Source organism: Petromyzon marinus, chromosome 23, assembly GCF_048934315.1.
Source record: "Petromyzon marinus isolate PM22_M1 ecotype Great Lakes invasive population chromosome 23, UKy_Petmar_22M1.pri1.0, whole genome shotgun sequence".
NCBI lineage: Eukaryota > Metazoa > Chordata > Hyperoartia > Petromyzontiformes > Petromyzontidae > Petromyzon > Petromyzon marinus.
In genome coordinates, this window is record NC_133689.1 from 24,651,261 (window position 1) to 24,721,012 (window position 69,752).

At 52.9% G+C, this 69,752-nt stretch overlaps 4 non-coding genes and 1 pseudogene across 4 annotated transcripts; all 5 read right to left on the reverse strand.

Moving 5' to 3' along the window:
- Positions 1–25,089: 25,089 nt before the first annotated feature.
- Positions 25,090–25,208, reverse strand: LOC142926716 (5S ribosomal RNA). Its single transcript, XR_012943640.1, has one exon. It is a non-coding gene; the product is annotated as a 5S ribosomal RNA (ribosomal RNA).
- A 252-nt stretch (positions 25,209–25,460) lies between these two features.
- Positions 25,461–25,579, reverse strand: LOC142928578 (5S ribosomal RNA; annotated as a pseudogene).
- A 186-nt stretch (positions 25,580–25,765) lies between these two features.
- LOC142927393 (5S ribosomal RNA) lies at positions 25,766–25,884 on the reverse strand. The gene has a single exon (XR_012944318.1). It is a non-coding gene; the product is annotated as a 5S ribosomal RNA (ribosomal RNA).
- Positions 25,885–26,137: 253 nt separating this feature from the next.
- On the reverse strand, positions 26,138–26,256 carry LOC142926080 (5S ribosomal RNA). Its single transcript, XR_012943005.1, has one exon. It is a non-coding gene; the product is annotated as a 5S ribosomal RNA (ribosomal RNA).
- A 432-nt stretch (positions 26,257–26,688) lies between these two features.
- LOC142927779 (5S ribosomal RNA) lies at positions 26,689–26,807 on the reverse strand. Its single transcript, XR_012944703.1, has one exon. It is a non-coding gene; the product is annotated as a 5S ribosomal RNA (ribosomal RNA).
- Positions 26,808–69,752: the final 42,945 nt, after the last annotated feature.

The window sequence follows — 69,752 nt, forward strand, 5'->3', positions numbered from 1 at the left end:
TACACCGTTCAATTCCGCTCGTCCAGACGGGGAGAATTCAATCACATTTATTCGATGCGACGTTTCTTATGGGATTTAATGAGCGACAACATTTTGACCCCAAACCGAGAGGATTCTGGGATGTTTGTGGTGTTTTTGTAATAACTCTGGAAGGAAACGTCGCAGACCCATCAAGGTGGTACTCGTACTGCTCGCCTCATCGAGCGGAATCCAAAGATATGAGTGCATAAGCTATGGGATATGAAATGGACGAGCGACCAATAAAACAACATGTTTTATGGGGTTGAATGCTTTTTGCTATTCACAAAATAAAACCAAAGCAGTAATGCAAATATCTGATTTAACACAGCACAGCAAAATCAGTTGCACCATTCAATTCTGCTCGTCCAGACGGGGAGAATTCAATCACATTTTTCCGATGCGACGTTTCTTATGGGATTGAATGAGCGACAACATTTTGACCCCAAACCGAGAGGATTCTGGGATGTTTGTGGTTTTTTGGTAACAACTCTGGAAGGAAACGTCGCAGACCCATCAAGGTGGTACTCGTACTGCTCGCCTCATCGAGTGGAATCCAAAGATATGAGTGGTTAAGCTATGCGATATGAAATGGACGAGCGACCAATAAAACAACATGTATTATGGGGTTGAATGCGTTTTGCTATTCACAAAATAAAACAAAAGCAGTCATGCAAATATCTGTTTTAACACAGCACAGCAAAATCAGTTGCACCATTCAATCCCGCTCGTCCAGACGGGGAGAATTCAATCACATTTATTCGATGCGACGTTTCTTATGGGATTTAATGAGCGACAACATTTTGACCCCAAACCGGGAGGATTCTGGGATGTTTGTGGTTTTTTTGTAATAACTCTGGAAGGAAACGTCGCAGACCCACCAAGGTGGTACTCGTACTGCTCGCCTCATCGAGTGGAATCCAAAGATATGAGTGCTTAAGCTATGGGATATGAAATGGACGAGCGACCAATAAAACAACATGTATTATGGGGTTGAATGCTTTTTGCTATTCACAAAATAAAACCAACGCAGTAATGCAAATATCTGATTTAACACAGCACAGCAAAATCAGTTGCACCATTCAATTCTGCTCGTCCAGACGGGGAGAATTCAATCACATTTTTTCGATGCGACGTTTCTTATGGGATTTAATGAACGACAACCTTTTGACCCCAACCGAGAGGATTCTGGGATGTTTGTGTTTTTTTTGTAATAACTCTGGAAGGAAACGTCGCAGACCCATCAAGGTGGTACTCATACTGCTCGCCTCATCGAGTGGAATCCAAAGATATGAGTGGTTAAGCTATGCGATATGAAATGGACGAGCGACCAATAAAACAACATGTATTATGGGGTTGAATGCGTTTTGCTATTCACAAAATAAAACAAAAGCAGTCATGCAAATATCTGTTTTAACACAGCACAGCAAAATCAGTTGCACCATTCAATCCCGCTCGTCCAGACGGGGAGAATTCAATCACATTTATTCGATGCGACGTTTCTTATGGGATTTAATGAGCGACAACATTTTGACCCCAAACCGGGAGGATTCTGGGATGTTTGTGGTTTTTTTGTAATAACTCTGGAAGGAAACGTCGCAGACCCATCAAGGTGGTACTCGTACTGCTCGCCTCATCGAGTGGAATCCAAAGATATGAGTGCTTAAGCTATGGGATATGAAATGGACGAGCGACCAATAAAACAACATGTATTATGGGGTTGAATGCTTTTTGCTATTCACAAAATAAAACCAACGCAGTAATGCAAATATCTGATTTAACACAGCACAGCAAAATCAGTTGCACCATTCAATTCTGCTCGTCCAGACGGGGAGAATTCAATCACATTTTTTCGATGCGACGTTTCTTATGGGATTGAATGAGCGACAACATTTTGACCCCAAACCGAGAGGATTCTGGGATGTTTGTGGTTTTTTGGTAACAACTCTGGAAGGAAACGTCGCAGACCCATCAAGGTGGTACTCGTACTGCTCGCCTCATCGAGTGGAATCCAAAGATATGAGTGGTTAAGCTATGCGATATGAAATGGACGAGCGACCAATAAAACAACATGTATTATGGGGTTGAATGCGTTTTGCTATTCACAAAATAAAACAAAAGCAGTCATGCAAATATCTGTTTTAACACAGCACAGCAAAATCAGTTGCACCATTCAATCCCGCTCGTCCAGACGGGGAGAATTCAATCACATTTATTCGATGCGACGTTTCTTATGGGATTAAATGAGCGACAACATTTTGACCCCAAACCGGGAGGATTCTGGGATGTTTGTGGTTTTTTTGTAATAACTCTGGAAGGAAACGTCGCAGACCCATCAAGGTGGTACTCGTACTGCTCGCCTCATCGAGTGGAATCCAAAGATATGAGTGCTTAAGCTATGGGTTATGAAATGGACGAGCGACCAATAAAACAACATGTATTATGGGGTTGAATGCTTTTTGCTATTCACAAAATAAAACCAAAGCAGTAATGCAAATATCTGATTTAACACAGCACAGCAAAATCAGTTGCACCATTCAATTCTGCTCGTCCAGACGGGGAGAATTCAATCACATTTTTTCGATGCGACGTTTCTTATGGGATTTAATGAACGACAACATTTTGACCCCAACCGAGAGGATTCTGGGTTGTTTGTGTTTTTTTTTGTAATAACTCTGGAAGGAAACGTCGCAGACCCATCAAGGTGGTACTCGTACTGCTCGCCTCATCGAGTGGAATCCAAAGATATGAGTGGTTAAGCTATGCGATATGAAATGGACGAGCGACCAATAAAACAACATGTATTATGGGGTTGAATGTGTTTTGCTATTCACAAAATAAAACAAAAGCAGTCATGCAAATATCTGCTTTAACACAGCACAGCAAAATCAGTTGCACCATTCAATCCCGCTCGTCCAGACGGGGAGAATTCAATCACATTTATTCGATGCGACGTTTCTTATGGGATTTAATGAGCGACAACATTTTGACCCCAAACCGAGAGGATTCTGGGATGTTTGTGGTTTTTTTGTAATAACTCTGGAAGGAAACGTCGCAGACCCATCAAGGTGGTACTCGTACTGCTCGCCTCATCGAGTGGAATCCAAAGATATGAGTGGTTAAGCTATGCGATATGAAATGGACGAGCGTCCAATAAAACAACATGTATTATGGGGTTGAATGTGTTTTGCTATTCACAAAATAAAACAAAAGCAGTCATGCAAATATCTGCTTTAACACAGCACAGCAAAATCAGTTGCACCATTCAATCCCGCTCGTCCAGACAGGGAGAATTCAATCACATTTATTCGATGCGACGTTTCTTATGGGATTTAATGAGCGACAACATTTTGACCCCAAACCGAGAGGATTCTGGGATGTTTGTGGTTTTTTTGTAATAACTCTGGAAGGAAACGTCGCAGACCCATCAAGGTGGTACTCGTACTGCTCGCCTCATCGAGAGGAATCCAAAGATATGAGTGCTTAAGCTATGGGATATGAAATGGACGAGCGACCAATAAAACAACTTTTATTATGGGGTTGAATGCTTTTTGCTATTCACAAAATAAAACAAATGCAGTCATGCAAATATCTGTTTTAACACAGCACAGCAAAAATCAGTTACACCATTCAATTCCGCTCGTCCAGACGGGGAGAATTCAATCACATTTATTCGATGCGACGTTTCTTATGGGATTGAATGAGCGACAACATTTTGACCCCAAACCGAGAGGATTCTGGGATGTTTGTGGTGTTTTTGTAATAACTCTGGAAGGAAACGTCGCAGACCCATCAAGGTGGTACTCGTACTGCTCGCCTCATCGAGAGGAATCCAAAGATATGAGTGGTTAAGCTATGGGATATGAAATGGACGAGCGACCAATAAAACAACTTTTATTATGGGGTTGAATGCTTTTTGCTATTCACAAAATAAAACAAATGCATTCATGCAAATATCTGTTTTAACACAGCACAGCAAAAATCAGTTACACCGTTCAATTCCGCTCGTCCAGACGGGGAGAATTCAATCACATTTATTCGATGCGACGTTTCTTATGGGATTGAATGAGCGACAACATTTTGACCCCAAACCGAGAGGATTCTGGGATGTTTGTGGTGTTTTTGTAATAACTCTGGAAGGAAACGTCGCAGACCCATCAAGGTGGTACTCGTACTGCTCGCCTCATCGAGAGGAATCCAAAGATATGAGTGGTTAAGCTATGGGATATGAAATGGACGAGCGACCAATAAAACAACTTTTATTATGGGGTTGAATGCTTTTTGCTATTCACAAAATAAAACAAATGCATTCATGCAAATATCTGTTTTAACACAGCACAGCAAAAATCAGTTACACCGTTCAATTCCGCTCGTCCAGACGGGGAGAATTCAATCACATTTATTCGATGCGACGTTTCTTATGGGATTTAATGAGCGACAACATTTTGACCCCAAACCGAGAGGATTCTGGGATGTTTGTGGTGTTTTTGTAATAACTCTGGAAGGAAACGTCGCAGACCCATCAAGGTGGTACTCGTACTGCTCGCCTCATCGAGCGGAATCCAAAGATATGAGTGCATAAGCTATGGGATATGAAATGGACGAGCGACCAATAAAACAACATGTTTTATGGGGTTGAATGCTTTTTGCTATTCACAAAATAAAACCAAAGCAGTAATGCAAATATCTGATTTAACACAGCACAGCAAAATCAGTTGCACCATTCAATTCTGCTCGTCCAGACGGGGAGAATTCAATCACATTTTTCCGATGCGACGTTTCTTATGGGATTGAATGAGCGACAACATTTTGACCCCAAACCGAGAGGATTCTGGGATGTTTGTGGTTTTTTGGTAACAACTCTGGAAGGAAACGTCGCAGACCCATCAAGGTGGTACTCGTACTGCTCGCCTCATCGAGGGGAATCCAAAGATATGAGTGGTTAAGCTATGCGATATGAAATGGACGAGCGACCAATAAAACAACATGTATTATGGGGTTGAATGCGTTTTGCTATTCACAAAATAAAACAAAAGCAGTCATGCAAATATCTGTTTTAACACAGCACAGCAAAATCAGTTGCACCATTCAATCCCGCTCGTCCAGACGGGGAGAATTCAATCACATTTATTCGATGCGACGTTTCTTATGGGATTTAATGAGCGACAACATTTTGACCCCAAACCGGGAGGATTCTGGGATGTTTGTGGTTTTTTTGTAATAACTCTGGAAGGAAACATCGCAGACCCATCAAGGTGGTACTCGTACTGCTCGCCTCATCGAGTGGAATCCAAAGATATGAGTGCTTAAGCTATGGGATATGAAATGGACGAGCGACCAATAAAACAACATGTATTATGGGGTTGAATGCTTTTTGCTATTCACAAAATAAAACCAAAGCAGTAATGCAAATATCTGATTTAACACAGCACAGCAAAATCAGTTGCACCATTCAATTCTGCTCGTCCAGACGGGGAGAATTCAATCACATTTTATCGATGCGACGTTTCTTATGGGATTTAATGAGCGACAACATTTTGACCCCAAACCGGGAGGATTCTGGGATGTTTGTGGTTTTTTTGTAATAACTCTGGAAGGAAACGTCGCAGACCCATCAAGGTGGTACTCGTACTGCTCGCCTCATCGAGTGGAATCCAAAGATATGAGTGCTTAAGCTATGGGATATGAAATGGACGAGCGACCAATAAAACAACATGTATTATGGGGTTGAATGCTTTTTGCTATTCACAAAATAAAACCAAAGCAGTAATGCAAATATCTGATTTAACACAGCACAGCAAAATCAGTTGCACCATTCAATTCTGCTCGTCCAGACGGGGAGAATTCAATCACATTTTTTCGATGCGACGTTTCTTATGGGATTTAATGAACGACAACATTTTGACCCCAACCGAGAGGATTCTGGGATGTTTGTGTTTTTTTGTAATAACTCTGGAAGGAAACGTCGCAGACCCATCAAGGTGGTACTCGTACTGCTCGCCTCATCGAGTGGAATCCAAAGATATGAGTGCTTAAGCTATGGGATATGAAATGGACGAGCGACCAATAAAACAACATGTATTATGGGGTTGAATGCTTTTTGCTATTCACAAAATAAAACCAAAGCAGTAATGCAAATATCTGATTTAACACAGCACAGCAAAATCAGTTGCACCATTCAATTCTGCTCGTCCAGACGGGGAGAATTCAATCACATTTTTTCGATGCGACGTTTCTTATGGGATTGAATGAGCGACAACATTTTGACCCCAAACCGAGAGGATTCTGGGATGTTTGTGTTTTTTTGGTAACAACTCTGGAAGGAAACGTCGCAGACCCATCAAGGTGGTACTCGTACTGCTCGCCTCATCGAGTGGAATCCAAAGATATGAGTGGTTAAGCTATGCGATATGAAATGGACGAGCGACCAATAAAACAACATGTATTATGGGGTTGAATGCGTTTTGCTATTCACAAAATAAAACAAAAGCAGTCATGCAAATATCTGTTTTAACACAGCACAGCAAAATCAGTTGCACCATTCAATCCCGCTCGTCCAGACGGGGAGAATTCAATCACATTTATTCGATGCGACGTTTCTTATGGGATTAAATGAGCGACAACATTTTGACCCCAAACCGGGAGGATTCTGGGATGTTTGTGGTTTTTTTGTAATAACTCTGGAAGGAAACGTCGCAGACCCATCAAGGTGGTACTCGTACTGCTCGCCTCATCGAGTGGAATCCAAAGATATGAGTGCTTAAGCTATGGGTTATGAAATGGACGAGCGACCAATAAAACAACATGTATTATGGGGTTGAATGCTTTTTGCTATTCACAAAATAAAACCAAAGCAGTAATGCAAATATCTGATTTAACACAGCACAGCAAAATCAGTTGCACCATTCAATTCTGCTCGTCCAGACGGGGAGAATTCAATCACATTTTTTCGATGCGACGTTTCTTATGGGATTTAATGAACGACAACATTTTGACCCCAACCGAGAGGATTCTGGGATGTTTGTGTTTTTTTTGTAATAACTCTGGAAGGAAACGTCGCAGACCCATCAAGGTGGTACTCGTACTGCTCGCCTCATCGAGTGGAATCCAAAGATATGAGTGGTTAAGCTATGCGATATGAAATGGACGAGCGACCAATAAAACAACATGTATTATGGGGTTGAATGTGTTTTGCTATTCACAAAATAAAACAAAAGCAGTCATGCAAATATCTGCTTTAACACAGCACAGCAAAATCAGTTGCACCATTCAATCCCGCTCGTCCAGACGGGGAGAATTCAATCACATTTATTCGATGCGACGTTTCTTATGGGATTTAATGAGCGACAACATTTTGACCCCAAACCGAGAGGATTCTGGGATGTTTGTGGTTTTTTTGTAATAACTCTGGAAGGAAACGTCGCAGACCCATCAAGGTGGTACTCGTACTGCTCGCCTCATCGAGAGGAATCCAAAGATATGAGTGCTTAAGCTATGGGATATGAAATGGACGAGCGACCAATAAAACAACTTTTATTATGGGGTTGAATGCTTTTTGCTATTCACAAAATAAAACAAATGCAGTCATGCAAATATCTGTTTTAACACAGCACGGCAAAAATCAGTTACACCATTCAATTCCGCTCGTCCAGACGGGGAGAATTCAATCACATTTATTCGATGCGACGTTTCTTATGGGATTTAATGAGCGACAACATTTTGACCCCAAACCGAGAGGATTCTGGGATGTTTGTGGTTTTTTTGTAATAACTCTGGAAGGAAACGTCGCAGACCCATCAAGGTGGTACTCGTACTGCTCGCCTCATCGAGAGGAATCCAAAGATATGAGTGCTTAAGCTATGGGATATGAAATGGACGAGCGACCAATAAAACAACATGTATTATGGTGTTGAATGCTTTTTGCTATTCACAAAATAAAACCAAAGCAGTAATGCAAATATCTGATTTAACACAGCACAGCAAAATCAGTTGCACCATTCAATTCTGCTCGTCCAGACGGGGAGAATTCAATCACGTTTTTTCGATGCGACGTTTCTTATGGGATTGAATGAGCGACAACATTTTGACCCCAAACCGAGAGGATTTTGGGATGTTTGTGGTTTTTTGGTAACAACTCTGGAAGGAAACGTCGCAGACCCATCAAGGTGGTACTCATACTGCTCGCCTCATCGAGTGGAATCTAAAGATATGAGTGGTTAAGCTATGGGATATGAAATGGACGAGCGACCAATAAAACAACATGTATTATGGGGTTGAATGCATTTTGCTATTCACAAAATAAAACAAAAGCAGTCATGCAAATATCTGTTTTAACACAGCACAGCAAAATCAGTTGCACCATTCAATCCCGCTCGTCCAGACGGGGAGAATTCAATCATATTTATTCGATGCGACGTTTCTTATGGGATTTAATGAGCGACAACATTTTGACCCCAAACCGAGAGGATTCTGGGATGTTTGTGGTTTTTTTGTAATAACTCTGGAAGGAAACGTCGCAGACCCATCAAGGTGGTACTCGTGCTGCTCGCCTCATCGAGAGGAATCCAAAGATATGAGTGCTTAAGCTATGGGATATGAAATGGACGAGCGACCAATAAAACAACATGTATTATGGGGTTGAATGCTTTTTGCTATTCACAAAATAAAACCAAAGCAGTAATGCAAATATCTGATTTAACACAGCACAGCAAAATCAGTTGCACCATTCAATTCTGCTCGTCCAGACGGGGAGAATTCAATCACATTTTTTCGATGCGACGTTTCTTATGGGATTGAATGAGCGACAACATTTTGACCCCAAACCGAGAGGATTCTGGGATGTTTGTGGTTTTTTGGTAACAACTCTGGAAGGAAACGTCGCAGACCCATCAAGGTGGTACTCGTACTGCTCGCCTCATCGAGTGGAATCCAAAGATATGAGTGGTTAAGCTATGCGATATGAAATGGACGAGCGACCAATAAAACAACATGTAATATGGGGTTGAATGCTTTTTGCTATTCACAAAATAAAACAAAAGCAGTCATGCAAATATCTGTTTTAACACAGCACAGCAAAATCAGTTGCACCATTCAATCCCGCTCGTCCAGACGGGGAGAATTCAATCACATTTATTCGATGCGACGTTTCTTATGGGATTTAATGAGCGACAACATTTTGACCCCAAACCGGGAGGATTCTGGGAAGTTTGTGGTTTTTTGGTAATAACTCTGGAAGGAAACGTCGCAGACCCATCAAGGTGGTACTCGTACTGCTCGCCTCATCGAGAGGAATCCAAAGATATGAGTGGTTAAGCTATGGGATATAAAATGGACGAGCAACCAATCAAACAACATGTTGTTGTATATGTGGGTGTGTGAAAATTGATGAAAAATAATTAAAATTAAATGAAATTCGAAATTTGCATTATTAATCCAAAATTATGTTAATTCGTGTAATTATGCGTATAACTATGCTAATTAGAGAGGTAATAGTATTAATTTATACGAGTGGGTGTAGTTGTGTTCATGATAGCCTTTATGATAATCAGGCCCCGCCTCGTTGACGAGGTGGGGTTATCAATCAGGATAACGCAATCAATCGTGTGCAGTTACGCTAGTGTCAATTCGGCCTCGTTGTCTAACTTCGTATTATTGATCAGCATAATACAATGATTCTCGCTTTAACACTCTCCGAGTGTTCATATTTTAGGTCCCAAGTTCATATCATTCGCTTTAAAGTTTAATGAGTGTGGATTGGTGTCTTTATAGTTTAGGTTCCCATGTTCATATCGTTCGCTTTAGTTTAATGAGTGTGTATTGGTGTGTTTATAGTTTAGGTTCCCGAGTTCCTATCTCGTCGCAGGATACAGATCTTATGCAAAAATTTCAGGAAAGAATCACACGACCACTTCTGTATTAATCAATTTATTTTCTAATTAAACCTTAACTATAATATGTATGTGAACTCTCAATCTCGGAACTTCAACACAGTATCCACACGGTATCAAGACAGTATCATCAACGACTGTACGATTTCACTTTGATAACACATGGACCCCGCATAAAGCGATTGCTGTTAGTGAGAGAGAGAGTCAGGACATACAAATACTATGCTACACAAAAGCTTATACATTATAATATGAACGATCATTATGCTTGAAATGGTCAGCACATTATCACAGGCGATTGATTAACATGCAACGGTATTCATATAAAAAGACAATCAAACAGTTATTATTTCCAAAGGCATAAATGTAACAACAGATCCACCGGACAGACTATAAGATTACCGAAATGGCTTAGTGTGAGGGTATGCGGCGGAACATGTTATCTCACGGGAGATTAATTAATTACTTAATTCGTGAATAAGATTGTATGATCAGAAAATCGGTTTAGCACGATTCCTCCCCGGGAGCGTAGCTCCGTGGCGAAGGTGCCAAGGGTTAATTAGTATTGATGGATCGGTTGGTAACTTATGCGATTAGAAGCACAGTCCAAAACAAAATATTAAAGAGGGAAATTATGAATATACTTATAAACGACGGACTGTTGTCACACGGTTGATGCTTCCACAGTCAGATGGTTCACGGACTTGAGTGTTCGCTTCTGGTTAAGGACCCGTGTAGGTTTGAGTGATATGAATTGTTTTGAATAGTCAGTGTTTGGAATTAATTATTTGTGTTGCCATACGCTGAAGTTGGCATCGCTTGTAGGAGAAGTAGCCTCGCTCCCTTTAGAGCGGTGAGGTGTGTGGGAGTGCATCATACGTATCGCCGCCCTCCTCCACGCAGCAGCTAGCCTCTGTCCACGGGGGAGAGTTGCTTGATCGCTCTCAGTTCTACTCAGTGGACACCTCTCTCCACTGCTGGATGAGCTGCGCGATCACGCTCGTGCTGGTTCGCTGACAGCAGTTTCTCTCCGCTGTTGGATGATCTGCATCGACACGCTCCCTCTCTCTCTCTGTGTGGAGAACTCGAACGTACTCGCTGCTGGTTTGCTGAAAGCAGGTTTCTCTCCGCTGCTGGATGACTCAGGTCGCACGCGCTCGTACTGGTTCTCTAACAGCAGGTTTTTCTCCACTGCTGGATGACTCCAGTCGCACGTACTCTTGCTCTGGTTTGCAGAAGCTCTTGCTTGGTGCATCGGTCGATCTGCAGCTGGACTCAATGTAAATTAAACTTTCAGCAATGCTCTGTCTTTCAGCTCTTGGAAATCGCACTAGGTGACGCCTCACTACCCTGCGAGTCTTGCCAACGTCAGTGGGTAGCGACGGGGCCACTTTGGCTTCTGCTCGCCGCCCCCTGCTCTGCAGCTCGCCGGCTGGCGACCTGTTGCTCTCGTTCCCGATTGGAACTGCTCCTGAACCGACTCGCTGGTCGAACTCCCCGCGTTCCGACCTCCTCCGAGTCGAAGTCCCCGAGTTCCGACCCCCCTGGTCGAACTCTTCCGAGTTGCTCCTCCGAGTCGAACTGTCTCCCGAGAGTCGACCCCCCGGTCGAACTCTGGTGAGCCGACCCCCCCCCCCCCCCCCCCCCCCCGGTCTAACTCTGGTAAGTTGCTCCTCCGAGTTCCTCTTTTTATGCCCAAAAATCCCTTCACTCGGATCCTGCCCACAAGGCGGGGTTTCTTTCGATTTTTGCTGTGTCAGGATTTGTCCGTATGTATCTGCGTCCGTGTGTGTGTCCGTACGTGTGTCAGTGTGTGTCCTTGTGCATCACCCACGGTATATTCCGTTGTCATACTCCTACCATAAAACCCACAAGTAAAACAATCAAATGTTATCAATTGTCTTGAAGGCGCTTCTCTGTCTGGGTGCACAACCTGGAGGGAGGGCTGATATTCCCTCCGACTTTCACCGACGCACAGAGAAATGGTTAAAAAGTTTTAAGTTAACATTTCACTTCATCAGAGTTCCACAGTTATGATTCTGTATTAGTCCAAGGTCTGGGTCAGCTTCCCGTTGTGGTGTTTGACTCGTGTTTCCCCGAGCGTATACACACTCCTACCCCGCGCTGCAGGGATACAAAGACGGCCGGGATCTTCCTTTCTCTCCGACCCTGGGTTTAACATCGCCCTTTGCTTACGTTGCAGTTTTGCTGTGCGCTTGCATTTCTTTTCCTCTCTACTCTTACTTTAACCCGGCTTATTATTTGCGTATGGGTGGATTAGAGCATTCATGTTGACTTAGGAAAACCTGAGTGTTAGGCTTCGGGTCAAGTCGTATAGAAATTATTAAAATATGTATATACATTTCATATTAAATTAATAGACGGGTGATGGTTACATTGACGTAGCTTGTGGCAGGGTTCAATTGAAGTGGGTATGAAGATCAATAACTTTAGCCTACCCTGTCGTTAAATTCCGACTTTAAGTTACTTTAATAGTAATGCAGAACCAATTAGCTTTTTTGACTTAACTAGATCTAGGCTAACGCAACCTCCCAGTGACCCTGGCTTTGTGTTTACGTCAGCCCCTTGCAATCCGCTGCGCTCGGCTCTCTATCTGCTCCCTCTGACCCTGGGAGGGCTCTGAACGTCAAAATCGTGTTAGTGGGTCAAGGTAAATATGACCTCCACATGCCATGCTGAGGCCTGGTTTGGTGTTTTTATTCATTATTAAAATTAAAAGAAACAATAGAAATATGTATCTATATGTATTGAAAAATTACTTGTTAATATTAAGATGGAAAGGGGGGCATATACAACAGGTGTGGCGGGGGGTGGAGGGTGGTGTGGTGGGGTGGAGGGTGGTGAGGCGGGGTGGGGTGGAGGGTGGTGTGGCAGGGTCGGGTGGAGGGTGGTGTGGCGAAGTGGGGTGGAGGGTGGTGTGGCGGGGTGGAGGGTGGTGTGGTGGAGGGTGGTGGGGTGGAGGGTGGAGGGGTGGAGGGTGGTGGGGTGGAGGGGTGGAGGGTGGTGGGGTGGAGGGTGGTGTGGTGGTGGGTGGTGGGGTGGTGGGTGGTGGGGTGGAGGGTGGTGGGGTGGAGGGTGGTGGGGTGGTGGGGTGGTGGGGTGGAGGGTGGTGGGGAGTGGGGCACATCGTAATGGTGTGGGGTGAGGAGGATCGTGTTGGTTGAGGATGAGGAGTATAGTGATGGTGGAGAGTTATGCGGATAGTGATGGTGTTTCAAGTTTCAAGTTTCATTTATTTAGGTATAGCCCTGTGAGCCATGCGGCTCTTAAGTCGGGTGCAACCGCAACCAACAAAATATGAATACAGAACATCCCAAAGCGACGACGCGCAACAGAAACATCCTGGAATAAACCAGGACATATTCCACACACAAAAAAAACGTATTAAAACGCTGTGTGCAAAAATCACAATGTGGTGCAAGCCAACAACAACAACTATAAGACAAATTTTGATTTTGATTGTTTATATATATTTTATTATTTTGTTGTTTCCCTTCAACGTGACTTTACCGAAAGAGCTAAGAATATGAACTATAAGACAATTTAGATTAACCATATGTTTTTAAATCACCAAAAAAAGCTATAAAAAACAATGTAACAACAGTAATCTTAGGAACTGTAATTTTAAATTTAACAATAAACGATATACATAACACTGACGACAAAAACCTGCAGCCATAACTGGCAGCACGACACTCCCAGTGTATGATGTGTGAGTGAGTCAGCAGCAGCGTGAGTGAGTGTATGATGTGCGAGTCACTGTATGATGGTTGAGTCCGTATTAGGTTGAGTGAGTGTATGATGTGTGAGTCAGCGTACGATGTGTTAGTCAGCACATGATGAGTGAGTCAGTGTATGATGTGCGAGTCAGTGTATGATGTGTGAGTGAGTCAGCAGCAGTGTGAGTGTATGATGTGTGAGTCAGCGCACAATGTGTTAGTCAGCGCATGATGAGTGAGTCAGTGTATGATGTGTGAGTGAGTCAGTGGCAGTGTGAGTGAGTGAATAATGTGCTAGTGAGCCAGCACACGATGAGTGAACCTGTGTATGATGAGTGAATGGGTCAGTGGTTGTGCGAGTGTATGATGTGTGAGTGAGTAAGCGCATGATGAGCGAGTCAGTGCATGATGTGTGAGGGAGTCAGTGTATGATGTATGAGAAAGTCAGTGTCGGCTCCCTCTGCTCGCGCGTTGCCCCCCCCCTCCGGCTCCGTCGCCCCCCTCCCCCAGCTCCATCGGCCCTCCCTTGGCTCCGTCGCCCCCCCCTGGCTCCGTCGCCCCCCCCCGGCTCCGTCGCCCCCCCCGGCTCCGTCGCCCCCCCCCCCCGGCTCCTTCGCCCCCCCCCCGGCTCCGTCGCCCCCCCCCGGCTCCGTCGCCCCCCCCGGCTCCGTCGCCCCCCCCCCGGCTCCGTCGCCCCCCCCCCGGCTCCGTCGCCCCCCCCCCGGCTCCGTCGCCCCCCCCCGGCTCCGTCGCCCCCCCCCCGCCCCCGTCGCCCCCCCCCCCGGCCCCCTCGGCTCCATCGGATCCTTCTGTCGGCTCCCTCGGCCCCTCACAAACGGCCCCACCAGCCCCTGCTCGGAGTGCGGCCCGGGAACGCCCCGGGAGCGCACGCGCGCCTCAGGCGGCCATCTTGGATTCGTCTTCTTGGTCTTTGTCGAGGATGGGTTGGATAGTGATGGTAAGGGGTGGGGCGAAAAGCGATTGTTGTGGGTGGGGAAGATAGTGATGGTGGGGGGGATGGGCATATAGTAATATTTGGGCGTGTGGCGGATCGTGATGGTGCAGGTTCAGGTGGATAGTGATGGTGAGGGGTGGGTGGATTGTGATGGGGGAGATTGAGGAGGGTAGTGATGGTGAAGGGTGAGGCGGATAGGAATGGTAAGGGGTGGGGTTAATAGTGATTGTGGTGGGTGGGGCAGATCGTGATGGCGGTGGGATGGGCGTATAGTAATGACGGTGGGTGGGGCAGATTGTGATGTTGGGGGGTTGGGTGGATCGTGATGTTGCGGCGTTTGTTGGATAGTGATTGTGGGGTTTGGGGCGGATTGTGATGGTAGTGGCTGGGTTGGATAGTGATGGTGAGGGGTGGGTGGATTGTGATGGGGGAGATTGAGGAGGGTAGTGATGGTGAAGGGTGAGGCGGATAGGAATGGTAAGGGGTGGGGTTAATAGTGATTGTGGTGGGTGGGGCAGATCGTGATGGCGGTGGGATGGGCGTATAGTAATGACGGTGGGTGGGGCAGATTGTGATGTTGGGGGGTTGGGTGGATCGTGATGTTGCGGCGTTTGTTGGATAGTGATTGTGGGGTTTGGGGCGGATTGTGATGGTAGTGGCTGGGTTGGATAGTGATGGTGAGGGGTGGTGAATAGTGATGTTAGGGGGGGGGGGGCGGATAGTGATGGTGAGGAGTGAGGCGGATCGTGATGGGGAAGGGTGAGGCGGATTGTATTGGTAAGGGGTGGGGCTAATAGTGATTGTAGTTGGTCGGGCAGATCGTGATGGTGGGGGGATGGGTGTATAGTAATGGTGGTGGGGGGGGATAGTGGGGATGAGGCGTTCGTTGATGGTGGTGGATGGGGCAGATTGTGATGGTGGGGGATGGGTGGATAGTGATGTTGCGGGGCTGGTTGGATGGTGATTGTGGGGTTTGGGGCGGATAGTGATGGTGGAGGGCACACCGAATAGTGATGATGGGGGTTGGGGCTTACTGTGAAGGTGGGGGGTGAGTGGATGGTGATGGTGGAGGGTGGTTTGGAGAGTGATGGTGGGGGGTGAGATGGTCGGGCAGGATGGAGGGGAGGCGGGGAGAAGATTTTCAGACGAAAATCTTCTCCCCGTGGCAGCGCCTCTTCTTGCTGAGTGAAGGCCTCCCGCAAAAGTCATTATAATATGAGAGGTTGACTCTCAGGTGGCCTCCCACTTCGTAGCCCTGCTCCTCGGCCACGAAGGAGGGGCAAGTCCTCTGGGCCCGCGTCATCACCCCCACCGGAGCTCGGGGACGCTTTGTGGGACGAGCCAAGCAGCTGCTGCTGTTGGGTCCAGCTGCTTTTTTCTGCCGGCGTCGTTGAGGTGACTTCTTGGCTGCTTCCATCTCGAGCCAGATGTCCTTAACAGCCGCCGCCTCCCAGAACCCGACTGTAGGAACTGGCGCAGGGTCGACCTGAGATAACTGAGGCCCGCACAGGCCCAGGCAGCAACAGCAGCTGCACAGCTGTTCATATCCCAGCAGGGGATTCTCGGCTGTCAGGAGGCAGGCGTCGTGGAGGAGGTGGTGGTACTCTGTTGACTCCGCTCCTTCACAGGATTCTGGGGGATGAGTGAGACCTAGGGCACAGTAGGGGGATGTCATCAGCACTGGGCAGTACCTGGACCGTACCCTTAATTATCATCATGCAAGTACTCACATTCGTCATTCAGTCATCCACGTCAACATTCTATGATCATTGTACTTAAACGTCGGCTGCACCCTTAGAATTGCATGGAAAGCTTGTGGGAGGAGCACACGGACCTTGGAATATGTACGTCCCAAATACATTATTGCGAGGGTGACCTTGGCTAGGCAACGCATCTAGACGGCCATGTCATCAATGTTTTTATTGTAATTATATACTAATTATATTTTATATCAAAGTAATTGTAGTGTAAATTTTGATTTAAAGCTTTCGTGACTGCAGTAATTCATATTCTTAGCACTTTCGGTAAAGTCACATTGAAGGGAACATAACACAAACGGTCGAAACGTCGTGAGAATTTTTATTGTTTTATATATATTTTATTATTTTATTGTTTCCCTTCAACGTGACTTTACCGAAAGAGCTAAGATTATAATTGTAGTGTTCTACGATGGGGGCGGAGCCTGCAGAAGACGGGGGCGGGGCCACATAGGCCGTGGCAGTGACGTCACCAGAGGGCGGGGCTCGAGGCCTGGACCGTTGGCGACAGTTGGAGCGGGGAGGCCGTTGCCATGGCTACCCGGGTTTGTTGTTGCCCACCGACATCGCTATAATAAAGACTTTACTTGTTTACTTAGCGCTCGTTTATCATTGATTTACTTATTTATCGTTACCGAGACTATCCTTATGACTTAATTACTTGTTAAATAGATAGCAACTCGTCACGTTCTTTAGAAGGAAAACCAAAGAGGCAAATTTACACATAAGTGCTTCTGGCAGATGTGGCCACAGGCCAAAGAGACACGCACATTGATGTACTCATCGTCGGTATTAAATTATTGTTTACTATCGATCAAGGACGGGCACGTTAAAGCTATTTGAGGAAAGTGAGTGGTGGTGCTGATTGGTACTTGCTATGAGCACCTGCCCCTAGTCAGAATCAGAATCTCAATCTATATTCATACTGGAGGAATACGATGAACTATACAGCTCGTTTTCAAAGATGTTCAGTACCTTGGTTCGCCTCGTAGTCTGCGACCACTTCGGCCCAAGCGGCTGTGGAGGGGGACTTCGCAGGCTTCTCAGAATCCGGAGTCGAAAGGGAGGGAACGGGGGGGAGGCGGAGGAAGAAAATCGTGAAGCGTGCCGCTAAGCATGCTCCTCATATACAGCTACAGAGACGAAGATCCCCCTGGCAGCCTTGGACCAGTGCTGTGCTGAAGAGCAGCACGGCACACCACGCCTGGCCACCTTTGTCTCCCCTATGCTGATGTTTTCAACGGGGGCTCTTTACATAGGTGATGTTTTAACACGTTGAATCAGATACTGTAATCGTTTTGAGTCTGAGTAGACAAAGAGGAGGCCCATGACTTTTTCACTAAATACCAACCACCGTGGAATATAAATTCGCGCTACTCCTCTAGCGACACAACAGCCCTGCCTACTCCCCACACAGGAATCTACACACACACACAGCAACACTCGCTCCACTCACCATGTCAATATCTTTTCGTGCAATATTCTCGTATGAGGTCATCATTTGGAAATCTTGAGCAACGCAAGAACGCAGCTCTCTGCTCAACGCCTCTGCTCAATATGGCAGTTAGGACCACGTGACATCGGTTAGGGCCTCGTGACGGCGCGTCGGACAACTCGTTGCGAGGCAACTGGCGATTTGGGTGACGCCACGGCGAGTCACGTGCTCCTTGGTACACGAATCAGAGAGGAACCCAGCACACGAACCACTCACACGCGCCTCGCGCACCCTTCTGAACAGACTGTTGGTAGAAGGTGCACACACACACCCCAACAAATACACTTCGTATAACAACGCGTGAATACGAATGTAAATAGATGTTCCATTGTCCGAATATTTATTTAAGATACCTACGTACAAATTAATTAGAATATGTATTTATACTGGAGAAATCCAATCAATAACTCACAAACCACCCACCCACCCTCTCAAGTTCTCAAGCATACAATAACCCATTCGCCAAGCCGTGCTGGCCTTCACAGGTGCTTGCTCACAGCACCTGCCCTAATAATCTGTTAGGGCTGTTGGGGGGTAGGTGCTGCGGGATCTGTGTCTTTGTGTGAGCTGGTGAATGTGGGGAGCGGTAGTGTTGTGATTAACGCACTTCGCCACGAAGCCGGCCAATCAGTTCGATTCCCGCTCACGGCAAAGACAAGTGACGATTGTCTGAATCGGTTATTGGCCTCGCTAATTCAGCCTGAAATCAACACGTTGTGTAAACATCACGACTAGGGAGACAAATGCGGCCGGGGATGGTGTTGGTCACTTATGCCCTCGTGTACCGTGCCGTTCTTCATAGGTAGTCGCTAACAGTACCTGCCCCAACATTCTGTTAAGGCTACACGGGGGATCTTTGTCTTTGTTTGTGAAAGTGTGGGGAGCGGTGGTGCAACGGTTAGCGCGCTGCGAACCTGGAGATCAGAGATCTCTGGCGCAGAGCGCGCTCTCATTGGTCCGTGGAGTCGTGACGTGATGCTAAGGGAGCGTGTTGATTGGGGTCGTCAGCTTGCAAAGGACTCGATGGGGAAGCCGTTTTCATAACAAACTCGACGCTCGTGGTTTGTATCATTGTAGAATGCCGCATCAAAGTCAAGTGGCTATGAGCTGCTTTGGTGTCCTTAAGCGCTGCTCCTTTCTCAAGAAAATACCCTTCCAAAAAAAGATACTCGATTAAAACCACGAGAGACCGTGCAGTGGTTGTTTAGGCACCATTCAGTATACATCATCTAAATAAGATGTTAATCTTTGAAACTGCACATTTTTTAAGATGTAATAACGAGGTCATAACAAGTGTCAGATGTAAAACCTCTTTCCATTGTTTGGATTTCACTTCCCCATAATTCGGGTGAAAATTATCGCAACATTCAAATATCGTGTATAGAATATGCTCTTTGTTGAGACCACCACGAATGAAATAGATTTTACTGCATGGTTGTTCAAAACCATGACTCTGAAATCGTTTTGGTACACAACTATGCACTGCGAAAACCTACCGACAGAAAACATGTTTTTGTAACCAAACGCTCAATGCTGAGAGCGTTTGGTTATGAAAATATTCGTGCGAGTGTGCTGCACGGGACTTTGCCTTGGCTCGAGATTAACCACCGGTCTTGCCACGTCCAGACATGGTGAGGACGACGAGGACACATTGAAAAGGAGACTCGGGCTGGTGTACTTCAACTTATTTATTTCGTTGTCACCGCTCGTACATTACAGCAACACTCATCATCAAACCAACCCAGTTCCACGTTTTTCAGTCACTTTTAAACCTCTTCTCCACCAATTACCTTTCTCCCACTTCTCGCTCTTTCCCGATCCGCTCTCCGCACCAATCCGATCCGAGTGTCAACCACTCACTCATCGGATTGCGTTTCGTGCACGTCGTGCTCACACCCCGATCTCTCTTCCCCGCCCGAGCGTGCCGCGTGCGTGACGTGGTGATCCCTGACCTCCGACCCTTGATGCGTTAGGCATGCGTGATGTCGAGTGCGGAAGGTATGCGTGCTGTTTGTGTTGTGCGAGTGTGTGAGGATGGGTGACACATCCTCTATATCACCGCTTTCTCGGTTGAGACAGAGCCCTCCTCGGCTACTTCAGCTGCTGCAGTAGCAGCAGACAGCGCCTCACGCAACCGCGCGTCGCTCGCGACTCCCGAGCAGAGCGCGTGGCTGCGATTCTACGAGAATAAGAGCCCGGTCCACTCTCACGAGGAACTGGCGCGCAACATCAAAACACGTTTCGGGCAATTACCCTTCCCAAAGCACTCTATAATCAGATCGGCACAGCCGCAGAGAACGCAGGAGGGACGCGATATTGTGAGGGACGTGGGCCCCTGGCTCCCCCTCCGGGGGAGGGTTGATCTCGGGAGAGCTGCAGGTTCCGGACTCCTCGCTCATGTGAGAGCCACCGCTATCCAACTGCTCACTCGTGGGGAGATGGCTACTGCTCCCCAGCTCCTCTCCTCGCGCCGGAGCCCCTCGGGTCCGCAGGTTCTGTTTGGGGGGCATAGCTCGGGGCTGGCGCATGGCTGCCTGGAATCAATCTGTCGCTTCTCAGCCACTCAAACGCGACGTATCCGTTCACACAACCCCACGCACCACTCTCACGCGCTGAACCGGGGGTCAGAGGGCAATGACGTCCTTCGCACACGCGTTGCCACCGAGGGCGGGCAATGGAGATTGTTTAAAGGGCTGTAGGGATAATCCCACGTGTACCCAGGCGAGTCCACCGTCGCTCACCGCGGGCACAGGCTAAACAAAGGCAGTATGGATAATTTTGCGTGTACGCCGCCTGTCTACCTGACGCACACGTTAAACACAAGGGCGGATGAGTAACCTCACGTGCCCCTGTACGAGTCCGCCGCCGCTCGCCACACACACACGCTAATCACGAGCTACGCGCAGGGGCGAGCGCAAACACGTGGGTAAATACACACTCGCGCACAAACACAGGGTACGACGCAGGAACCCCGGTCGGGCCCGCACACAATGGCCGCCTCAACAGAGTTACCCACGTGCAAATCCCCGTACCACGACGAGCGGACTCACACCACCATGTGCCCGTTCCACACTCGCAGAAACCACACAAGGTTTGTTGATCACTGACGATTTATTCCTGGCGTGTCTGTGGGCTACTATTACCCAAGTCAGTCCGGGTCAGCAGGGCAGGTTTAACCTATCTCTCGATGGTCTAAACCTGATCTACCTCGTCCCCTTGGAGTGAAACTCCCCACTCTCGCTTTCGTACTCACATTTCGCCTCCGATGCGTGGGCCGTCGCGGAGAGACGAGGCTGCACGAGGTTCTTGCGGGGAGCGGGGCCTGGCTTCGCTGATACTCGTCCCACGGACGACCCAGTGGCCGGCAAGCTGACTGCTCCGATCGCTCATTTGAGGAGAACGCGAACCCCCATCGTCGCTCTCCTCTCCCATTTTATCCCTCTCTACATCAAAGGTCTGCCCGGCTAACCCGCGATACCCCACCGCCATTGGTGCGCCCACCTCGGTGCCTTCACAGACGTCCGCTTCCCTCTCTACCCATCAACAGGGGCCGCCGTTGGGCCGTTGCCATTGGCCACGGCGTGCAAGCGTACTTTGCCGGCCAATCGGATGCTTCCCCTGGTGCTCGTGTGGACCTAACCGCGGTGACTGAGTAGCCTTGTCGTGAGCATGCAATTGCACGTCAATTCACGGCTCTGTGGTGTAATTCAACCTGGGGGAAGTCGGACAATTCCCTGGCCCCAGGAAACCGTGAGGGATGTCCCTACGAAGAAGGCCCCTGGGTGAAAACCTGGAGGCCAGGTGACTTCCCCACGAGGTCCTACGTGGGGGGTGTGTGTGTTGTGTGTGCTCATTTTGGGGATGGTGAGGGAGAAGCAGCTTCGGCCTGCACGCTCTCCCGTGGTGGCGTTGCAGGCATGGCTCCGACGGAGTGGCTTCGCTGCTATGGCACCACATAGCCCGCCGAGGTGCCAGTCTCCGTCCCGGGTTGACTGGAGCATCTCGCCTGGGTTGCCCCCACGAGGTAGCGCCGCGGGGTCCGCGGGACTCGCCCGGCCCTCGTGGCTGGCCTCGGGGGTGGTGGCTCCGTCTTTTGGGCTTTTAGCGGCGGTCTCTTCCTCCATTCCAATGGCTCCTCTCGTCCCTCGGCACCTGTGGGCTGGGGAACAAACTCAGAGGCAGCAGGGTTTAGGTGCCATCGTCCCCGCCCCCCCCGGCCTGGGCCGTGACCCCTCGGGGCCGAGCATGGAGGGTGTTGGGACCCCGGGATTTCGGGGTACCCAAACTGCGGGGTTCTCCCTTGCTGGGGCTGCCTTCCATGGTTTTAATTGGCGGACGTTGACCACCATCTCTCGGCCCCTGTCTCCGCCCTGAATCAGCACCGTCCAGGGGGAGATCTGCCGCCCCACGGTCCAGGGTCCGCGCCAGTAGGTGGTCAGTTTCCCCAGCTGTCCAGCCCCGACACGAGGGGTGTATAGCCACACGTTAGAGCCCGCCGAGTAGAAGGGGGGCTCCATAAGGGGCCGGGCGCCCTGCTCTTGGTGCCGATGCGCGGCCTCTCCTTGTGGGTAGGCCCGGCCCCGGGCCCCTCGCAGAGTCTCCATCAGGTGCTCCACGGGGCGGCTCCCCTCATCCCGTTGCAGTGGGGGAACGCCGAACAGCAGATCTGCAGGTAGACGAGACTCACGGCCACACATCATTAGGAACAGGGTCTGTCCCGTAGACGTGTGTACTGTGGTGGCGTAGGAGAACAGGGCATAGGGGAGGTGTTCGTCCCAGTCCTGCTGAGTTGCGGCCACCATGCATTTGAGCTTCCCAGCTAAGGTCTGGTTCATACGCTCCACCATACCGTTCACCTGGGGGTGGTACGCCGTGGTTCGGTCCTTCTGGATTCCGAACTCGCGGCACAGCACCTGAAACAGCTCTGCCTCGAACTCACTACCTTGCTCGGTAATGACCCATTCGGAGATCCCGTGCTTAAGTACGTAGTGCTCCACGAATGCCCAGGCCACCACAAGGGCCGTCTTATCGGGGATGGCCACCGCCACGGGATAGCGTGCGAAATACTCCACCGGTGGGATCGCGGAAATGGCCCCTGTAGGTCGATCCCAACCAGCTGGTTTGTCCGACTGACGCGGAACGGCCTCAGGGGTACCTGATATTGCGCCGCTTTCGGCCCACATTGCTGACACGCGCGGCAGCCCTGTACCCAGGCGGCCACGTCTTGCGCCAATTTGGGCCAGAGATATTGGCGACGCAGGGTCTCCCTAGTGCGCCGTTCCCCATCATGGCCCCCGAGCAGGTGGTCGTGCACCAGCCATAGCAGCTGGGGTCGCACCTGGGCGGGAACACAGATGCACCCTCTTACCACCCCGTTCTGCACACACAACCGGGCATACAAACCACTCCAGGGTCCTGGTAGGGTGCTCTTCTTTTCCCGCAGGGCCGCTTCCACTGCCGCCAGATCCGGGTCCCGTTGCTGGGTCTGTCTCAACTGCTCGTCGTCCAGGCCCAGGAAGGCACAGCTGACGTCCTCTTGGATCCGCCCGGTCAGGGTGGGGCAGTCCGTCGGCTCCTTCTGTAGGGGTCTCCGCGGCGCATACTGCACTCTCTCTCGTGAGAGGGGGGTCTCAGTGCGCTCCCGGGGGGGCGTTGCCTGTTGGCAGCGTCCCCCATGAAGCATGGGCAGGCCTCCTCCGCCCTCGTCTCGGCGCACACCATGGGCTGCCTCGACAAGGTGTCCACATTTTCGTGCATCCGCCCAGCCCGGTACTCGATCTGCAGGTTGTATTCCTGCAGCTGCGCCAGCCATCGGGTCATCTGCCCCCGCGGTTTCTTGAATGTGAGATGGAGCTGCAGAGCATAATGGTCACTCCGCACCCGACATTTTCTGCCATACAAATACGGCCAGAACTGTTTACATGTGAAGATCACGGCATACAGTTCCTGACGGGTCACGCAATAGTTCAGCTCGGCCCTGCTCAGGGTCCAGCTGGCGTATGCGATGGCCCGCTCCATCCCATCCTGCACCTGTGACAACACCGCGCCCAGCTCATAGCTGCAGGCGTCGGTGTCCAAAATCAAATCGGTGGAAAAATCCAGGAAAGCCAGGGTGGGGGTATGGGTGAGGTGGTCTTTGAGGGTGGTGAAGGCCGTCAGGCGGCCTCCGTCCACTGATAAGGGTTCTTAGGGGAAGTGAGTTGGGTGAGGGGGCGTGCAATCTCGCTGAATCCCTTTACAAATCGATGATAATAGGTGGCGAGCCCCAAGAATGACCTGATCTCCGTCAGGTTCCTTGGCCATGGCCATTCCACTATGGCGCGTACCTTCTCCGGATCGGTGCGCAACCCTGCCTCGCTGATTCGGTGTCCAAGGTACCCCACCTTGTGCTGCGCAACATAACACTTACGTGGCTTGAGTTTGAGATGGGCGGCTCGCAGTCGCTGGAACACCTCTCATAACCTGGACCAGTCCTCAGACAGAGATATACTGAACACTATCACGTCATCCAGGTAAATTAGGCACTGTTCCCACTGCAAGCCCCGCATCACCAGCTCCATCAACCACTGGAACGTCGCAGGCACATTAGTGAGTCCGAACGGGAGTATCCGAAACTCAAACAGTCCCATCGGTTTGGTAAATGCAGTCATTGGCCGATCCTCCTCCGCCATATCCACCTGCCAGTACCCGGATGCTAGATCGAGGGTGGAAAAATACCGCGCCACCGTGAGGCTGTCAAAGGTGTCATCGATGCGGGGGATGGGGAAGGCATCGCCGAGGGTGACTGCGTTCAACTTTCGGTAATCAACACAAAACCGGGTCGACCCATCCTTTTTCATCACCAGTACCACCGGGGCAGACCAGGGGCTAGCTGAGGGCTGGATTATGTTATCTCGGAGCATTTCCACGATGGCATCTTTAATCTGGGCCCGTTCAGGCGCGCCCACTCGGTATGTGGGGAGTTTAATTGGTTGGGCGGCACCGGTGCCAATTTGGTGCTTAAGAAGGTCAGTCCGGCCCACATCCGAATCGTGCTCACTGAACACGTCGGCGTCATCGCTCATGAAAACGTTTATTCTGAGCTCCTGGTTTAGCCCCGAATGAGTAGCATCAAACAGTATTTTACAATAAAATATTGATCCCAATGCAGTACACCATATCGACGTGAAATTGGCAGGTGCACTCACTGGATGAGTCGAAGTGTAAAAAGCGACCCATCCAGATACAACAATGCAAAAGCCTACAACACCTGGTATTCCCAGGCAGTCTCCCATCCAAGTACTAACCAGGCTCGACTCTGCTTAGCTTCCGAGATTAGACGAGATCGGGCGCATTCAGGGTGATATGGTCGTAGGCCATGCTTGGAAAGACCTGTCGCACATTCAGATGTATAAAACAATCAACATTCAACTATACTTCTGGAGGTCATCGCTCATAAAACCTTTATTCTGAGCTCCTGGTTGAGCCCCGAAAGAGTGGCATCAAACATTATTTTACGATAAAATATTGATCCCAATGCAGTACACCATATCGACGTGAAATTGGCACGTGCACTCACTGGATGAGTCGAAGTGTAAAAAGCGACCCATCCAGATCCAAAAATACAAAATCCTACAACACCTGGTGTTCCTAGGCAGTCTGCCATCCAAGTACTCACCATGCTCGACCCTGCTTAGCTTCCGAGATCAGACAAGATTGGGCGCATTCAGGGTGATATGGTCGTAGGCCATGCTTGCACACACCTGTCGCACATTCAGATGTATGAAACAATTAAAGTTCAACTATATTTCTGGAAATCATCGTTCATGAATACTTATATTCTGAGCTCCTGGTTGAGCCCCGAAAGAGTGGCATCAAACAGTCTGGATGAGTCGAAGTGTAAAAAGCGACCCATCCAGATATAACAATGCAAAAGCCTACAACACCAGGTATTCCCAGGCAGTCTCGCATCCAAGTACTAACCAGGCTCGACCCTGCTTAGCTTCCGAGATCAGACGAGTTCGGGCGCATTCAGGGTGATATGGACGTAGGCCGTGCTTGCAGAGACCTGTCGAACACTCATATGTATAAAACAATCAACATTCAACTATACTACTGGAGGTTATCGCTCATGAAAACGTTTATTCTGAGCTCCTGGTTTAGCCTCGAAAGAGTGGTATCAAACAGTATTTTACGAGAAAATATTGATCCCAATGCAGTACACCATATCGATGTGAAATTGGCAGGTGCACTCACTGGATGAGTGGAAGTGTAAAAAGCGACCCATCCAGATCCAAATATACAAAAGCCTACAACACCTGGTATTCCCAGGCAGTCTCCCATCCAAGTACTAACCAGACTCGACCGTGCTTAGCTTCCGAGATCAGACGAGATCGGGCGCATTCAGGGTGATATGGTCGTAGGCCATGCTTGGAAAGACCTGTCGCACATTCAGATGTATAAAACAATCAACATTCAACTTTACTTCTGGAGGTCATCGCTCAAAAAACCTTTATACTGGTAGGAACGAAGTTGTAAACTGAGTGTACCAGCCTGCAATAGATTAATGTGTCCGTACGTCCGTCCGTCCCCTTTCAATACTTTAACGAAGTGAAATCTCGTGCTGTTGGGTGTATAAAATCAGTAATAGACAGCGCAGAGACTTGTCCTACCAGCCCACCCTGCAGGGACCTGTTTCTGAGCTCCTGGTTGAGCCCCAAAAGAGTGGCATCAAACATTATTTTACAAGAAAATATTGATCCCAATGCAGTACACCATATCGACGTGAAATTGGCAGGTGCACTCACTGGATGAGTCGAAGTGTAAAAAGCGAGCCATCCAGATCCAAGTAAACAAAAGCATACAACACCTGCTATTCCCAGGCAGTCTCCCATCCAAGTACTAACCAGACTCGACCCTGCTTAGTTTCCGAGATCAGACGAGATCGGGCGCATTCAGGGTGATATGGTCGTAGGCCATGCTTGGAAAGACCTGTCGCACATTCAGATGTATAAAACAATCAACATTCAACTATACTTTTGGAGGTCATCGCTCATAAAACCTTTATTCTGTGCTCCTGGTTGATCCCCAAAAGAGTGGCATCAAACAGTCTGGATGACTTGATTCGAAGCTTTCGTGACTGCAAGAATTACTCTTTGTTTTTTTCGGTAAAGTCACGTATAAATAAAAAATAATAAAATAACAATAGCGTACGACGTTTCGGTTGCAACACAAGCAGTCATCATCAGGTACAGAAGAGCTAAATTTACGAGAGAGAGGAAACACATAACCCCAGATGTATATACAGACACCCAAGAAGGGGGCGTGGATGGAGTGGGGTGTGAGAGTGGATGGTGTCGCGGTGAGAGTGGATGGTGTCGGGGTGAGTATGGATGTTGGAGAGGTGAGAGTGGCTGGTGTAGGAGTGAGCGTGGATGGTGTAGGGGTGAGCGTGGCTGGTGTAGGGGTGAGCGTGGATATTGTAGGGGCGAGAGTGGATGTTGCAGGAGTGAGCGAAGATGGTGTAGGGGGTGAGCGTGTAGGTTGTAAAGGCGAGCGTGGAGGTTGTAAAGGTGAGCGTGGATGGTGTAGGAGTGAGCGTGGATGGTGTCGCGGTGAGAGTGGATGGTGTCGGGGTGAGTATGGATGTTGGAGAGGTGAGCATGGATGGTGTAGGAGTGAGCGTGGATGTTGCAGGAGTGAGCGTGGATGTTGTAGGGGTGAGCGTGGATGGTGTAGGGTTGAGAGTGGATGTTGTAAAGGTGAGCGTGGATGGTGTAGGGGTGAGAGTGGATGTTGTATGAGTGAGCATGGACAGTGTAGATGTGAGTGTGGATGGTATAGGGGAAAGCGTGGATGGCGTAGTGGTGAGCGTGGATGGTGTAGGGGTGAGCGTGGATGTTGTAGAGGTGAGCGTGGATGGTGTAAGGGTGAGCGTGGCTATTGTAGGGGTGAGCGTGGATGTTGTAGGGGTGAGTGTGGATGGTGTAGGGGTGAGCGTGGATGTTGCCGGAGTGAGCGTGGGTGTTGTAGGAGTAAACGTGGATGGTGTAGGAGTGAGCGTGGATGGTGTAGGGATGAGCGTGGATGGTGTAGGGATGAGCGTGGATGGTGTAGGGGTGAGCGTGGATGTTGTAGGGATGAGAATGGATGGGGTTGGGTGTGGCGTGGATGGTGTTGGGGTGAGAGTGGATGGTGTCGGGGTGAGAGTGGATGATGTCGGGGTGAGAGTGGATGGTGTCGGGGTGAGTATGGATGTTGGAGAAGTGATCGTGGATGGTGTAGGGGTGAGCGTGGATGTTGCAGGAGTGAGCTTGGATGTTGTAGGGGTGAGCGTGGATGGTGTAGGGGTGAGAGTGGAAGTTGTCAAGGTGAGCGTGGATGGTGTAGGGGTGAGAGTGGATGTTGTGGGGTGAGGGTGGATGGTGTAGGGGTGAGCGTGGATGTTGTAGAAGTGAGAGTAGATGGTGTAGGAGTGAGGTTGGATGTTGTAGCGGTGAGCGTGGATGGTGTTGGGGTGATGGTGGATGTGGTAGGGGTGAGCGTGGATGTTGTAGGGGTGAGAGTTGATGGGGTTGGGGTGGGCGTGGATGGTGTTGGGGTGAGAATGGATGGTGTCGGGGTGAGAATGGATGTTGGAGAGGTGAGCGTGGATGTTGCAGGAGTGAGCGTGGATGTTGTAGGGGTGAGAGTGGATGGTGTAGGGGTGAGAGTGGATGTTGTAAAGGTGAGCGTGGATGGTGTAGGGGTGAGAGTGGATGTTGTATGAGTGAGCATGGACGGTGTAGATGTGTGGATGGTATAGAGGAAAGCGTGGATGGTGTAGAGGTGAGCGTGAATGGTGTAGGGGTGAGCGTGGCTATTGTAGGGGTGAGCGTGGATGGTGTTGGGGTGAGCGTGGAAGTTGCAGGAGTGAGCGTGGATTTTGTATGAGAGAGCGTGGATGTTGAAGGGGTGAGGTAGGATGGTGTAGGGGTGAGCGTGGATGTTGCAGGAGTGAGCGTGGGTGTTGTAGGAGAAAACGTGGATGGTGTAGGGGTGAGCGTGGATGGTGTAGGGGTGAGCATGGACGTTGTAAAAGTGAGCATGGATGATGTAGGAGTGAGTGTAGATGGTGTAGGGGGTGAGCGTGGAGGTTGTAAAGGTGAGCATGGATGGTGTAGGAGTGAGCGTGGATGTTGTAGGGGTGAGAGTGAATGGGGTTGGGGTGGGCGTGGATGGTGTTAGGGTGAGTGTGGATGTTGGCGAGGTGAGCGTTGATGTTGCAGGGGTGAGCGTGAATGTTGCAGGAGTGAGCGTGAATGTTGTAGGGGTGAGCGTGGATGGTGTAGGGGTGAGAGTGGATGTTGTAAAGGTGAGCGTGGATGGTGTAGTGGTGAGAGTGGATGTTGTATGAGTGAGCATGCACGGTGTAGAGGTGAGTGTGCATGGTATAGGGGAAAGCATGGATGGTGTAGTGGTGAGCGTGGATGGTGTAGGGGTGAGAGTGGATGTGGTGGGGGTGAGCGTGGATGTGGTAGGGGTGAGCGTGGATGGTGTAGGGGTGAGCGTGGATGGTGTAGGAGTGAGCGTGGATGGTGTAGGGGTGAGCGTGGATGGTGTAGGGATGAGCGTGGATGGTGTAGGGATGAGCGTGGATGGTGTAGGGGTGAGCGTGGATGTTGTAGGGATGAGAATGGATGGGGTTGGGTGTGGCGTGGATGGTGTTGGGGTGAGAGTGGATGGTGTCGGGGTGAGAGTGGATGATGTCGGGGTGAGAGTGGATGGTGTCGGGGTGAGTATGGATGTTGGAGAAGTGATCGTGGATGGTGTAGGGGTGAGCGTGGATGTTGCAGGAGTGAGCTTGGATGTTGTAGGGGTGAGCGTGGATGGTGTAGGGGTGAGAGTGGAAGTTGTCAAGGTGAGCGTGGATGGTGTAGGGGTGAGAGTGGATGTTGTGGGGTGAGGGTGGATGGTGTAGGGGTGAGCGTGGATGTTGTAGAAGTGAGAGTAGATGGTGTAGGAGTGAGGTTGGATGTTGTAGCGGTGAGCGTGGATGGTGTTGGGGTGATGGTGGATGGTGTTGGGGTGATGGTGGATGTGGTAGGGGTGAGCGTAGATGTTGTAGGGGTGAGAGTTGATGGGGTTGGGGTGGGCGTGGATGGTGTTGGGGTGAGAATGGATGTTGGAGAGGTGAGCGTGGATGTTGCAGGAGTGAGCGTGGATGGTGTAGGGGTGAGAGTGGATGTTGTAAAGGTGAGCGTGGATGGTGTAGGGGTGAGAGTGGATGTTGTATGAGTGAGCATGGACGGTGTAGATGTGTGGATGGTATAGAGGAAAGCGTGGATGGTGTAGAGGTGAGCGTGAATGGTGTAGGGGTGAGCGTGGCTATTGTAGGGGTGAGCGTGGATGGTGTTGGGGTGAGCGTGGAAGTTGCAGGAGTGAGCGTGGATTTTGTATGAGAGAGCGTGGATGTTGAAGGGGTGAGGTAGGATGGTGTAGGGGTGAGCGTGGATGTTGCAGGAGTGAGCGTGGGTGTTGTAGGAGAAAACGTGGATGGTGTAGGGGTGAGCGTGGATGGTGTAGGGGTGAGCATGGACGTTGTAAAAGTGAGCATGGATGATGTAGGAGTGAGTGTAGATGGTGTAGGGGGTGAGCGTGGAGGTTGTAAAGGTGAGCATGGATGGTGTAGGAGTGAGCGTGGATGTTGTAGGGGTGAGAGTGAATGGGGTTGGGGTGGGCGTGGATGGTGTTAGGGTGAGTGTGGATGTTGGCGAGGTGAGCGTTGATGTTGCAGGGGTGAGCGTGAATGTTGCAGGAGTGAGCGTGAATGTTGTAGGGGTGAGCGTGGATGGTGTAGGGGTGAGAGTGGATGTTGTAAAGGTGAGCGTGGATGGTGTAGTGGTGAGAGTGGATGTTGTATGAGTGAGCATGCACGGTGTAGAGGTGAGTGTGCATGGTATAGGGGAAAGCATGGATGGTGTAGTGGTGAGCGTGGATGGTGTAGGGGTGAGAGTGGATGTGGTGGGGGTGAGCGTGGATGTGGTAGGGGTGAGCGTGGATGGTGTAGGGGTGAGCGTGGATGGTGTAGGAGTGAGCGTGGATGGTGTAGGGGTGAGCGTGGATGGTGTAGGGATGAGCGTGGATGGTGTAGGGATGAGCGTGGATGGTGTAGGGGTGAGCGTGGATGTTGTAGGGATGAGAATGGATGGGGTTGGGTGTGGCGTGGATGGTGTTGGGGTGAGAGTGGATGGTGTCGGGGTGAGAGTGGATGATGTCGGGGTGAGAGTGGATGGTGTCGGGGTGAGTATGGATGTTGGAGAAGTGATCGTGGATGGTGTAGGGGTGAGCGTGGATGTTGCAGGAGTGAGCTTGGATGTTGTAGGGGTGAGCGTGGATGGTGTAGGGGTGAGAGTGGAAGTTGTCAAGGTGAGCGTGGATGGTGTAGGGGTGAGAGTGGATGTTGTGGGGTGAGGGTGGATGGTGTAGGGGTGAGCGTGGATGTTGTAGAAGTGAGAGTAGATGGTGTAGGAGTGAGGTTGGATGTTGTAGCGGTGAGCGTGGATGGTGTTGGGGTGATGGTGGATGGTGTTGGGGTGATGGTGGATGTGGTAGGGGTGAGCGTGGATGTTGTAGGGGTGAGAGTTGATGGGGTTGGGGTGGGCGTGGATGGTGTTGGGGTGAGAATGGATGTTGGAGAGGTGAGCGTGGATGTTGCAGGAGTGAGCGTGGATGGTGTAGGGGTGAGAGTGGATGTTGTAAAGGTGAGCGTGGATGGTGTAGGGGTGAGAGTGGATGTTGTATGAGTGAGCATGGACGGTGTAGATGTGTGGATGGTATAGAGGAAAGCGTGGATGGTGTAGAGGTGAGCGTGAATGGTGTAGGGGTGAGCGTGGCTATTGTAGGGGTGAGCGTGGATGGTGTTGGGGTGAGCGTGGAAGTTGCAGGAGTGAGCGTGGATTTTGTATGAGAGAGCGTGGATGTTGAAGGGGTGAGGTAGGATGGTGTAGGGGTGAGCGTGGATGTTGCAGGAGTGAGCGTGGGTGTTGTAGGAGAAAACGTGGATGGTGTAGGGGTGAGCGTGGATGGTGTAGGGGTGAGCATGGACGTTGTAAAAGTGAGCATGGATGATGTAGGAGTGAGTGTAGATGGTGTAGGGGGTGAGCGTGGAGGTTGTAAAGGTGAGCATGGATGGTGTAGGAGTGAGCGTGGATGTTGTAGGGGTGAGAGTGAATGGGGTTGGGGTGGGCGTGGATGGTGTTAGGGTGAGTGTGGATGTTGGCGAGGTGAGCGTTGATGTTGCAGGGGTGAGCGTGAATGTTGCAGGAGTGAGCGTGAATGTTGTAGGGGTGAGCGTGGATGGTGTAGGGGTGAGAGTGGATGTTGTAAAGGTGAGCGTGGATGGTGTAGTGGTGAGAGTGGATGTTGTATGAGTGAGCATGCACGGTGTAGAGGTGAGTGTGCATGGTATAGGGGAAAGCATGGATGGTGTAGTGGTGAGCGTGGATGGTGTAGGGGTGAGAGTGGATGTGGTGGGGGTGAGCGTGGATGTGGTAGGGGTGAGCGTGGATGGTGTAGGAGTGAGCGTGGATGTTGTAGAAGTGAGAGTAGATGGTGTAGGAGTGAGGTTGGATGTTGTAGCGGTGAGCGTGGATGGTGTTGGGGTGATGGTGGATGTGGTAGGGGTGAGCGTGGATGTTGTAGGGGTGAGAGTTGATGGGGTTGGGGTGGGCGTGGATGGTGTTGGGGTGAGAATGGATGGTGTCGGGGTGAGAATGGATGTTGGAGAGGTGAGCGTGGATGTTGCAGGAGTGAGCGTGGATGTTGTAGGGGTGAGAGTGGATGGTGTAGGGGTGAGAGTGGATGTTGTAAAGGTGAGCGTGGATGGTGTAGGGGTGAGAGTGGATGTTGTATGAGTGAGCATGGACGGTGTAGATGTGTGGATGGTATAGGGGAAAGCGTGGATGGTGTAGAGGTGAGCGTGAATGGTGTAGGGGTGAGCGTGGCTATTGTAGGGGTGAGCGTGGATGGTGTTGGGGTGAGCGTGGAAGTTGCAGGAGTGAGCGTGGATTTTGTATGAGAGAGCGTGGATGTTGAAGGGGTGAGGGTGGATGGTGTAGGGGTGAGCGTGGATGTTGCAGGAGTGAGCGTGGGTGTTGTAGGAGAAAACGTGGATGGTGTAGGGGTGAGCGTGGATGGTGTAGGGGTGAGCATGGACGTTGTAAAAGTGAGCATGGATGATGTAGGAGTGAGTGTAGATGGTGTAGGGGGTGAGCGTGGAGGTTGTAAAGGTGAGCATGGATGGTGTAGGAGTGAGCGTGGATGTTGTAGGGGTGAGAGTGAATGGGGTTGGGGTGGGCGTGGATGGTGTTAGGGTGAGTGTGGATGTTGGCGAGGTGAGCGTTGATGTTGCAGGGGTGAGCGTGAATGTTGCAGGAGTGAGCGTGAATGTTGTAGGGGTGAGCGTGGATGGTGTAGGGGTGAGAGTGGATGTTGTAAAGGTGAGCGTGGATGGTGTAGTGGTGAGAGTGGATGTTGTATGAGTGAGCATGCACGGTGTAGAGGTGAGTGTGCATGGTATAGGGGAAAGCATGGATGGTGTAGTGGTGAGCGTGGATGGTGTAGGGGTGAGAGTGGATGTGGTGGGGGTGAGCGTGGATGTGGTAGGGGTGAGCGTGAATGGTGTAGGGGTGAGCGTGGATGGTGTAGGAGTGAGCGTGGATGGTGTAGGGGTGAGCGTGGATGGTGTAGGCGTGAGCTTGGATGGTATAGGAGTGAGAGTGGACATTGTAAAGGTGAGCGTGGATGGTGTTGGGGTGAGCGTGGATGTTGCAGGAGTGAGCGTGGATGTTGTAGGGGTGAGCGTGGATGGTGTAGGGGTGAGAGTGCATGTTATAAAGGTGAGCGTGGATGGTGTAGGGGTGAGAGTGGATGTTGTGGGGTGAGGGTGGATGGTGTAGGGGTGAGCGTGGATGTTGTAGAAGTGAGAGTAGATGGTGTAGGAGTGAGGTTGGATGTTGTAGCGGTGAGCGTGGATGGTGTTGGGGTGATGGTGGATGTGGTAGGGGTGAGCGTGGATGTTGTAGGGGTGAGAGTGGATGGGGTTGGGGTGGGCGTGGATGGTGTTGGGTTGAGAGTGGATGGTGTCGGGGTGAGAATGGATGTTGGAGAGGTGAGCGTGGATGTTGCAGGAGTGAGCGTGGATGTTGTAGGGGTGAGAGTGGATGGTGTAGGGGTGAGAGTGGATGTTGTAAAGGTGAGCGTGGATGGTGTAGGGGTGAGAGTGGATGTGGTATGAGTGAGCATGGACGGTGTAGATGTGTGGATGGTATAGGGGAAAGCGTGGATGGTGTAGTGGTGAGCGTGGATTGTGTAGGGGTGAGCGTGGATGTTGTAGAGGTGAGCGTGAATGGTGTAGGGGTGAGCGTGGCTATTGTAGGGGTGAGCGTGGATGGTGTAGGGGTGAGCGTGGCTATTGTAGGGGTGAGCGTGGATGGTGTAGGGGTGAGCTTGGATGGTGTAGGAGTGAGCGTGGATGGTGTAGGGGTGAGCGTGGATGGTGTAGGGGTGAGCGTAAATGGTGTAGGGGGTGAGCGTGGAGGTTGTAAAGGTGAGCGTGGATGTTGTAGGGGTGAGAGTGGATGGGGTTGGGGTGGTCGTGGATGGTGTGGGGGGTGAGAGTGGATGGTGTCGGGGTGAGAGTGGATGGTGCCGGGGTGAGTATGGATGTTGGAGAGGTGAGCGTGGATGGTGTAGGGGTGAGCGTGGATGGTGTAGGGGTGAGCGTGGATGTTGCAGGAGTGAGCGTGGATGTTGTAGGGGTGAGCGTGGATGGTGTAGGGGTGAGAGTGGCTATTGTAGGGGTGAGCGTGGATGGTGTAGTGGTGAGAGTGGATGTTGTATGAGTGAGCATGCACGGTGTAGAGGTGAGTGTGCATGGTATAGGGGAAAGCATGGATGGTGTAGTGGTGAGCGTGGATGGTGTAGGGGTGAGAGTGGATGTGGTGGGGGTGAGCGTGGATGTGGTAGGGGTGAGCGTGAATGGTGTAGGGGTGAGCGTGGATGGTGTAGGAGTGAGCGTGGATGGTGTAGGGGTGAGCGTGGATGGTGTAGGCGTGAGCTTGGATGGTATAGGAGTGAGAGTGGACATTGTAAAGGTGAGCGTGGATGGTGTTGGGGTGAGCGTGGATGTTGCAGGAGTGAGCGTGGATGTTGTAGGGGTGAGCGTGGATGGTGTAGGGGTGAGAGTGGATGTTATAAAGGTGAGCGTGGATGGTGTAGGGGTGAGAGTGGATGTTGTGGGGTGAGGGTGGATGGTGTAGGGGTGAGCGTGGATGTTGTAGAAGTGAGAGTAGATGGTGTAGGAGTGAGGTTGGATGTTGTAGCGGTGAGCGTGGATGGTGTTGGGGTGATGGTGGATGTGGTAGGGGTGAGCGTGGATGTTGTAGGGGTGAGAGTGGATGGGGTTGGGGTGGGCGTGGATGGTGTTGGGTTGAGAGTGGATGGTGTCGGGGTGAGAATGGATGTTGGAGAGGTGAGCGTGGATGTTGCAGGAGTGAGCGTGGATGTTGTAGGGGTGAGAGTGGATGGTGTAGGGGTGAGAGTGGATGTTGTAAAGGTGAGCGTGGATGGTGTAGGGGTGAGAGTGGATGTTGTATGAGTGAGCATGGACGGTGTAGATGTGTGGATGGTATAGGGGAAAGCGTGGATGGTGTAGTGGTGAGCGTGGATTGTGTAGGGGTGAGCGTGGATGTTGTAGAGGTGAGCGTGAATGGTGTAGGGGTGAGCGTGGCTATTGTAGGGGTGAGCGTGGATGGTGTAGGGGTGAGCGTGGCTATTGTAGGGGTGAGCGTGGATGGTGTAGGGGTGAGCTTGGATGGTGTAGGAGTGAGCGTGGATGGTGTAGGGGTGAGCGTGGATGGTGTAGGGGTGAGCGTAAATGGTGTAGGGGGTGAGCGTGGAGGTTGTAAAGGTGAGCGTGGATGTTGTAGGGGTGAGAGTGGATGGGGTTGGGGTGGTCGTGGATGGTGTGGGGGGTGAGAGTGGATGGTGTCGGGGTGAGAGTGGATGGTGCCGGGGTGAGTATGGATGTTGGAGAGGTGAGCGTGGATGGTGTAGGGGTGAGCGTGGATGGTGTAGGGGTGAGCGTGGATGTTGCAGGAGTGAGCGTGGATGTTGTAGGGGTGAGCGTGGATGGTGTAGGGGTGAGAGTGGCTATTGTAGGGGTGAGCGTGGATGGTGTAGGGGTGAGTGTGGATGTTGCAGGAGTGAGCGTGTATTTTGTATGAGAGAGCGTGGATGTTGCAGGAGTGAGCGTGGGTGTTGTAGGAGTAAACGTGGATGGTGTAGGGGTGAGTGTGGATGGTGTAGGGGTGAGCGTGGACATTGTAAAGGTGAGCATGGATGATGTAGGAGTGAGCGTAGATGGTTAGGGGGTGAGCGTGGATGTTGCAGGGGTGAGCGTGGATATTGCAGGAGTGAGCGTGAATGTTGTAGGGGTGAGCGTGGATGGTGTAGGGGTGAGCGTGGCTATTGTAGGGGTGAGCGTGGATGGTGTAGGGGTGAGCTTGGATGGTGTAGGAGTGAGCGTGGACGTTGTAAAGGTGAGCATGGATGATGTAGGAGTGAGCATAGATGGTGTAGGGCGTGAGAGTGGGGGTTGTAAAGGTGAGCATGGATGGTGGAGTGAGCGTGGATGTTGTAGGGGTGAGAGTGAATGGGGTTGGGGTGAGTGTGGATGGTGTTGGGGAGAGTGTGGATGTTGGCGAGGTGAGCGTGGAAGTTGTAGGAGTGAGCGTGGGTGTTGTAGGAGTAAACGTGGATGGTGTAGGGGTGAGCGTGGATGGTGTAGGGGTGAGCGTGGATGGTGTAGGCGTGAGCGTGGATGGTATAGGAGTGAGCGTGGACATTGTAAAGGTGAGCGTGGATGGTGTTGGGGTGAGCGTGGATGTTGCAGGAGTGAGCGTGGATGTTGTAGGGGTGAGCGTGGATGGTGTAGGGGTGAGAGTGGATGTTATAAAGGTGAGCGTGGAAGGTGTAGGGGTGAGAGTGGATGTTGTGGGGTGAGGGTGGATGGTGTAGGGGTGAGCGTGGATGTTGTAGAAGTGAGAGTAGATGGTGTAGGAGTGAGGTTGGATGTTGTAGCGGTGAGCGTGGATGGTGTTGGGGTGATGGTGGATGTGGTAGGGGTGAGCGTGGATGTTGTAGGGGTGAGAGTGGATGGGGTTGGGGTGGGCGTGGATGGTGTTGGGTTGAGAGTGGATGGTGTCGGGGTGAGAATGGATGTTGGAGAGGTGAGCGTGGATGTTGAAGGAGTGAGCGTGGATGTTGTAGGGGTGAGAGTGGATGGTGTAGGGGTGAGAGTGGATATTGTAAAGGTGAGCGTGGATGGTGTAGGGGTGAGAGTGGATGTTGTATGAGTGAGCATGGACGGTGTAGATGTGTGGATGGTATAGGGGAAAGCGTGGATGGTGTAGTGGTGAGCGTGGATTGTGTAGGGGTGAGCGTGGATGTTGTAGAGGTGAGCGTGAATGGTGTAGGGGTGAGCGTGGCTATTGTAGGGGTGAGCGTGGATGGTGTAGGGGTGAGCGTGGCTATTGTAGGGGTGAGCGTGGATGGTGTAGGGGTGAGCTTGGATGGTGTAGGAGTGAGCGTGGATGGTGTAGGGGTGAGCGTGGATGGTGTAGAGGTGAGCGTAGATGGTGTAGGGGGTGAGCGTGGAGGTTGTAAAGGTGAGCGTGGATGTTGTAGGGGTGAGAGTGGATGGGGTTGGGGTGGTCGTGGATGGTGTGGGGGGTGAGAGTGGATGGTGTCGGGGTGAGAGTGGATGGTGTCGGGGTGAGTATGGATGTTGGAGAGGTGAGCGTGGATGGTGTAGGGGTGAGCGTGGATGGTGTAGGGGTGAGCGTGGATGTTGCAGGAGTGAGCGTGGATGTTGTAGGGGTGAGCGTGGATGGTGTAGGGGTGAGAGTGGATGTTGTAAAGGTGAGAGTGGAAGGTGTAGGGGTGAGAGTGGATGTTGTATGAGTGAGCATGGACGGTGTAGATGTGAGTGTGCATGGTATAGGGGAAAGCGTGGATGGTGTAGTGGTGAGCGTGGATGGTGTAGGGGTGAGCGTGGATGTTGTAGAGGCGAGCGTGGATGGTGTAAAGGTGAGCGTGGCTATTGTAGGGGTGAGCGTGGATGGTGTAGGGGTGAGTGTGGATGTTGCAGGAGTGAGCGTGTATTTTGTATGAGAGAGCGTGGATGTTGAAGGAGTGAGCGTGGGTGTTGTAGGAGTAAACGTGTATGGTGTAGGGGTGAGTGTGGATGGTGTAGGGGTGAGCGTGGACATTGTAAAGGTGAGCATGGATGATGTAGGAGTGAGCGTAGATGGTTAGGGGGTGAGCGTGGATGTTGCAGGGGTGAGCGTGGATATTGCAGGAGTGAGCGTGAATGTTGTAGGGGTGAGCGTGGATGGTGTAGGGGTGAGCGCGGCTATTGTAGGGGTGAGCGTGGATGGTGTAGGGGTGAGCTTGGATGGTGTAGGAGTGAGCGTGGACGTTGTAAAGGTGAGCATGGATGATGTAGGAGTGAGCATAGATGGTGTAGGGCGTTAGAGTGGGGGTTGTAAAGGTGAGCATGGATGGTGGAGTGAGCGTGGATGTTGTAGGGGTGAGAGTGAATGGGGTTGGGGTGAGCGTGGATGGTGTAGGGGTGAGCGTGGACGTTGTAAAGGTGAGCATGGATGATGTAGGAGTGAGCATAGATGGTGTAGGGCGTTAGAGTGGGGGTTGTAAAGGTGAGCATGGATGGTGGAGTGAGCGTGGATGTTGTAGGGGTGAGAGTGAATGGGGTTGGGGTGAGCGTGGATGGTGTTGGGGTGAGTGTGGATGTTGGCGAGGTGAGCGTGGATGTTGCAGGAGTGAGCGTGGGTGTTGTAGGAGTAAACGTGGATGGTGTAGGGGTGAGCGTGGATGGTGTAGGGGTGAGCATAGACTTTGTAAAGGTGAGCATGGATGGTGTAGGAGTGAGCGTGGATGTTGTAGGGGTTAGAGTGGATGGGGTTGGGGTGGGCGTGGATGGTGTTGGGGTGAGAGTGGATGGTGTCGGGGTGAGTATGGATGTTGGAGAGGTGAGCGTGGATTGTGTAGGGGTGAGCGTGGATGTTGTAGGAGTGAGCGTGGATGTTGTAGGGGTGGGCGTGGATGGTGTAGGGGTGAGAGTGGATGTTGTAAAGGTGAGGGTGGATGGTGTAGGGGTGAGCGTGGATGTTGTAGAAGTGAGCGTAGATGGTGTAGGAGTGAGGGTGGATGTTGTAGCGGTGAGCGTGGATGGTGTTGGGGTGTGGGTGGATGTTGTAGGGGTGAGCGTGGATGTTGTCGGGGTGAGGGTGGATGGTGTAGAGGTGAGTGTGGATGTTGTAGAGGTGAGCGTGGATGGTGTAGGGGTGAGCGTGGCTATTGTAGGGGTGAGCGTGGATGGTGTAGGGGTGAGCGTGGATGTTGCAGGAGTGAACGTGGGTGTTGTAGGAGTAAACGTGGATGGTGTAGGGGTGAGCGTGGATGGTGTAGGGGTGAGCGTGGACGTTGTAAAGGTGAGCATTGATGATGTAGGAGTGAGCGTAGATGGTGTAGGGGGTGAGCGTGGATGTTGCAGGGGTGAGTGTGGATATTGCAGGAGTGAGCGTGAATGTTGTAGGCGTGAGCGTGGATGGTGTAGGGGTGAGCGTGGCTATTGTAGGGGGTGAGCGTGGATGGTGTAGGGGTGAGCTTGGATGGTGTAGGATTGAGCGTGGATGGTGTAGGGGTGAGCGTGGATGGTGTAGGGGTGAGCGTAAATGGTGTAGGGGGTGAGCGTGGAGGTTGTAAAGGTGAGCGTGGAGGTTGTAAAGGTGAGCGTGGATGGTGTACGAGTGAGCGTGGATGTTGTAGGGGTGAGAGTGGATGGGGTTGGGGTGGGCGTGGATGGTGTGGGGGGTGAGAGTGGATGGTGTCGGGGTGAGAGTGGATGGTGTCGGGGTGAGTATGGATGTTGGAGAGGTGAGCGTGGATGGTGTAGGGGTGAGCGTGGATGGTGTAGGGGTGAGCGTGGATGTTGCAGGAGTGAGCGTGGATGTTGTAGGGGTGAGCGTGGATGGTGTAGGGGTGAGAGTGGATGTTGTAAAGGTGAGCGTGGATGGTGTAGGGGTGAGAGTGGATGTTGTATGAGTGAGCATGGACGGTGTAGATGTGAGTGTGGATGGTATAGGGGAAAGCGTGGACGGTGTAGGGGAAAGCGTGGATGGTGTAGGGGTGAGCGTGGATGTTGTAGAAGTGAGAGCAGATGGTGTAGGAGTGAGGTTGGATGTTGTAGCGGTGAGCGTGGATGGTGTTGGGGTGATGGTGGATGTGGTAGGGGTGAGCGTGGATGTTGTAGAGGTGAGAGTGGATGGGGTTGGGGTGGGCATGGATGGTGTTGGGGTGAGAGTGGATGGTGTCGGGGTGAGAATGGATGTTGGAGAGGTGAGCGTGGATGTTGCAGGAGTGAGTGTGAATGTTGTATGGGTGAGCGTGGATGGTATAGGGGTGAGAGTGGATGTTGTAAAGGTGAACGTGGATGGTGTAGCGGTGAGAGTGGATGTTGTATGAGTGAGGATGCACGGTGTAGAGGTGAGTGTGGATGGTATAGGGGAAAGCGTGGATGGTGTAGTGGTGAGCGTGGATGGTGTAGGGGTGAGCGTGGATGTTGTAGAGGCGAGCGTGGATGGTGTAAGGGTGAGCGTGGCTATTGTAGGGGTGAGTGTGGATGGTGTAGGGGTGAGCGTGGATGTTGCAGGAGTGAGCGTGGATTTTGTATGAGAGAGCGTGGACGTTGCAGGAGTGAGCGTGGGTGTTGTAGGAGTAAACGTGGATGGTGTAGGGGTGAGTGTGGATGGTGTAGGGGTGAGCGTGGCTATTGTAGGGGTGAGCGTGGATGGTGTAGGGGTGAGCTTGGATGGTGTAGGAGTGAGCGTGGACGTTGTAAAGGTGAGCATGGATGATGTAGGAGTGAGCATAGATGGTGTAGGGCGTGAGAGTGGGGGTTGTAAAGGTGAGCATGGATGGTGGAGTGAGCGTGGATGTTGTAGGGGTGAGAGTGAATGGGGTTGGGGTGAGCGTGGATGGTGTTGGGGTGAGTGTGGATGTTGGCGAGGTGAGCGTGGATGTTGCAGGAGTGAGCGTGGGTGTTGTAGGAGTAAACGTGGATGGTGTAGGGGTGAGCGTGGATGGTGTAGGGGTGAGCATGGACTTTGTAAAGGTGAGCATGGATGGTGTAGGAGTGAGCGTGGATGTTGTAGGGGTTAGAGTGGATGGGGTTGGGGTGATGGTGGATGTGGTAGGGGTGAGCGTGGATGTTGTAGAGGTGAGAGTGGATGGGGTTGGGGTGGGCATGGATGGTGTTGGGGTGAGAGTGGATGGTGTCGGGGTGAGTATGGATGTTGGAGAGGTGAGCGTGGATTGTGTAGGGGTGAGCGTGGATGTTGTAGGAGTGAGCGTGGATGTTGTAGGGGTGGGCGTGGATGGTGTAGGGGTGAGAGTGGATGTTGTAAAGGTGAGGGTGGATGGTGTAGGGGTGAGCGTGGATGTTGTAGAAGTGAGCGTAGATGGTGTAGGAGTGAGGGTGGATGTTGTAGCGGTGAGCGTGGATGGTGTTGGGGTGTGGGTGGATGTTGTAGGGGTGAGCGTGGATGTTGTCGGGGTGAGGGTGGATGGTGTAGAGGTGAGTGTGGATGTTGTAGAGGTGAGCGTGGATGGTGTAGGGGTGAGCGTGGCTATTGTAGGGGTGAGCGTGGATGGTGTAGGGGTGAGCGTGGATGTTGCAGGAGTGAACGTGGGTGTTGTAGGAGTAAACGTGGATGGTGTAGGGGTGAGCGTGGATGGTGTAGGGGTGAGCGTGGACGTTGTAAAGGTGAGCATTGATGATGTAGGAGTGAGCGTAGATGGTGTAGGGGGTGAGCGTGGATGTTGCAGGGGTGAGTGTGGATATTGCAGGAGTGAGCGTGAATGTTGTAGGCGTGAGCGTGGATGGTGTAGGGGTGAGCGTGGCTATTGTAGGGGGTGAGCGTGGATGGTGTAGGGGTGAGCTTGGATGGTGTAGGATTGAGCGTGGATGGTGTAGGGGTGAGCGTGGATGGTGTAGGGGTGAGCGTAGATGGTGTAGGGGGTGAGCGTGGAGGTTGTAAAGGTGAGCGTGGAGGTTGTAAAGGTGAGCGTGGATGGTGTACGAGTGAGCGTGGATGTTGTAGGGGTGAGAGTGGATGGGGTTGGGGTGGGCGTGGATGGTGTGGGGGGTGAGAGTGGATGGTGTCGGGGTGAGAGTGGATGGTGTCGGGGTGAGTATGGATGTTGGAGAGGTGAGCGTGGATGGTGTAGGGGTGAGCGTGGATGGTGTAGGGGTGAGCGTGGATGTTGCAGGAGTGAGCGTGGATGTTGTAGGGGTGAGCGTGGATGGTGTAGGGGTGAGAGTGGATGTTGTAAAGGTGAGCGTGGATGGTGTAGGGGTGAGAGTGGATGTTGTATGAGTGAGCATGGACGGTGTAGATGTGAGTGTGGATGGTATAGGGGAAAGCGTGGACGGTGTAGGGGAAAGCGTGGATGGTGTAGGGGTGAGCGTGGATGTTGTAGAAGTGAGAGCAGATGGTGTAGGAGTGAGGTTGGATGTTGTAGCGGTGAGCGTGGATGGTGTTGGGGTGATGGTGGATGTGGTAGGGGTGAGCGTGGATGTTGTAGAGGTGAGAGTGGATGGGGTTGGGGTGGGCATGGATGGTGTTGGGGTGAGAGTGGATGGTGTCGGGGTGAGAATGGATGTTGGAGAGGTGAGCGTGGATGTTGCAGGAGTGAGTGTGAATGTTGTATGGGTGAGCGTGGATGGTATAGGGGTGAGAGTGGATGTTGTAAAGGTGAACGTGGATGGTGTAGCGGTGAGAGTGGATGTTGTATGAGTGAGGATGCACGGTGTAGAGGTGAGTGTGGATGGTATAGGGGAAAGCGTGGATGGTGTAGTGGTGAGCGTGGATGGTGTAGGGGTGAGCGTGGATGTTGTAGAGGCGAGCGTGGATGGTGTAAGGGTGAGCGTGGCTATTGTAGGGGTGAGTGTGGATGGTGTAGGGGTGAGCGTGGATGTTGCAGGAGTGAGCGTGGATTTTGTATGAGAGAGCGTGGACGTTGCAGGAGTGAGCGTGGGTGTTGTAGGAGTAAACGTGGATGGTGTAGGGGTGAGTGTGGATGGTGTAGGGGTGAGCGTGGCTATTGTAGGGGTGAGCGTGGATGGTGTAGGGGTGAGCTTGGATGGTGTAGGAGTGAGCGTGGACGTTGTAAAGGTGAGCATGGATGATGTAGGAGTGAGCATAGATGGTGTAGGGCGTGAGAGTGGGGGTTGTAAAGGTGAGCATGGATGGTGGAGTGAGCGTGGATGTTGTAGGGGTGAGAGTGAATGGGGTTGGGGTGAGCGTGGATGGTGTTGGGGTGAGTGTGGATGTTGGCGAGGTGAGCGTGGATGTTGCAGGAGTGAGCGTGGGTGTTGTAGGAGTAAACGTGGATGGTGTAGGGGTGAGCGTGGATGGTGTAGGGGTGAGCATGGACTTTGTAAAGGTGAGCATGGATGGTGTAGGAGTGAGCGTGGATGTTGTAGGGGTTAGAGTGGATGGGGTTGGGGTGATGGTGGATGTGGTAGGGGTGAGCGTGGATGTTGTAGAGGTGAGAGTGGATGGGGTTGGGGTGGGCATGGATGGTGTTGGGGTGAGAGTGGATGGTGTCGGGGTGAGAATGGATGTTGGAGAGGTGAGCGTGGATGTTGCAGGAGTGAGTGTGAATGTTGTATGGGTGAGCGTGGATGGTATAGGGGTGAGAGTGGATGTTGTAAAGGTGAGCGTGGATGGTGTAGCGGTGAGAGTGGATGTTGTATGAGTGAGGATGCACGGTGTAGAGGTGAGTGTGGATGGTATAGGGGAAAGCGTGGATGGTGTAGTGGTGAGCGTGGATGGTGTAGGGGTGAGCGTGGATGTTGTAGAGGCGAGCGTGGATGGTGTAAGGGTGAGCGTGGCTATTGTAGGGGTGAGCGTGGATGGTGTAGGGGTGAGCGTGGATGTTGCAGGAGTGAGCGTGGATTTTGTATGAGAGAGCGTGGACGTTGCAGGAGTGAGCGTGGGTGTTGTAGGAGTAAACGTGGATGGTGTAGGGGTGAGTGTGGATGGTGTAGGGGTGAGCGTGGCTATTGTAGGGGTGAGCGTGGATGGTGTAGGGGTGAGCTTGGATGGTGTAGGAGTGAGCGTGGACGTTGTAAAGGTGAGCATGGATGATGTAGGAGTGAGCATAGATGGTGTAGGGCGTGAGAGTGGGGGTTGTAAAGGTGAGCATGGATGGTGGAGTGAGCGTGGATGTTGTAGGGGTGAGAGTGAATGGGGTTGGGGTGAGCGTGGATGGTGTTGGGGTGAGTGTGGATGTTGGCGAGGTGAGCGTGGATGTTGCAGGAGTGAGCGTGGGTGTTGTAGGAGTAAACGTGGATGGTGTAGGGGTGAGCGTGGATGGTGTAGGGGTGAGCATGGACTTTGTAAAGGTGAGCATGGATGGTGTAGGAGTGAGCGTGGATGTTGTAGGGGTTAGAGTGGATGGGGTTGGGGTGGGCGTGGATGGTGTTGGGGTGAGAGTGGATGGTGTCGGGGTGAGTATGGATGTTGGAGAGGTGAGCGTGGATTGTGTAGGGGTGAGCGTGGATGTTGTAGGAGTGAGCGTGGATGTTGTAGGGGTGGGCGTGGATGGTGTAGGGGTGAGAGTGGATGTTGTAAAGGTGAGGGTGGATGGTGTAGGGGTGAGCGTGGATGTTGTAGAAGTGAGCGTAGATGGTGTAGGAGTGAGGGTGGATGTTGTAGCGGTGAGCGTGGATGGTGTTGGGGTGTGGGTGGATGTTGTAGGGGTGAGCGTGGATGTTGTCGGGGTGAGGGTGGATGGTGTAGAGGTGAGTGTGGATGTTGTAGAGGTGAGCGTGGATGGTGTAGGGGTGAGCGTGGCTATTGTAGGGGTGAGCATGGATGGTGTAGGGGTGAGCGTGGATGTTGCAGGAGTGAACGTGGGTGTTGTAGGAGTAAACGTGGATGGTGTAGGGGTGAGCGTGGATGGTGTAGGGGTGAGCGTGGACGTTGTAAAGGTGAGCATTGATGATGTAGGAGTGAGCGTAGATGGTGTAGGGGGTGAGCGTGGATGTTGCAGGGGTGAGTGTGGATATTGCAGGAGTGAGCGTGAATGTTGTAGGCGTGAGCGTGGATGGTGTAGGGGTGAGCGTGGCTATTGTAGGGGGTGAGCGTGGATGGTGTAGGGGTGAGCTTGGATGGTGTAGGATTGAGCGTGGATGGTGTAGGGGTGAGCGTGGATGGTGTAGGGGTGAGCGTAGATGGTGTAGGGGGTGAGCGTGGAGGTTGTAAAGGTGAGCGTGGAGGTTGTAAAGGTGAGCGTGGATGGTGTACGAGTGAGCGTGGATGTTGTAGGGGTGAGAGTGGATGGGGTTGGGGTGGGCGTGGATGGTGTGGGGGGTGAGAGTGGATGGTGTCGGGGTGAGAGTGGATGGTGTCGGGGTGAGTATGGATGTTGGAGAGGTGAGCGTGGATGGTGTAGGGGTGAGCGTGGATGGTGTAGGGGTGAGCGTGGATGTTGCAGGAGTGGGCGTGGATGTTGTAGGGGTGAGCGTGGATGGTGTAGGGGTGAGAGTGGATGTTGTAAAGGTGAGCGTGGATGGTGTAGGGGTGAGAGTGGATGTTGTATGAGTGAGCATGGACGGTGTAGATGTGAGTGTGGATGGTATAGGGGAAAGCGTGGACGGTGTAGGGGAAAGCGTGGATGGTGTAGGGGTGAGCGTGGATGTTGTAGAAGTGAGAGCAGATGGTGTAGGAGTGAGGTTGGATGTTGTAGCGGTGAGCGTGGATGGTGTTGGGGTGATGGTGGATGTGGTAGGGGTGAGCGTGGATGTTGTAGAGGTGAGAGTGGATGGGGTTGGGGTGGGCATGGATGGTGTTGGGGTGAGAGTGGATGGTGTCGGGGTGAGAATGGATGTTGGAGAGGTGAGCGTGGATGTTGCAGGAGTGAGTGTGAATGTTGTATGGGTGAGCGTGGATGGTATAGGGGTGAGAGTGGATGTTGTAAAGGTGAGCGTGGATGGTGTAGCGGTGAGAGTGGATGTTGTATGAGTGAGGATGCACGGTGTAGAGGTGAGTGTGGATGGTATAGGGGAAAGCGTGGATGGTGTAGTGGTGAGCGTGGATGGTGTAGGGGTGAGCGTGGATGTTGTAGAGGCGAGCGTGGATGGTGTAAGGGTGAGCGTGGCTATTGTAGGGGTGAGCGTGGATGGTGTAGGGGTGAGCGTGGATGTTGCAGGAGTGAGCGTGGATTTTGTATGAGAGAGCGTGGACGTTGCAGGAGTGAGCGTGGGTGTTGTAGGAGTAAACGTGGATGGTGTAGGGGTGAGTGTGGATGGTGTAGGGGTGAGCGTGGACGTTGTAAAGGTGAGCATGGATGATGTAGGAGTGAGCGTAGATGGTTAGGGGGTGAGCGTGGATGTTGCAGGGGTGAGCGTGGATATTGCAGGAGTGAGCGTGAATGTTGTAGGGGTGAGCGTGGATGGTGTAGGGGTGAGCGTGGCTATTGTAGGGGTGAGCGTGGATGGTCTAGGGGTGAGCTTGGATGGTGTAGGAGTGAGCGTGGACGTTGTAAAGGTGAGCATGAATGATGTAGGAGTGAGCGTAGATGGTGTAGGGGGTGAGCGTGGGGGTTGTAAAGGTGGGCATGGATGGTGTAGGAGTGAGCGTGGATGTTGTAGGGGTGAGAGTGAATGGGGTTGGGGTGAGCGTGGATGGTGTTGGGGTGAGTGTGGATGTTGGCGAGGTGAGCGTGGATGTTGCAGGAGTGAGCGTGGGTGTTGTAGGAGTAAACGTGGATGGTGTAGGGGTGAGCGTGGATGGTGTAGGGGTGAGCATGGACTTTGTAAAGGTGAGCATGGATGGTGTAGGAGTGAGCGTGGATGTTGTAGGGGTTAGAGTGGATGGGGTTGGGGTGGGCGTGGATGGTGTTGGGGTGAGAGTGGATGGTGTCGGGGTGAGTATGGATGTTGGAGAGGTGAGCATGGATGGTGTAGGGGTGAGCGTGGATGTTGTAGGAGTGAGCGTGGATGTTGTAGGGGTGGGCGTGGATGGTGTAGGGGTGAGAGTGGATGTTGTAAAGGTGAGGGTGGATGGTGTAGGGGTGAGCGTGGATGTTGTAGAAGTGAGCGTAGATGGTGTAGGAGTGAGGGTGGATGTTGTAGCGGTGAGCGTGGATGGTGTTGGGGTGTGGGTGGATGTTGTAGGGGTGAGCGTGGATGTTGTCGGGGTGAGGGTGGATGGTGTAGAGGTGAGTGTGGATGTTGTAGAGGTGAGCGTGGATGGTGTAGGGGTGAGCGTGGCTATTGTAGGGGTGAGCGTGGATGGTGTAGGGGTGAGCGTGGATGTTGCAGGAGTGAACGTGGGTGTTGTAGGAGTAAACGTGGATGGTGTAGGGGTGAGCGTGGACGTTGTAAAGGTGAGCATTGATGATGTAGGAGTGAGCGTAGATGGTGTAGGGGGTGAGCGTGGATGTTGCAGGGGTGAGTGTGGATATTGCAGGAGTGAGCGTGAATGTTGTAGGCGTGAGCGTGGATGGTGTAGGGGTGAGCGTGGCTATTGTAGGGGGTGAGCGTGGATGGTGTAGGGGTGAGCTTGGATGGTGTAGGATTGAGCGTGGATGGTGTAGGGGTGAGCGTGGATGGTGTAGGGGTGAGAGTAGATGGTGTAGGGGGTGAGCGTGGAGGTTGTAAAGGTGAGCGTGGAGGTTGTAAAGGTGAGCGTGGATGGTGTACGAGTGAGCGTGGATGTTGTAGGGGTGAGAGTGGATGGGGTTGGGGTGGGCGTGGATGGTGTGGGGGGTGAGAGTGGATGGTGTCGGGGTGAGAGTGGATGGTGTCGGGGTGAGTATGGAAGTTGGAGAGGTGAGCGTGGATGGTGTAGGGGTGAGCGTGGATGGTGTAGGGGTGAGCGTGGATGTTGCAGGAGTGAGCGTGGATGTTGTAGGGGTGAGCGTGGATGGTGTAGGGGTGAGAGTGGATGTTGTAAAGGTGAGCGTGGATGGTGTAGGGGTGAGAGTGGATGTTGTATGAGTGAGCATGGACGGTGTAGATGTGAGTGTGGATGGTATACGGGAAAGCGTGGATGGTGTAGGGGTGAGCGTGGATGTTGTAGAAGTGAGCGTGGATGGTGTAGGGGTGAGAGTGGATGTTGTATGAGTGAGCATGGACGGTGTAGATGTGAGTGTGGATGGTATAGGGGAAAGCGTGGATGGTGTAGTGGTGAGCGTGGATGGTGTAGGGGTGAGCGTGGATGTTGTAGAGGCGAGCGTGGATGGTGTAAGGGTGAGCGTGGCTATTGTAGGGGTGAGCGTGGATGGTGTAGGGGTGAGCGTGGATGTTGCAGGAGTGAGCGTGGATTTTGTATGAGAGCGTGGATGTTGCAGGAGTGAGCGTGGGTGTTGTAGGAGTAAACGTGGATGGTGTAGGGGTGAGTGTGGATGGTGTAGGGGTGAGCGTGGACGTTGTAAAGGTGAGCATGGATGATGTAGGAGTGAGCGTAGATGGTTAGGGGGTGAGCATGGATGTTGCAGGGGTGAGCGTGGATATTGCAGGAGTGAGCGTGAATGTTGTAGGGGTGAGCGTGGATGGTGTAGGGGTGAGCGTGGCTATTGTAGGGGTGAGCGTGGATGGTGTAGGGGTGAGCTTGGATGGTGTAGGAGTGAGCGTGGATGTTGTAAAGGTGAGCATGGATGATGTAGGAGTGAGCGTAGATGGTGTAGGGGGTGAGCGTGGGGGTTGTAAAGGTGAGCATGGATGGTGTAGGAGTGAGCGTGGATGTTGTATAGGTGAGCATGGATGGTGTAGGAGTGAGCGTGGATGTTGTAGGGGTGAGAGTGAATGGGGTTGGGGTGAGCTTGGATGGTGTTGGGGTGAGTGTGGATGTTGGCGAGGTGAGCGTGGATGTTGCAGGGGTGAGCGTGGATGTTGCAGGAGTGAGCGTGAATGTTGTAAGGGTGAGGGTGGGTGTTTGTAGGCGTAAACGTGGATGGTGTAGGGGTGAGCGTGGATGGTGTAGGGGTGAGAGTGGATGTTGTAAAGGTGAGCATGGATGGTGTAGGGGTGAGAGTGGATGTTGTATGAGTGAGCATGGACGGTGTAGATATGAGTGTGGATGGCATAGGGGAAAGCGTGGATGGTCTAGTGGTGAGCGTGGATGGTCTAGTGGTGAGAGTGGATGCTGTAGGGGTGAGCGTGGATGTTGTAGAGGTGAGCGTGGATGGTGTAGGGGTGAGTGTGGATGTTGTATGAGTGAGCATGGACGTTGTAGATGTGAGTGTAGATGGTATAGGGGAAAGCGTGGATGGTGTAGTGGTGAGTGTGGATGGTGTAGGGGTGAGCGTGGATGTTGCAGGAGTGAGCGTGGGTGTTGTAGGAGAAAACGTGGATGGTGTAGGGGTGAGCGTGGATGGTGTAGGGGTGAGCGTGGATGTTGCAGGAGTGAACGTGGGTGTTGTAGGAGTAAACGTGGATGGTGTAGGGGTGAGCGTGGATGGTGTAGGGGTGAGCGTGGATGGTGTAGGGGTGAGTGTGGACGTTGTAAAGGTGAGCATTGATGATGTAGGAGTGAGCGTAGATGGTGTAGGGGGTGAGCGTGGATGTTGCAGGGATGAGCGTAGATATTGCAGGAGTGAGCGTGAATGTTGTAGGCGTGAGCGTGGATGGTGTAGGGGTGAGCGTGGCTATTGTAGGGGTGAGCGTGGATGGTGTAGGGGTGAGCTTGGATGGTGTAGGAGTGAGCGTGGATGGTGTAGGGGTGAGCGTGGATGGTGTAGGGGTGAGCGTAGATGGTGTAGGGGGTGAGCGTGGAGGTTGTAAAGGTGATGGTGGATGTTGTAGGGGTGAGAGTGGATGGGGTTGGGGTGGGCGTGGATGGTGTGGGGGGTGAGAGTGGATGGTGTCGGGGTGAGAGTGGATGGTGTCGGGGAGAGTATGGATGTTAGAGAGGTGAGCGTGGATGGTGTAGGGGTGAGCGTGGATGGTATAGGGGTGAGCGTGGATGTTGCAGGAGTGAGCGTGGATGTTGTAGGGGTGAGCGTGGATGGTGTAGGGGTGAAAGTGGATGTTGTAAAGGTGAGCGTGGATGGTGTAGGGGTGAGCGTGGCTATTGTAGGGGTGAGCGTGGATGGCGTAGGTGTGAGCGTGGATGTTGCAGGAGTGAGCGTGGATTTTGTATGAGAGAGCGTGGATGTTTAAGGAGCGAGTGTGGATGGTGTAGGGGTGAGCGTGGATGGTGTAGGGGTGAGCGTGGATGTTGCAGGAGTGAACATGGGTGTTGTAGGAGTAAACGTGGATGGTGTAGGGGTGAGCGTGGATGGTGTAGGGGTGAGTGTGGACGTTGTAAAGGTGAGCATTGATGATGTAGGAGTGAGCGTAGATGGTGTAGGGGGTGAGCGTGGATGTTGCAGGGGTGAGCGTGGATATTGCAGGAGTGAGCGTGAATGTTGTAGGCGTGAGCGTGGATGGTGTAGGGGTGAGCGTGGCTATTGTAGGGGTGAGCGTGGAAGGTGTAGGGGTGAGCTTGGATGGTGTAGGAGTGAGCGTGGATGGTGTAGGGGTGAGCGTGGATGGTGTAGGGGTGAGCGTAGATGGTGTAGGGGGTGAGCGTGGAGGTTGTAAAGGTGAGCGTGGATGTTGTAGGGGTGAGAGTGGATGGGGTTGGGGTGGGCGTGGATGGTGGGGGGTGAGAGTGGATGGTGTCGGGGTGAGAGTGGATGGTGTCGGGGTGAGTATGGATGTTGGAGAGGTGAGCGTGGATGGTGTAGGGGTGAGCGTGGATGGTATAGGGGTGAGCATGGATGTTGCAGGAGTGAGCGTGGATGTTGTAGGGGTGAGCGTGGATGGTGTAGGGGTGAGAGGGGATGTTGTAAAGGTGAGCGTGGATGGTGTAGGGGTGAGAGTGGATGTTGTATGAGTGAGCATGGACGGTGTAGATGTGAGTGTGGATGGTATAGGGGAAAGCGTGGATGGTGTAGTGGTGAGCGTGGATGGTGTAGGGGTGAGCGTGGATGTTGTAGAGGCGAGCATGGATGGTGTAAGGGTGAGCGTGGCTATTGTAGGGGTGAGCGTGGATGGTGTAGGGGTGAGCGTGGATGGTGTAGGGGTGAGAGTGGATGTTGTAAAGGTGAGCGTGGATGGTGTAGGGGTGAGAGTGGATGTTGTATGAGTGAGCATGGACGGTGTAGATGTGAGTGTGGATGGTATAGGGGAAAGCGTGGATGGTGTAGTGGTGAGCGTGGATGGTGTAGGGGTGAGCGTGGATGTTGTAGAGGCGAGCGTGGATGGTGTAAGGGTGAGCGTGGCTATTGTAGGGGTGAGCGTGGATGGTGTAGGGGTGAGCGTGGATGGTGTAGGGGTGAGAGTGGATGTTGTAAAGGTGAGCGTGGATGGTGTAGGGGTGAGAGTGGATGTTGTATGAGTGAGCATGGACGGTGTAGATGTGAGTGTGGATGGTATAGGGGAAAGCGTGGATGGTGTAGTGGTGAGCGTGGATGGTGTAGGGGTGAGCGTGGATGTTGTAGAGGCGAGCGTGGATGGTGTAAGGGTGAGCGTGGCTATTGTAGGGGTGAGCGTGGATGGTGTAGGGGTGAGCGTGGATGTTGCAGGAGTGAGCGTGGATTTTGTATGAGAGAGCGTGGATGTTGCAGGAGTGAGCGTGGGTGTTGTAGGAGTAAACGTGGATGGTGTAGGGGTGAGTGTGGATGGTGTAGGGGTGAGCGTGGACGTTGTAAAGGTGAGCATGGATGATGTAGGAGTGAGCGTAGATGGTTAGGGGGTGAGCGTGGATGTTGCAGGGGTGAGCGTGGATATTGCAGGAGTGAGCGTGAATGTTGTAGGGGTGAGCGTGGATGGTGTAGGGGTGAGCGTGGCTATTGTAGGGGTGAGCGTGGATGGTGTAGGGGTGAGCTTGGATGGTGTAGGAGTGAGCGTGGATGTTGTAAAGGTGAGCATGGATGATGTAGGAGTGAGCGTAGATGGTGTAGGGGGTGAGCGTGGGGGTTGTAAAGGTGAGCATGGATGGTGTAGGAGTGAGCGTGGATGTTGTATAGGTGAGCATGGATGGTGTAGGAGTGAGCGTGGATGTTGTAGGGGTGAGAGTGAATGGGGTTGGGGTGAGCGTGGATGGTGTTGGGGTGAGTGTGGATGTTGGCGAGGTGAGCGTGGATGTTGCAGGGGTGAGCGTGGATGTTGCAGGAGTGAGCGTGAATGTTGTAAGGGTGAGCGTGGCTATTGTAGGGGTGAGCGTGGATGGTGTAGGGGTGAGCGTGGATGTTGCAGGAGTGAGCGTGGATTTTGTATGAGAGAGCGTGGATGTTGCAGGAGTGAGCGTGGGTGTTGTAGGAGTAAAAGTGGATGGTGTAGGGGTGAGTGTGGATGGTGTAGGGGTGAGCGTGGACGTTGTAAAGGTGAGCATGGATGATGTAGGAGTGAGCGTAGATGGTTAGGGGGTGAGCATGGATGTTGCAGGGGTGAGCGTGGATATTGCAGGAGTGAGCGTGAATGTTGTAGGGGTGAGCGTGGATGGTGTAGGGGTGAGCGTGGCTATTGTAGGGGTGAGCGTGGATGGTGTAGGGGTGAGCTTGGATGGTGTAGGAGTGAGCGTGGATGTTGTAAAGGTGAGCATGGATGATGTAGGAGTGAGCGTAGATGGTGTAGGGGGTGAGCGTGGGGGTTGTAAAGGTGAGCATGGATGGTGTAGGAGTGAGCGTGGATGTTGTATAGGTGAGCATGGATGGTGTAGGAGTGAGCGTGGATGTTGTAGGGGTGAGAGTGAATGGGGTTGGGGTGAGCTTGGATGGTGTTGGGGTGAGTGTGGATGTTGGCGAGGTGAGCGTGGATGTTGCAGGGGTGAGCGTGGATGTTGCAGGAGTGAGCGTGAATGTTGTAAGGGTGAGGGTGGGTGTTTGTAGGCGTAAACGTGGATGGTGTAGGGGTGAGCGTGGATGGTGTAGGGGTGAGAGTGGATGTTGTAAAGGTGAGCATGGATGGTGTAGGGGTGAGAGTGGATGTTGTATGAGTGAGCATGGACGGTGTAGATATGAGTGTGGATGGCATAGGGGAAAGCGTGGATGGTCTAGTGGTGAGCGTGGATGGTCTAGTGGTGAGAGTGGATGCTGTAGGGGTGAGCGTGGATGTTGTAGAGGTGAGCGTGGATGGTGTAGGGGTGAGTGTGGATGTTGTATGAGTGAGCATGGACGTTGTAGATGTGAGTGTAGATGGTATAGGGGAAAGCGTGGATGGTGTAGTGGTGAGTGTGGATGGTGTAGGGGTGAGCGTGGATGTTGCAGGAGTGAGCGTGGGTGTTGTAGGAGAAAACGTGGATGGTGTAGGGGTGAGCGTGGATGGTGTAGGGGTGAGCGTGGATGTTGCAGGAGTGAACGTGGGTGTTGTAGGAGTAAACGTGGATGGTGTAGGGGTGAGCGTGGATGGTGTAGGGGTGAGCGTGGATGGTGTAGGGGTGAGTGTGGACGTTGTAAAGGTGAGCATTGATGATGTAGGAGTGAGCGTAGATGGTGTAGGGGGTGAGCGTGGATGTTGCAGGGATGAGCGTAGATATTGCAGGAGTGAGCGTGAATGTTGTAGGCGTGAGCGTGGATGGTGTAGGGGTGAGCGTGGCTATTGTAGGGGTGAGCGTGGATGGTGTAGGGGTGAGCTTGGATGGTGTAGGAGTGAGCGTGGATGGTGTAGGGGTGAGCGTGGATGGTGTAGGGGTGAGCGTAGATGGTGTAGGGGGTGAGCGTGGAGGTTGTAAAGGTGATGGTGGATGTTGTAGGGGTGAGAGTGGATGGGGTTGGGGTGGGCGTGGATGGTGTGGGGGGTGAGAGTGGATGGTGTCGGGGTGAGAGTGGATGGTGTCGGGGAGAGTATGGATGTTAGAGAGGTGAGCGTGGATGGTGTAGGGGTGAGCGTGGATGGTATAGGGGTGAGCGTGGATGTTGCAGGAGTGAGCGTGGATGTTGTAGGGGTGAGCGTGGATGGTGTAGGGGTGAAAGTGGATGTTGTAAAGGTGAGCGTGGATGGTGTAGGGGTGAGCGTGGCTATTGTAGGGGTGAGCGTGGATGGCGTAGGTGTGAGCGTGGATGTTGCAGGAGTGAGCGTGGATTTTGTATGAGAGAGCGTGGATGTTTAAGGAGCGAGTGTGGATGGTGTAGGGGTGAGCGTGGATGGTGTAGGGGTGAGCGTGGATGTTGCAGGAGTGAACATGGGTGTTGTAGGAGTAAACGTGGATGGTGTAGGGGTGAGCGTGGATGGTGTAGGGGTGAGTGTGGACGTTGTAAAGGTGAGCATTGATGATGTAGGAGTGAGCGTAGATGGTGTAGGGGGTGAGCGTGGATGTTGCAGGGGTGAGCGTGGATATTGCAGGAGTGAGCGTGAATGTTGTAGGCGTGAGCGTGGATGGTGTAGGGGTGAGCGTGGCTATTGTAGGGGTGAGCGTGGAAGGTGTAGGGGTGAGCTTGGATGGTGTAGGAGTGAGCGTGGATGGTGTAGGGGTGAGCGTGGATGGTGTAGGGGTGAGCGTAGATGGTGTAGGGGGTGAGCGTGGAGGTTGTAAAGGTGAGCGTGGATGTTGTAGGGGTGAGAGTGGATGGGGTTGGGGTGGGCGTGGATGGTGGGGGGTGAGAGTGGATGGTGTCGGGGTGAGAGTGGATGGTGTCGGGGTGAGTATGGATGTTGGAGAGGTGAGCGTGGATGGTGTAGGGGTGAGCGTGGATGGTATAGGGGTGAGCATGGATGTTGCAGGAGTGAGCGTGGATGTTGTAGGGGTGAGCGTGGATGGTGTAGGGGTGAGAGGGGATGTTGTAAAGGTGAGCGTGGATGGTGTAGGGGTGAGAGTGGATGTTGTATGAGTGAGCATGGACGGTGTAGATGTGAGTGTGGATGGTATAGGGGAAAGCGTGGATGGTGTAGTGGTGAGCGTGGATGGTGTAGGGGTGAGCGTGGATGTTGTAGAGGCGAGCGTGGATGGTGTAAGGGTGAGCGTGGCTATTGTAGGGGTGAGCGTGGATGGTGTAGGGGTGAGCGTGGATGGTGTAGGGGTGAGAGTGGATGTTGTAAAGGTGAGCGTGGATGGTGTAGGGGTGAGAGTGGATGTTGTATGAGTGAGCATGGACGGTGTAGATGTGAGTGTGGATGGTATAGGGGAAAGCGTGGATGGTGTAGTGGTGAGCGTGGATGGTGTAGGGGTGAGCGTGGATGTTGTAGAGGCGAGCGTGGATGGTGTAAGGGTGAGCGTGGCTATTGTAGGGGTGAGCGTGGATGGTGTAGGGGTGAGCGTGGATGGTGTAGGGGTGAGAGTGGATGTTGTAAAGGTGAGCGTGGATGGTGTAGGGGTGAGAGTGGATGTTGTATGAGTGAGCATGGACGGTGTAGATGTGAGTGTGGATGGTATAGGGGAAAGCGTGGATGGTGTAGTGGTGAGCGTGGATGGTGTAGGGGTGAGCGTGGATGTTGTAGAGGCGAGCGTGGATGGTGTAAGGGTGAGCGTGGCTATTGTAGGGGTGAGCGTGGATGGTGTAGGGGTGAGCGTGGATGTTGCAGGAGTGAGCGTGGATTTTGTATGAGAGAGCGTGGATGTTGCAGGAGTGAGCGTGGGTGTTGTAGGAGTAAACGTGGATGGTGTAGGGGTGAGTGTGGATGGTGTAGGGGTGAGCGTGGACGTTGTAAAGGTGAGCATGGATGATGTAGGAGTGAGCGTAGATGGTTAGGGGGTGAGCGTGGATGTTGCAGGGGTGAGCGTGGATATTGCAGGAGTGAGCGTGAATGTTGTAGGGGTGAGCGTGGATGGTGTAGGGGTGAGCGTGGCTATTGTAGGGGTGAGCGTGGATGGTGTAGGGGTGAGCTTGGATGGTGTAGGAGTGAGCGTGGATGTTGTAAAGGTGAGCATGGATGATGTAGGAGTGAGCGTAGATGGTGTAGGGGGTGAGCGTGGGGGTTGTAAAGGTGAGCATGGATGGTGTAGGAGTGAGCGTGGATGTTGTATAGGTGAGCATGGATGGTGTAGGAGTGAGCGTGGATGTTGTAGGGGTGAGAGTGAATGGGGTTGGGGTGAGCGTGGATGGTGTTGGGGTGAGTGTGGATGTTGGCGAGGTGAGCGTGGATGTTGCAGGGGTGAGCGTGGATGTTGCAGGAGTGAGCGTGAATGTTGTAAGGGTGAGGGTGGGTGTTGCAGGAGTGAGCGTGGGTGTTTGTAGGCGTAAACGTGGATGGTGTAGGGGTGAGCGTGGATGGTGTAGGGGTGAGAGTGGATGTTGTAAAGGTGAGCGTGGATGGTGTAGGGGTGAGAGTGGATGTTGTATGAGTGAGCATGGACGGTGTAGATGTGAGTGTGGATGGTATAGGGGAAAGCGTGGATGGTCTAGTGGTGAGCGTGGATGGTCTAGTGGTGAGAGTGGATGGTGTAGGGGTGAGCGTGGATGTTGTAGAGGTGAGCGTGGATGGTGTAGGGGTGAGTGTGGATGTTGTATGAGTGAGCATGGACGTTGTAGATGTGAGTGTAGATGTTATAGAGGAAAGCGTGGATGGTGTAGTGGTGAGTGTGGATGGTGTAGGGGTGAGCGTGGATGTTGCAGGAGTGAGCGTGGGTGTTGTAGGAGAAAACGTGGATGGTGTAGGGGTGAGCGTGGATGGTGTAGGGGTGAGCGTGGACGTTGTAAAGGTGAGCATGGATGATGTAGGAGTGAGTGTAGATGGTGTAGGGGGTGAGCGTGGAGGTTGTAAAGGTGAGCATGGATGGTGTATGAGTGAGCGTGGATGTTGTAGGGGTGAGAGTGAATGGGGTTGGGGTGGGCGTGGATGGTGTTGGGGTGAGTATGGATGTTGGCGTGGTGAGCATTGATGTTACAGGGGTGAGCGTGGATGTTGCAGGAGTGAGCGTGAATGTTGTAGGGGTGAGAGTGGATGTTGGAAAGGTGAGCGTGGATGGTGGAGGGGTGAGAGTGGATGTTGTATGAGTGAGCATGGAAGGTGTAGAGGTGAGTGTCGATGGTATAGGGGAAAGCATGGATGGTGTAGTGGTGAGCGTGGATGGTGTAGGGGTGAGAGTGGATTTGGTGGGGGTGAGCGTGGATGTGGTAGGGGTGAGCGTGGAAGGTGTAGGGGTGAGCGTGGATGGTGTAGGAGTGAGCATGGATGGTGTAGGGGTGAGCGTGGGTGGTGGAGTGGTGAGCGTGGATGGTGTAGGGGTGAGCGTGGATGGTGTAGGAGTGAGCGTGGACATTGTAAAGGTGAGCGTGGACGGTGTAGGGGTGAGCGTGGACGTTGTAGGGGTGAACGTAGATGTTGTAGGGGTGAGCGGGGATGTTGTAGGGGTGAGGGTGGATGTTGTAGCGATGAGCGTGGATGGTGTTGGGGTGAGGGTGGATGTTGTAGGGGTGAGCGTGGATGTTGTAGGGGTGAGCGTGGATGGTGCAGGGGTGAGCGTGGATGGTGCAGGGGTGAGCGTGGATGTTGCAGGAGTGAGCATGGATTTTGTATGAGAGAGCGTGGATGTTGTAGGGGTGAGTGTGGGTGTTGTATGCGTAAACGTGGATGGTGTAGGGGTGAGCGTGGACGTTGTAAAGGTGAGCATGGATGATGTAGGAGTGAGCGTAGATGGTGTAGGGGGTGAGCGTGGAGGTTGTAAATGTGAGCGTGGAGGTTGTAAAGGTGAGCGTGGATGGTGTAGGAGTGAGCGTGGATGTTGTAGGGGTGAGAGTGGATGGTGTCGGGGTGAGAGTGGATGGTGTCGGGGTGAGTATGGATGTTGGAGAGGTGAGCGTGGATGGTGTAGGGGTGAGCGTGGATGGTATAGGGGTGAGCGTGGATGTTGCAGGAGTGAGCGTGGATGTTGTAGGGGTGAGCGTGGATGGTGTAGGGGTGAAAGTGGATGTTGTAAAGGTGAGCGTGGATGGTGTAGGGGTGAGCGTGGCTATTGTAGGGGTGAGCGTGGATGGCGTAGGTGTGAGCGTGGATGTTGCAGGAGTGAGCGTGGATTTTGTATGAGAGAGCGTGGATGTTTAAGGAGCGAGTGTGGATGGTGTAGGGGTGAGCGTGGATGGTGTAGGGGTGAGCGTGGATGTTGCAGGAGTGAACGTGGGTGTTGTAGGAGTAAACGTGGATGGTGTAGGGGTGAGTGTGGATGGTGTAGGGGTGAGTGTGGACGTTGTAAAGGTGAGCATTGATGATGTAGGAGTGAGCGTAGATGGTGTAGGGGGTGAGCGTGGATGTTGCAGGGGTGAGCGTGGATATTGCAGGAGTGAGCGTGAATGTTGTAGGCGTGAGCGTGGATGGTGTAGGGGTGAGCGTGGCTATTGTAGGGGTGAGCGTGGATGGTGTAGGGGTGAGCGTGGATGGTGTAGGGGTGAGCGTAGATGGTGTAGGGGGTGAGCGTGGAGGTTGTAAAGGTGAGCGTGGATGTTGTAGGGGTGAGAGTGGATGGGGATGGGGTGGGCGTGGATGGTGTGGGGGGTGAGAGTGGATGGTGTCGGGGTGAGAGTGGATGGTGTCGGGGTGAGTATGGATGTTGGAGAGGTGAGCGTGGATGGTGTAGGGGTGAGCGTGGATGGTATAGGGGTGAGCGTGGATGTTGCAGGAGTGAGCGTGGATGTTGTAGGGGTGAGCGTGGATGGTGTAGGGGTGAGAGTGGATGTTGTAAAGGTGAGCGTGGATGGTGTAGGGGTGAGAGTGGATCTTGTATGAGTGAGCATGGACGGTGTAGATGTGAGTGTGGATGGTATAGGGGAAAGCGTGGATGGTGTAGTGGTGAGCGTGGATGGTGTAGGGGTGAGCGTGGATGTTGTAGAGGCGAGCGTGGATGGTGTAAGGGTGAGCGTGGCTATTGTAGGGGTGAGCGTGGATGGTGTAGGGGTGAGCGTGGATGGTGTAGGGGTGAGAGTGGATGTTGTAAAGGTGAGCGTGGATGGTGTAGGGGTGAGAGTGGATGTTGTATGAGTGAGCATGGACGGTGTAGATGTGAGTGTGGATGGTATAGGGGAAAGCGTGGATGGTGTAGTGGTGAGCGTGGATGGTGTAGGGGTGAGCGTGGATGTTGTAGAGGCGAGCGTGGATGGTGTAAGGGTGAGCGTGGCTATTGTAGGGGTGAGCGTGGATGTTGTAGGGGTGAGCGTGGATGGTGTAGGGGTGAGTGTGGATGGTGTAGGGGTGAGCGTGGATGGTGAAGGGGTGAGAGTGGATGTTGTATGAGTGAGCATGGACGGTGTAGATGTGAGTGTGGATGGTATAGGGGAAAGCGTGGATGGTGTAGTGGTGAGCGTGGATGGTGTAGGGGTGAGCGTGGATGTTGTAGAGGCGAGCGTGGATGGTGTAAGTGTGAGCGTGGCTATTGTAGGGGTGAGCGTGGATGGTGTAGGGGTGAGCGTGGATGGTGTAGGGGTGAGCGTGGATGTTGCAGGAGTGAGCGTGGATTTTGTATGAGAGAGCGTGGATGTTGCAGGAGTGAGCGTGGGTGTTGTAGGAGTAAACGTGGATGGTGTAGGGGTGAGTGTGGATGGTGTAGGGGTGAGCGTGGACGTTGTAAAGGTGAGCATGGATGATGTAGGAGTGAGCGTAGATGGTTAGGGGGTGAGCGTGGATGTTGCAGGGGTGAGCGTGGATATTGCAGGAGTGAGCGTGAATGTTGTAGGGGTGAGCGTGGATGGTGTAGGGGTGAGCGTGGCTATTGTAGGGGTGAGCGTGGATGGTGTAGGGGTGAGCTTGGATGGTGTAGGAGTGAGCGTGGATGTTGTAAAGGTGAGCATGGATGATGTAGGAGTGAGCGTAGATGGTGTAGGGGGTGAGCGTGGGGGTTGTAAAGGTGAGCATGGATGGTGTAGGAGTGAGCGTGGATGTTGTATAGGTGAGCATGGATGGTGTAGGAGTGAGCGTGGATGTTGTAGGGGTGAGAGTGAATGGGGTTGGGGTGAGCGTGGATGGTGTTGGGGTGAGTGTGGATGTTGGCGAGGTGAGCGTGGATGTTGCAGGGGTGAGCGTGGATGTTGCAGGAGTGAGCGTGAATGTTGTAAGGGTGAGGGTGGGTGTTGCAGGAGTTAGCGTGGGTGTTTGTAGGCATAAACGTGGATGGTGTAGGGGTGAGCGTGGATGGTGTAGGGGTGAGAGTGGATGTTGTAAAGGTGAGCGTGGCTGGTGTAGGGGTGAGAGTGGATGTTGTATGAGTGAGCATGGACGGTGTAGATGTGAGTGTGGATGGTATAGGGGAAAGCGTGGATGGTCTAGTGGTGAGCGTGGATGGTCTAGTGGTGAGAGTGGATGGTGTAGGGGTGAGCGTGGATGTTGTAGAGGTGAGCGTGGATGGTGTAGGGGTGAGTGTGGATGTTGTATGAGTGAGCATGGACGTTGTAGATGTGAGTGTAGATGGTATAGGGGAAAGCGTGGATGGTGTAGTGGTGAGTGTGGATGGTGTAGGGGTGAGCGTGGATGTTGCAGGAGTGAGCGTGGGTGTTGTAGGAGAAAACGAGGATGGTGTAGGGGTGAGCGTGGATGGTGTAGGGGTGAGCGTGGACGTTGTAAAGGTGAGCATGGATGATGTAGGAGTGAGTGTAGATGGTGTAGGGGGTGAGCGTGGAGGTTGTAAAGGTGAGCATGGATGGTGTATGAGTGAGCGTGGATGTTGTAGGGGTGAGAGTGAATGGGGTTGGGGTGGGCGTGGATGGTGTTGGGGTGAGTATGGATGTTGGCGTGGTGAGCATTGATGTTACAGGGGTGAGCGTGGATGTTGCAGGAGTGAGCGTGAATGTTGTAGGGGTGAGAGTGGATGTTGGAAAGGTGAGCGTGGATGGTGTAGGGGTGAGAGTGGATGTTGTATGAGTGAGCATGGAAGGTGTAGAGGTGAGTGTGGATGGTATAGGGGAAAGCATGGATGGTGTAGTGGTGAGCGTGGATGGTGTAGGGGTGAGAGTGGATTTGGTGGGGGTGAGCGTGGATGTGGTAGGGGTGAGCGTGGAAGGTGTAGGGGTGAGCGTGGATGGTGTAGGAGTGAGCGTGGATGGTGTAGGGGTGAGCGTGGGTGGTGGAGGGGTGAGCGTGGATGGTGTAGGAGTGAGCGTGGACATTGTAAAGGTGAGCGTGGACGGTGTAGGGGTGAGCGTGGACGTTGTAGGGGTGAACGTAGATGTTGTAGGGGTGAGCGGGGATGTTGTAGGGGTGAGGGTGGATGTTGTAGCGGTGAGCGTGGATGGTGTTGGGGTGAGGGTGGATGTTGTAGGGGTGAGCGTGGATGTTGTAGGGGTGAGCGTGGATGGTGCAGGGGTGAGCGTGGATGGTGCAGGGGTGAGCGTGGATGTTGCAGGAATGAGCATGGATTTTGTATGAGAGAGCGTGGATGTTGTAGGGGTGAGTGTGGATGGTGAAGGGGTGAGCGTGGATGTTGCAGGAGTGAGCGTGGGTGTTGTATGCGTAAACGTGGATGGTGTAAGGGTGAGCGTGGACGTTGTAAAGGTGAGCATGGATGATGTAGGAGTGAGCGTAGATGGTGTAGGGGGTGAGCGTGGAGGTTGTAAATGTGAGCGTGGAGGTTGTAAAGGTGAGCGTGGATGGTGTAGGAGTGAGCGTGGATGTTGTAGGGGTGAGAGTGGATGGGGTTGGAGTGGGCGTGGATGTTGTCGGGGTGAGTATGGATGTTGGAGAGGTGAGCGTGGATGGTGAAGGGGTGAGAGTGGATGTTGTATGAGTGAGCATGGACGGTGTAGATGTGAGTGTGGATGGTATAGGGGAAAGCGTGGATGGTGTAGGGGTGAACGTGGCTATTGTAGGGGTGAGCGTGGATGGTGTAGGGGTGAGCGTGGATGGTGTAGGGGTGAGCGTGGATGTTGCAGGAGTGAACATGGGTGTTGTAGGAGTAAACGTGGATGGTGTAGGGGTGAGCGTGGATGGTGTAGGGGTGAGTGTGGACGTTGTAAAGGTGAGCATTGATGATGTAGGAGTGAGCGTAGATGGTGTAGGGGGTGAGCGTGGATGTTGCAGGGGTGAGCGTGGATATTGCAGGAGTGAGCGTGAATGTTGTAGGCGTGAGCGTGGATGGTGTAGGGGTGAGCGTGGCTATTGTAGGGGTGAGCGTGGATGGTGTAGGGGTGAGCTTGAATGGTGTAGGAGTGAGCGTGGATGGTGTAGGGGTGAGCGTGGATGGTGTAGGGGTGAGCGTAGATGGTGTAGGGGGTGAGCGTGGAGGTTGTAAAGGTGAGCGTGGATGTTGTAGGGGTGAGAGTGGATGGGGTTGGGGTGGGCGTGGATGGTGTGGGGGGTGAGAGTGGATGGTGTCGGGGTGAGAGTGGATGGTGTCGGGGTGAGTATGGATGTTGGAGAGGTGAGCGTGGATGGTGTAGGGGTGAGCGTGGATGGTATAGGGGTGAGCGTGGATGGTGTAGGGGTGAGAGTGGATGTTGTAAAGGTGAGCGTGGATGGTGTAGGGGTGAGAGTGGATGTTGTATGAGTGAGCATGGACGGTGTAGATGTGAGTGTGGATGGTATAGGGGAAAGCGTGGATGTTGCAGTGGTGAGCGTGGATGGTGTAGGGGTGAGCGTGGATGTTGTAGAGGCGAGCGTGGATGGTGTAAGGGTGAGCGTGGCTATTGTAGGGGTGAGCGTGGATGGTGTAAGGGTGAGCGTGGATGTTGCAGGAGTGAGCGTGGATTTTGTATGAGAGAGCGTGGATGTTGCAGGAGTGAGCGTGGGTGTTGTAGGAGTAAACGTGGATGGTGTAGGGGTGAGTGTGGATGGTGTAGGGGTGAGCGTGGACGTTGTAAAGGTGAGCATGGATGATGTAGGAGTGAGCGTAGATGGTTAGGGGGTGAGCGTGGATGTTGCAGGGGTGAGCGTGGATATTGCAGGAGTGAGCGTGAATGTTGTAGGGGTGAGCGTGGATGGTGTAGGGGTGAGCGTGGCTATTGTAGGGGTGAGCGTGGATGGTGTAGGGGTGAGCTTGGATGGTGTAGGAGTGAGCGTGGATGTTGTAAAGGTGAGCATGGATGATGTAGGAGTGGGCGTAGATGGTGTAGGGGGTGAGCGTGGGGGTTGTAGGGGTGAGAGTGAATGGGGTTGGGGTGAGCGTGGATGGTGTTGGGGTGAGTGTGGATGTTGGCGAGGTGAGCGTGGATGTTGCAGGAGTGAGCGTGGGTGTTGTAGGAGTAAACGTGGATGGTGTAGGGGTGAGCGTGGATGGTGTAGGGGTGAGCATGGACGTTGTAAAGGTGAGCATGGATGGTGTAGGAGTGAGCGTGGATGTTGTAGGGGTTAGAGTGGATGGGGTTGGGGTGGGCGTGGATGGTGTTGGGGTGAGAGTGGATGGTGTCGGGGTGAGTATGGATGTTGGAGAGGTGAGCGTGGATGGTGTAGGGGTGAGCGTGGATGTTGTAGAAGTGAGCGTGGATGTTGTAGGGGTGGGCGTGGATGGTGTAGGGGTGAGAGTGGATGTTGTAAAGGTGAGGGTGGATGGTGGAGGGGTGAGCGTGGATGTTGTAGAAGTGAGCATAGATGGTGTAGGAGTGAGGGTGGATGTTGTAGCGGTGAGCGTGGATGGTGTTGGGGTGAGGGTGGATGATGTAGGGGTGAGCGTGGATGTTGTCGGGGTGAGGGTGGATGGTGTAGAGGTGAGTGTGGATGTTGTAGAGGTGAGCGTGGATGGTGTAGGGGTGAGCGTGGCTATTGTAGGGGTGAGCGTGGATGGTGTAGGGGTGAGCGTGGATGTTGCAGGAGTGAACGTGGGTGTTGTAGGAGTAAACGTGGATGGTGTAGGAGTGAGCGTTGATGGTGTAGGGGTGAGCGTGGATGTTGTTGGGGTGAGAGTGGATGTTGTATGAGTGAGCATGGACGGTGTAGATGTGAGTGTGGATGGTATAGGGGAAAGCGTGGATGGTCTAGTGGCGAGCGTGGATGGTCTAGTGGTGAGCGTGGATGGTGTAGGGGTGAGCGTGGATGTTGTAGAGGTGAGCGTGGATGGTGTAGGGGTGAGCGTGGATGTTGTATGAGTGAGCATGGACGTTGTAGATGTGAGTGTAGATGGTATAGGGGAAAGCGTGGATGGTGTAGTGGTGAGCGTGGATGGTGTAGGGGTGAGCGTGGATGTTGTAGAGGTGAGCGTGGATGGTGTAGGGGTGAGCGTGGCTATTGTAGGGGTGAGCGTGGATGGTGTAGGGGTGAGCGTGGATGTTGCAGGAGTGAGCGTGGGTGTTGTAGGCGTAAACGTGGATGGTGTAGGGGTGAGCGTGGATGGTGTAGGGGTGAGCGTGGACGTTGTAAAGGTGAGCATGGATGATGTAGGAGTGAGTGTAGATGGTGTAGGGGGTGAGCGTGGAGGTTGTAAAGGTGAGCATGGATGGTGTAGGAGTGAGCGTGGATGTTGTAGGGGTGAGAGTGAATGGGGTTGGGGTGGGCGTGGAAGGTGTTGGGGTGAGTATGGATGTTGGCGAGGTGAGCATTGATGTTGCAGGGGTGAGCGTGGATGTTGCAGGAGTGAGCGTGAATGTTGCAGGGGTGAGAGTGGATGTTGTAAAGGTGAGCGTGGATGGTGTAGGGGTGAGAGTGGATGTTGTATGAGTGAGCATGGAAGGTGTAAAGGTGAGTGTGGATGGTATAGGGGAAAGCATGGATGGTGTAGTGGTGAGCGTGGATGGTGTAGGGGTGAGAGTGGATTTGGTGGGGGTGAGCGTGGATGTTGTAGGGGTGAGCGTGGAAGGTGTAGGGGTGAGCGTGGATGGTGTAGGAGTGAGCGTGGATGGTGTAGGGGTGAGCGTGGGTGGTGTAGGGGTGAGCGTGGATGGTGTAGGGGTGAGCGTGGATGGTGTAGGAGTGAGCGTGGACATTGTAAAGGTGAGCGTGGACGGTGTAGGGGTGAGCGTGGACGTTGTAGGGGTGAACGTAGACGTTGTAGGGGTGAGCGGGGATGTTGTAGGGGTGAGGGTGGATGTTGTAGCGGTGAGCGTGGATGGTGTTGGGGTGAGGGTGGATGTTGTAGGGGTGAGCGTGGATGTTGTAGGGGTGAGCGTGGATGGTGTAAGGGTGAGCGTGGATGTTGCAGGAGTTAGCATGGATTTTGTATGAGAGAGCGTGGATGTTGTAGGGGTGAGTGTGGATGGTGAAGGGGTGAGCGTGGATGTTGCCGGAGTGAGCGTGGGTGTTGTAGGCGTAAACGTGGATGGTGTAGGGCTGAGCGTGAATGGTGTAGGGGTCAGCGTGGACGTTGTAAAGGTGAGCATGGATGATGTAGGAGTGAGCGTAGATGGTGTAGGGGGTGAGCGTGGAGGTTGTAAATGTGAGCGTGGAGGTTGTAAAGGTGAGCGTGGATGGTGTAGGAGTGAGCGTGGATGTTGTAGGGGTGAGAGTGGATGGGGTTGGAGTGGGCGTGGATGTTGTCAGGGTGAGTATGGATGTTGGAGAGGTGAGCGTGGATGGTGTAGGGGTGAGAGTGGATGTTGTATGAGTGAGCATGGACGGTGTAGATGTGAGTGTGGATGGTATAGGGGAAAGCGTGGATGGTGTAGTGGTGAGCGTGGATGGTGTAGGGGTGAGCGTGGATGTTGTAGAGGTGAGCGTGGATGGTGTAGGGGTGAGCGTGGCTATTGTAGGGGTGAGCGTGGATGGCGTAGGTGTGAGCGTGGATGTTGCAGGAGTGAGCGTGGATTTTGTATGAGAGAGCGTGAATGTTGTAGGCGTGAGCGTGGATGGTGTAGGGGTGAGCGTGGCTATTTTAGGGGTGAGCGTGGATGGTGTAGGAGTGAGCGTGGATGGTGTAGGGGTGAGCGTGGATGGTGTAGGGGTGAGTGTAGATGGTGTAGGGGGTGAGCGTGGAGGTTGTAAAGGTGAGCGTGGAGGTTGTAAAGGTGAGCGTGGATGGTGTAGGAGTGAGCGTGGATGTTGTAGGGGTGAGAGTGGATGGGGATGGGGTGGGCGTGGATGGTGTGGGGGGTGAGAGTGGATGGTGTCGGGGTGAGAGTGGATGGTGTCGGGGTGAGTATGGATGTAGGAGAGGTGAGCGTGGATGGTGTAGGGGTGAGCGTGGATGGTGTAGGGGTGAGCGTGGATGTTGCAGGAGTGAGCGTGGATGTTGTAGGAGTGAGCGTGGATGGTGTAGGGGTGAGCGTGGATGTTGTAGGAGTGAGAGTGGATGTTGTAGGGGTGGGCGTGGATGGTGTAGGGGTGAGAGTGGATGTTGTAAAGGTGAGGGTGGATGGTGTAGGGGTGAGCGTGGATGTTGTAGAAGTGAGCGTAGATGGTGTAGGAGTGAGGGTGGATGTTGTAGCGGTGAGAGTGGATGGCGTTGGGGTGAGGGTGGATGTTGTAGGGGTGAGCGTGGATGTTGTCGGGGTGAGGGTGGATGGTGTAGAGGTGAGTGTGGATGTTGTAGAGGTGAGCGTGGATGGTGTAGGGGTGAGCGTGGCTATTGTAGGGGTGAACGTGGATGGTGTAGGGGTGGGCTTGGATGGTGAAGGTGTGAGCGTGGCTGGTGTAGGAGTGAGCGTGGCTGGTGTAGGAATGAGCGTGGATGGTGTAGGGGTGAGCGTGGATGTTGTAGGGGTGAGAGTGGATGTTGTATGAGTGAGCATGGACGGTGTAGATGTGAGTGTGGATGGTATAGGCCGGGAAAGCGTGGATGGTCTAGTGGCGAGCGTGGATGGTCTAGTGGTGAGCGTGGATGGTGTAGGGGTGAGCGTGGATGTTGTAGAGGTGAGCGTGGATGGTGTAGGGGTGAGCGTTGATGGTGTAGGGGTGAGCGTGGATGTTGCAGGAGTGAGCGTGGGTGTTGTAGGAGTAAACGTGGATGGTGTAGGGGTGAGCGTGGATGGTGTAGGGGTGAGCGTGGACGTTGTAAACGTGAGCATGGATGATGTAGGAGTGAGTGTAGATGGTGTAGGGGGTGAGCGTGGAGGTTGTAAAGGTGAGCATGGATGGTGTAGGAGTGAGCGTGGATGTTGTAGGGGTGAGAGTGAATGGGGTTGGGGTGGGCGTGGATGGTGTTGGGGTGAGTATGGATGTTGGCGAGGTGAGCATTGATGTTGCAGGGGTGAGCGTGGATGTTGCAGGAGTGAGCGTGAATGTTGTAGGGGTGAGAGTGGATGTTGTAAAGGTGAGCGTGGATGGTGTAGGGGTGAGAGTGGATGTTGTATGAGTGAGCATGGAAGGTGTAGAGGTGAGTGTGGATGGTATAGGGGAAAGCATGGATGGTGTAGTGGTGAGCGTGGATGGTGTAGGGGTGAGAGTGGATTTGGTGGGGGTGAGCGTGGATGTGGTAGGGGTGAGCGTGGAAGGTGTAGGGGTGAGCGTGGATGGTGTAGGAGTGAGCGTGGATGGTGTAGGGGTGAGCGTGGGTGGTGGAGGGGTGAGCATGGATGGTGTAGGGGTGAGCGTGGATGGTGTAGGAGTGAGCGTGGACATTGTAAAGGTGAGCGTGGACGGTGTAGGGGTGAGCGTGGACGTTGTAGGGGTGAACGTAGATGTTGTAGGGGTGAGCGGGGATGTTGTGGGGGTGAGGGTGGATGTTGTAGCGGTGAGCGTGGATGGTGTTGGGGTGAGGGTGGATGTTGTAGGGGTGAGCGTGGATGTTGTAGGGGTGAGCGTGGATGGTGCAGGGGTGAGCGTGGATGGTGCAGGGGTGAGCGTGGATGTTGCAGGAGTGAGCATGGATTTTGTATGAGAGAGCGTGGATGTTGTAGTGGTGAGTGTGGATGGTGAAGGGGTGAGCGTGGATGTTGCAGGAGTGAGCGTGGGTGTTGTATGCGTAAACGTGGATGGTGTAGGGGTGAGCGTGGACGTTGTAAAGGTGAGCATGGATGATGTAGGAGTGAGCGTAGATGGTGTAGGGGGTGAGCGTGGAGGTTGTAAATGTGAGCGTGGAGGTTGTAAAGGTGAGCGTGGATGGTGTAGGAGTGAGCGTGGATGTTGTAGGGGTGAGAGTGGATGGGGTTGGAGTGGGCGTGGATGTTGTCGGGGTGAGTATGGATGTTGGAGAGGTGAGCGTGGATGGTGTAGGGGTGAGAGTGGATGTTGTATGAGTGAGCATGGACGGTGTAGATGTGAGTGTGGATGGTATAGGGGAAAGCGTGGATGGTGTAGGGGTGAGCGTGGCTATTGTAGGGGTGAGCGTGGATGGCGTAGGTGTGAGCGTGGATGTTGCAGGAGTGAGCGTGGATTTTGTATGAGAGAGCGTGGATGTTTAAGGAGCGAGTGTGGATGGTGTAGGGGTGAGCGTGGATGGTGTAGGGGTGAGCGTGGATGTTGCAGGAGTGAACATGGGTGTTGTAGGAGTAAACGTGGATGGTGTAGGGGTGAGCGTGGATGGTGTAGGGGTGAGTGTGGATGGTGTAGGGGTGAGCGTGGATGTTGCAGGAGTGAGCGTGGGTGTTGTAAGAGAAAACGTGGATGGTGTAGGGGTGAGCGTGGATGGTGTAGGGGTGAGCGTGGACGTTGTAAAGGTGAGCATGGATGATGTAGGAGTGAGTGTAGATGGTGTAGGGGGTGAGCGTGGAGGTTGTAAAGGTGAGCATGGATGGTGTATGAGTGAGCGTGGATGTTGTAGGGGTGAGAGTGAATGGGGTTGGGGTGGGCGTGGATGGTGTTGGGGTGAGTATGGATGTTGGCGTGGTGAGCATTGATGTTACAGGGGTGAGCGTGGATGTTGCAGGAGTGAGCGTGAATGTTGTAGGGGTGAGAGTGGATGTTGTAAAGGTGAGCGTGGATGGTGTAGGGGTGAGAGTGGATGTTGTATGAGTGAGCATGGAAGGTGTAGAGGTGAGTGTGGATGGTATAGGGGAAAGCATGGATGGTGTATTGGTGAGCGTGGATGGTGTAGGGGTGAGAGTGGATTTGGTGGGGGTGAGCGTGGATGTGGTAGGGGTGAGCGTGGAAGGTGTAGGGGTGAGCGTGGATGGTGTAGGAGTGAGCGTGGATGGTGTAGGGGTGAGCGTGGGTGGTGGAGGGGTGAGCGTGGATGGTGTAGGGGTGAGCGTGGATGGTGTAGGAGTGAGCGTGGACGTTGTAGGGGTGAACGTAGATGTTGTAGGGGTGAGCGGGGATGTTGTAGGGGTGAGGGTGGATGTTGTAGCGGTGAGCGTGGATGGTGTTGGGGTGAGGGTGGATGTTGTAGGGGTGAGCGTGGATGTTGTAGGGGTGAGCGTGGATGGTGCAGGGGTGAGCGTGGATGGTGCAGGGGTGAGCGTGGATGTTGCAGGAGTGAGCATGGATTTTGTATGAGAGAGCGTGGATGTTGTAGGGGTGAGTGTGGATGGTGAAGGGGTGAGCGTGGATGTTGCAGGAGTGAGCGTGGGTGTTGTATGCGTAAACGTGGATGGTGTAGGGGTGAGCGTGGACGTTGTAAAGGTGAGCATGGATGATGTAGGAGTGAGCGTAGATGGTGTAGGGGGTGAGCGTGGAGGTTGTAAATGTGAGCGTGGAGGTTGTAAAGGTGAGCGTGGATGGTGTAGGAGTGAGCGTGGATGTTGTAGGGGTGAGAGTGGATGGGGTTGGAGTGGGCATGGATGTTGTCGGGGTGAGTATGGATGTTGGAGAGGTGAGCGTGGATGGTGTAGGGGTGAGAGTGGATGTTGTATGAGTGAGCATGGACGGTGTAGATGTGAGTGTGGATGGTATAGGGGAAAGCGTGGATGGTGTAGGGGTGAGCGTGGCTATTGTAGGGGTGAGCGTGGATGGCGTAGGTGTGAGCGTGGATGTTGCAGGAGTGAGCGTGGATTTTGTATGAGAGAGCGTGGATGTTTAAGGAGCGAGTGTGGATGGTGTAGGGGTGAGCGTGGATGGTGTAGGGGTGAGCGTGGATGTTGCAGGAGTGAACATGGGTGTTGTAGGAGTAAACGTGGATGGTGTAGGGGTGAGCGTGGATGGTG